This window comes from Staurois parvus, unplaced genomic scaffold (genome assembly GCF_062004578.1).
Source record: "Staurois parvus isolate SC_StPar_1 unplaced genomic scaffold, SC_StPar_1.0 ptg001138l, whole genome shotgun sequence".
Taxonomy (NCBI): domain Eukaryota; kingdom Metazoa; phylum Chordata; class Amphibia; order Anura; family Ranidae; genus Staurois; species Staurois parvus.
In genome coordinates, this window is record NW_028318934.1 from 100,271 (window position 1) to 172,359 (window position 72,089).

The window sequence follows — 72,089 nt, forward strand, 5'->3', positions numbered from 1 at the left end:
TACATTGGAGGTCAGTGGGAAGAATGCTCCTTACATTGGGGGGTCAGTGGGAAGAATGTCCCTTACATTGGTGGTCAGTGGGAAGAATGTCCCTTACATTGGTGATCAGCAGGAAGAATGTCCCTTACATTGGTGATCAGTGGGAAGAATGTTCCTTACATTGGTGGTCAGTAGGAAGAACGTACCTTACGTTGGGGGTCAGTGGGAAGAATGTCCATTACATTGGGAGTCAGGGGGAAGAATGTCCCTTACATTGGTGATCAGTGGGAAGAATGTCCCTTACATTGGTGGTCAATGTAAGGAGACTGCTACTGTAAGGTTATGTTTGATGGTGAGGGGAGTGGTGGAGGGGTGGAGGAGCTGGGTCAGCACAGAGAGTAGACACTCCCAAAAGAGTATAGAACTATGACATGCAAGGAGGAAGGGAGCTGTGCTGGGGAACTCATTACATGCCTGACGAAGGGGTCCTGCGTGATTCATAAACATTGTTTCATCTGTGATGTGATCATACTTCAATAAAGCCTTTCGGACGTATCTTGCAGATTGATGGTGTCTTGGAAATTCGCTTTTAACAAATTTTTCCTTACCGTGAGTACTCGCAGTTGGATGCGCAGAAATCCCCGATAAAACTGTGCGAATCTCGCGGCAGCCGTATCACGCCTTCCACTTACCACAACTGCAGCTAAACTCCACGATTCCAGCACCTCCAACAGGTCTAGCTCTGTTGAGATGTGGGGAAAATGGAGCTCCAGTTACCCAGGAATGATCACACGACACTCTCAGGTTGCTGTTGGAATTCACGTAGAGGCTGGCTCCAATCCCAGCCTCCGGTTTTATTACAAGCACACACACGCCCCCCACATGAGTCAGGTCAATCCCCTCCCACAGAACAATGCATTGGGAGTGTCTATACACAGAATGTACATTCCAATTGGAGCGTAGCCTTTCCTCTTATCTAAACTGGGAGCCAGTTACACCAGTCCTCCCCTCCCCCCATGAGCTCTCTGAGGAGAGCAAACTTCCCCCTTTACACCAGTCCTCCCCTTCCCCCATGAGCTCTCTGAGGAGAGCAAACTTCCCATATCCTATCAGCTCCTAGCAGTATGTCCATTCTCTGTACAAGCATCCCCTAGATTAAACAGTGTCAGTCTGTATCTGAATGGGCCCGATACGATCTTTATTAAAACACATCCATCCAGATACAGTTCAGGTCGGTAATGGCTTGTAAGATATACATGAGCCTACACGCAGAGTTCGCACTGCCTGGCGCCTGGCCATACGAAGTCCCTGTGGTACTATGCTGCTGATGTGTGGATACAGGCCCGCGGCCTACCGCCGGTGGCATTCGCATCGAATGGTGGTATACACGCCGGTCTATAAGCGCAGATCTGCCATCTCATCCATTACCGAGCTGAGTACTGTAACATATACATTGTAAATGTGCATGGCCCAATTGCAGCCTTCAGAGCTTTAATTAAGCCACACGAGAGACATATGAATAACACTCATATATGACACATTTAAAGTTCAACCTGTAATACAAAATTTCCATGACATTGGTGTGCTGGCAAATATCTACACTGTGCTGGGGAACTGACTCGTCAATTATTCCAGGTGAATAAAAAATAGCTAATGGAACCGAAAAACACTGGAATTTTTTTAAATACTTAATTTTTTGGCACTTTTATTTGCAGTTTTTAGAAGTTGGTGACAGGGTCTCTTTAACATAAATGGCTCCCTGTGCAGCACATTTCCATGGCACAGCTCGCCGCCCCTTTAAACCCGTCTGACATTATGTATTCCTGCAAGCCTGTTATGCAGAATAATTTTGTAAATTTCCCGTTGTGCTGTGAAATTCATTAATTTGCGCGTGTTTATACCGTTAAACGCCAATAAAAGCAGATTACGGCGTACCTGTCCTTTTAAATAGAAATTTAATGTTTCTGCTCAGCAACTCAGCGGAAAGCCGTGCGTCGTCCAATCAGCCGCCCTCTAGATTTGGAAGGAGCAGATTATTTTCAATTTGCGTCGTCACGTGACCAATCCAGATAGACGGAGTACCAGAATTTCTCCTGAATTACCGAGATAGCCGCGGCTGGTGTGTGCGTCCCCTCGCTCTCCATTATGCCTTCAGCTAGGCAAATTAACAGCTGTGCCGCCGCGATCCGTCAGATAAAAAGTAGGTCTGGACCCTCAACCTCGCTCCCTCGCTCTCGCTAAATTGCCTTATTGTAAGAGCGAATATAATGAGGCGGAATGTGATCTAATCATAAAAAGCGTAATTTGCTCTCCTTACCTCTGCGGAAGGTCTGCTGCACCACCTTGATTAAATGATTTTGTTTTATTGAAGTTTGAATTATTTGCTTCTTTATCAGGATTTGTCTTGTAAGATTAATGCAAATATTCCGCGTATATGAAAAGGGCGTTTCTTTTTTGTTTCTTTTCACGCCTTTTAGAATTAAAACAAAATTTATTTTTTTTATATAGAGTCACGGCCAAAAATCTTGTCCCCCCACTCCCCCCCCCCCTCCATTTCTGTCAGAGAGCGCACCACTTTGCCCAGAAAATTGTTGCGATAACAAATGTTTCAGCATTCTCATGTTTATTTCTTGGGTTTGTATTGGTATGACACAAAAAAAGTGGAGAAACAAAAAGCATAATCTGCTGCATTCCACCCAACACCCCCCCCCCCCCCAAAATGGACTGGGCAAAATTATTGACACCCTCAATGTAATATTTGGTAGCGCACCCCTTGGAAAAAAATACCTGAACTCAATGGCTTCCTGGAACCATTGATGAGTTTCTTCCACCTCTCTACTGGAATTTTGGAGCGTTCTTCTTTTGACAATTGCTCCAGGTCCCTCAGATTGGAGGCATTCTTCCCACTGACCACCAATGTAAGGGACATTCTTCCCACTGACCCCCAATGTAAGGGACATTCTTCCCACTGACCTCCAATGTAAGGGACATTCTTCCCACTGATCCTCAATGTAAGGGACATTCTTCCCACTGACCCCCAATGTAAGGGACATTCTTCCCACTGACCCCCAATGTAAGGGACATTCTTCCCACTGATCCCCAATGTAAGGGACATTCTTCCCACTGACCACCAATGTAAGGGACATTCTTCCCACTGACCTCCAATGTAAGGGGCATCCTTCCCACTGACCCCCAATGTAAGAGACATTCTTCCCACTGACCCCCAATGTAAGAGGCATTCTTCCCACTGACCCCCAATGTAAGGGACATTCTTCCCACTGACCCCCAATGTAAGGAACATCCTTCCCACTGACCACCAATGTAAGGGACATTCTTCCCACTGACCCCCAATGTAAGGGACATTCTTCCCACTGACCACCAATGTAAGGAGCATTCTTCCCACTGACCCCCAATGTAAGGAATATCCTTCCCACTGACCTCCAATGTAAGGGACATTCTTCCCACTGACCACCAATGTAAGGGACATTCTTCCCACTGACCCCCAATGTAAGGAATATCCTTCCCACTGATCCCCAATGTAAGGGACATTCTTCCCACTGACCACCAATGTAAGGGACATTCTTCCCACTGACCCCCAATGTAAGGAATATCCTTCCCACTGACCCCCAATGTAAGGAATATCCTTCCCACTGACCCCCAATGTAAGGGACATTCTTCCCACTGACCACCAATGTAAGGGACATTCTTCCCACTGACCCCCAATGTAAGGAATATCCTTCCCACTGACCTCCAATGTAAGGGACATTCTTCCCACTGCTGTTCTGAGATCTCTCCACAGGAGCTCTATGGGATGGAGATCTGGACTCATTGCTGGCCAGTTTAGTCCTCTCCAGTGCTTTGTCTGAAACCATTTCTGGGGGCTTTTTGATGTGTGCTTTGGGTCATTGTTCTGCTGGAACACCCATGACCTCTGATGGAGACCCAACTTTCTGACACCGGGCCCTACATTGCACCCCAGAATTCTTTGGTAGTCTTCAGATTTCATAATGCCATTCACACGGTCAAGAAATCCAGTGGCTGAAGCAGCAACCCCAAAACATCATGGACCCCCCCACCTTGTGTGACTGTAGGGACTGGATTCTTTTCTGTAAAGGCCTCATTGCCTTTTCTGAAAACAGTAGAATGATGGGCTTTACCAAAAAACTTTGTTTTGTGTTATTCTCCCAAAAGGATTTTGGCGTCCTTAGGTAAGTTTTGGCAAACTCCAATCTGGCTTTTTTCTTTTTCTGTGTCAGCCGTCAGGTCCTCCTGGGTCTCCTACCATCGCATCCCTTTTCATTGAGATGGAGACGTATAGTGCGAGCTGACACAGTTGTACCCGGTGCCTGAAGGTCAGCTGAGATTTCTCTGGAAGTTAATCGAGGTTCTTTAGCCATCATTCCAACAATCCTTCATTGCAATCTTTGATCAATTTTTCTCTTTCGTCCACGTCCAGGGAGACTAGCTACAGTGCCATGGGCTGTAAATGTCTTGACAATGTTGCGCACAGTGGACACAGGAACATTAAGATCTCTGGAAATGGATTTGTAACCTTGAGACTGTCCATGCTTATCCACAATTTTTGTTCTTCAATCCTCAGACAATTCTTTGCTGCTCTTTCTCTCCTCCATGCTCCATGTGGCACACAGAGACACACAACAGAAAGGTGGAGGCCATTTTTCACCATTGTAACTGGTTGCCGGTGTGATTTTGCCTGGTCATTGATACAGGTGAGTTTAATGACAAATTACAGGAACATCACAAACATGGAATGCAATTACCGTATTTGCCGGCGTATAAGACGACTTTTTACCCCTTGAAAATCTTCTCAAAAGTCGGGGGTCGTCTTATACGCCGGTATACGGCATACTGACACTTTTTAGGGGGGCGGCGCGTTGCCGCCGCCGCCCCCCCCCCCTTCCCCCAATGGAAGGGACACTAAGTACAGGGGTGGGCAGCGGCTGTTTCTTACCTGGTTCCCACGACGATCCGGTCCAGGAAGCGCGGCTGCGCCTTCAGTTCGGCCACTGGATGTTCGTGCGGCTGCTCGGCTCCGCCTCCTCACCAGTGATTGGCCGCCAGAACTGTAGCTCAGGAAAGGCACACAGGGTGCCAATCACCGGCGAGGGGGTGGAGCCGAGCGGCCCCGCGAAAATCGAGTGCAGGACCAGCAGGTAAGTGGTCAGTGTAGAGGTGCTGCTGCAACCACATATGCTGGCTGCAGCAGCACCATACGAGAACAGGGTCAGCAAGTGTCAGTGGGAGGAATAGTGCCCCATCATTGGTGTCACTGATACCAATGATGGAGCACTATTCCTCCCACTGATACCAATGATGGGGCACTATTCCTCCCACTGACACCAACGATGGGGCACTATTCCTCCCACTGACACCAACGATGGGGCACTATTCCTCCCACTGATACCAATGATGGGGCACTATTCCTCCCACTGATACCAATGATGGGGCACTATTCCTCCCACTGATACCAATGATGGGGCACTATTCCTGCCACTGATACCAATGATGGGGCACTATTCCTGCCACTGATACCAATGATGCCACTGGTGTGCATTGGAAGAGGGGTAGTCTTATACGGCGAGTATAGCTCAAACACTAAATTTTAGCAGGAAAAGTAGGGGGGTCGTCTTATACGCCCAGTCGTCTTATACGCCGGCAAATACGGTACTTCTTACAATTTTGAGAAGGTGCCAATAATTTTGTCCAGTCCATTTTTGGGGTTTTGCTTGGAATGTGTCATATTTGGCTTTTTGTTTCTCCACTTTTTCATGTCATACGGATACAAACAAAAGAAATAAACATGAGAATGCTGAAACATTTGTAATTGCAACAATTTTCTGGGTGAAGTGGTGCATTGTCTGACAAAAATGCAGGGGTGCAATATTTTCGGCCATGACTGTGTACAGTGTATATATATATATATATATATATATATATATAAAATCACCTGTGTGTTTATATTGTACTGTATAATCCAATCAATATTTGGTGTGATCACCCCTATGCCTTCTTCAAGGTAGATTTGCACACAGTGAAGGAAGTCGGCAGGTAGGTTGTTCGATGTACATCTTGGAGAACTATGACCAGATCTTCTGTGGATGTCAGCTGCCTCCAGTCCTTCTGTCTCTTCATTGCATCCCAGACAGACTTCAGGATGGTGAGATCAGGACTCTGTGGGGGTTAAACCATCACTTCCAGGACTCCGTAGTCTCCTATACACTGAAGATGGTTCTTAATGACATTGGCTGTTTGTTTGGGTTGGTTGTCCTGCTGTAGAATAAATTTGGGGCCAGTCACACGCCTCCCTGATAGTAAAGCATGATGGAGAAGTATCTGCCTGTATCTCTCAGCATTGAGGATACCATTGATCCTGATCAAATCTCCAACTCCATTGGCAGATATGCAGCCCCAAACTTGAAAGGAACCTCCGCCATACTTCACAGTTGCCTGCAGACACTCATTATTCTTCCGCTCTACAGCCCTTCCCCTGACAAACTGCCTCCTGCTACAGCCAAATATTTCACATTTTGACTCATCAGTCCAGACCACTGCTACCATTTTTCAGCACCCCAGTTCCTGTTTTTCTGCATAGTTGAGTCACTTAGCCTTGTTTCCACAAATTGGCCGCAATTCTTCCATGAAGACCTCTTCTGGTCAGACTTCTCCGGACAGTAGATGGGTGTACCTGGGTCCCATTGGTTTCTGCCAGTTCTGTGCTAATGGCATTGCTGGACATCTTCTGACGTGGAAAGGAAGTAAGCATGATGTGTCTTTCATCTGCTGCATTACGTTTCCTTGGCTGACCACTGCTTCTACGCTCTTCAATGTTACCAGACAACTACTCCTACGCTCCTCAATGTTACTTGACCACTGTGTCTACACTCCTCAACATTGCTCAGCCACTACAGGTATGCTCCTCAATGTTACCCGACCGCTGCGTCTACGCTCCTCAATGTTACCCGACCACTGTGTCTACACTCCTCAACATTGCTCGACCACTACAGGTATGCTCCTCAATGTTACCCGACCACTGCGCCTACGCTCCTCAATGTTACTTGACCACTGTGTCTACACTCCTCAACATTGCTCAGCCACTGCATCTACACTTCTCAACGTTACCCGACGACTGCGCCTACGCTCCTCAATGTTACCCGACCACTGTGTCTACACTCCTCAACATTGCTCAGCCACTGCATCTACGCTTCTCAACGTTACCCGACGACTGCGCCTACGCTCCTCAATGTTACCCGACCACTGTGTCTACACTCCTCAACATTGCTCAGCCACTGCACCTACGCTCCTCAATGTTACCCGACCACTGTGTCTACACTCCTCAACATTGCTCGACCACTACAGGTATGCACCTCAATGTTACCCGACCACTGCACCTAAGCTCCTCAACATTACCCAACCACTGCATCTACGCTCCTCAACATTACCCAACCACTGCATCTACGCTCCTCAACATTACCCGTCCACTGCACTTACGCTCCTCAGTGTTACTTAACCACTGTCTACACTTCTCAACATTGCTCAACCACTGCATCTACGCTCCTCAACATTACCCAACCACTGCGCCTACGCTCCTCAATATTACCCGACCACTGCTCTTACGCTCCTCAGTGTTACTCAATCACTGTTTCTATGCTCCGCAACATTGCCCAACCAATGCATCTACGATCCTCAACGTTATCCGACCACTGTGCCTACGCTCCTCAACATTGCCCAAACACTGCGTCTGCACTCAGCGATACCTGTTTCTTTGTGCTTCTTCAAAAGAGCTTGAACGAAACACCTTGAAACCTCAGTCTGTTTTGAAATCTTTACCTGGATGAGACCTTGCTGATGCAGTATAACTACCTTCTGTCTTGTTGCTGTGCTCAGTCTTGCCATGGTGTATAACCTGTGATACGAGACTGTCTGATTTTTCTCTGCTGCTTACAGGTCTTGCCCTGCCCCCAGCCTGCGACGGGACAGTGAGAGGAGAAGCAGTAGACTTAATGGCACCTCCATGCTTCTGTATGTGTTGGGACAGCACTCGATTTTGCCCATGTTTCTGGCATACACAGTGTGGAATGGGTTTCGTTTGGCTGATGGTACTGCCCACTGAACACATTTGGGGGATATCAATGCTTCATTATCGCAGTTGCGGCATGTGTACACCCCCATCTGCTGCCTTTGCAGCTTAAGGGTGAGTGAATGGGGGGCTGTAAAGAAACAAGCTAACCACATGCTTTTACTGCCCCCAATTGCAAGTGTAAACCTAGCCTGGGGCAATCTTACCTAAACTTGAATATGCAGTATAACTTTCTCCCGGGTAAAAGTTTTTTTTTTTTTTTTTTAACTCTGGGACTGGATGAGGAGGTCAGTGGCCTCTCTGCTCCTATACACTGTTCCTAGAATCTAGAATGTAACGATAATGATGAAGTTGGATATTTGACTCCATGGAGAACTCCAATTATGGGCGGCAATAAAGTTCTTAATTACACCGACACAAACAAGAGGACTGGTCAAATCTGGTTCACCTGCTGCTTTTTTATGACTTCATTCTGTAGACACTGCATATATATATATATATATACACACACACACTTCTCAAAAAAATTACAGGAAGACTTAAAAACACATCAGACCTCAATCGGGAAAAGTCTGCTGGATATCAACCTGCAGAGGACTGAATTCAAAGACACCCTGAAAATCAAATTGAAAAAATGATGTTGCAGGCGAGTCCATTTCATTGCAATAGAAATGTCATTGCAGCAACTCAAAATGGTCCTCAGTAGTCTGTATGGCCCCCACGTGCTTTTATGCATATCTGAGACTGTCGGGGCATGCTCCTAATGAGACCACGGATGGTGTCCTGGGGGATTTCCTCCCAGATCTGGACCAGGGCATCACTGAGCTCCTGGACAGTCTGAGCTGCAACTTGGCGGCGTCGGATTGGACCAAAACATGACATCCCAGAGGGGTTCTATTGGATTTAGGTCAGGCGATTGTGGGGGCCATTCATTGGTATCAATTCCTTCATCCTCCAGGAACTGCCTGCATACTCTCACCACATGAGGCCGGGCATTGTCTGCACCAGGAGGAACCCAGGACCCACTGCACCAGCGTAGGGTCTGACAATGGGTCCAAGGATTTCATCCCCATACCTAATGGCAGTCAGGGTGCCATTGTCTAGCCTGTAGAGGTCTGTGTGTCCCCCCATGGATATGCCTCCCCAGACCATCACTGACCCACCACCAAAACGGTCATGCTGAATGATGTTACAGGTAGCAGAACGTTCTCCACGGCTTCTCCAGACCTTTTCACGTCTGTCACATGTGCTCAGAGTGAACCTGCTCTCATCTGTGAAAAGCACCACCTGTCAAGCTCACCTAAAGTAACTTCCTGTCTCCTGGAATCTCCTCCATGCTCTTGAGACTGTGCAAACCTTCTGGCAATGGCAGGTATTGATGTGCCATCCAGGAGGAGGTGGACTGCCTGTGTAACCTCTGTAGGGTGCAGGTATGGCCTCATGCTACCAGTAGTGACACTGACCCTAGCCAAATTCAAAACTAGTGAAAAGCAGTCAGAAAAGATGAGTAGGGAAAGAAATGTCAATGGCCTCCACCTGTAAAACCATTCCTGTTTTGGGGGTCGTCTCATTGTTGCCCATCTAGTGCACATGTTGTTAATTTCATTACCACCAAAGCAGCTGAAACTGATTAACAACCCCCTCTGCTACTTACCTGACCAGATCAATATCCCAGGAGTTTCAGTGACTTGATGCTAGACTTTGATTAAAAAGTGTTCCTTTATATATATTTTTCGAGCAGTGTGTACATATATATACAGTCATGGCCGAAATTGTTGGCACCCTTGATATTTCTCCAGGAAATCATGTATTTCTCACGAAACGTATTGCATTAACACATGTTTTGCTATACACATGTTTATTCCCTTTGTGTGTATTGGGACAAAACAAAAAAAGGGAGGAAAGAAAGCAAATTCGACATAATGTCACACAAACCTCCAAAAATGGGCTGGACAAAAGTATTGGCACCCTTTCACAACTGCGGATAAATAAGAATGTTACAAGCATGTGATGCTCCTGTAAACTCACCTGGGGCAAGTAACAGGTGTGGGCAATATAGAAATCACACCTGAAAGCAGATAAAAAGGAGAGACGTTCACTTAACCTTTGCATTGTGTGTCTGTCTGTGCCACACTAAGCATGGACAACAGAAAGAGGAGACGAGAACTGTCTGAGGACCTGAGAACCAAAATTGTGGCAAAATATCAACAATCTCAAGGTTACAAGTCCATCTCCAGAGAACTAGATTTGCCTTTGTCCACAGTGCGCAACATTATCAAGAAGTTTGCAACCCATGGCACTGTAGCTAATCTCCCTGGTCGTGGACGGATGAGGAAAATTGATGAAAGATTGCAACGCAGAATAGTCCGGATGGTGGATAAGCAGCCCCAAACATGTTCCAAAGACATTCAAGCTGTCCTGCAGGCTCAGGGAGCATCAGTGTCAGCGCGAACTATCCGTCGACATTTAAATGAAATGAAACGCTATGGCAGGAGACCCAGGAGGACCCCACTGCTGACACAGAGACATAAAAAAGCAAGACTACAGTTTGCCAAAATGTACTTGAGTAAGCCAAAAGCCTTCTGGGAAAACGTCTTGTGGACAGATGAGACCAAGATAGAGCTTTTCGGTAAAGCACATCATTCTACTGTTTACCGAAAACGGAATGAGGCCTACAAAGAACAAAACACAGTACCTACGGTAAAATATGGTGGAGGTTCAATGATGTTTTGGGGTTGTTTTGCTGCCTCTGGCACTGGGTGCCTTGACTGTGTGCAAGGCATCATGAAATCTGAGGATTACCAAAGGATTTTGGGTCGCACTGTAGGGCCCAGTGTCAGAAAGCTGGGTTTGCGTCCAAGATCCTGGGTCTTCCAGCAGGACAATGACCCCAAACATACGTCAAAAAGCACTCAGAAATGGATGGCAAAGAAGCGCTGGAGAGTTCTGAAGTGGCCAGCAATGAGCCCAGATCTAAATCCCATTGAACACCTGTGGAGAGATCTTAAAATTGCTGTTGGGAAAAGGTGTCCTTCCAATAAGAGAGACCTGGAGCTGTTTGCAAAGGAAGAGTGGTCCAAAATTCCGGGTGAGAGGTGTCAGAAGCTTATTGATGGTTATAGGAAGCGACTGATTTCAGTTATGTTTTCCAAAGGGTGTGCAACCAAATATTAAGTTAAGGGTGCCAATACTTTTGTCCAGCCCATTTTTGGGGTTTTGTGTGACATTATGTCATATTTGCTTTTCTGCCTCTGTTTTATATTTGTTCCAATACATACAAAGGGAATAAACATGTGTATAGCAAAACATGTGTTAATGCAATACCTTTTTTGTGTGAAATACTTGATTTTCAGGAAAAATATCAAGGGTGCCAACAATTTCGGCCATGACTGTATATATGTATTATACAGGATTTATATAGCGCCAACAGGTTGCGCAGCGCTTTACAAAATGAAGGTGTTATGATCCGCCAGGTGGTGCCTCAGGCTGCCAACTGACAGACCTACTCAGAGCGTGGGGTCTAAGCCCGGGCTGTGCTTTCACCAGAGCCCCTGATGGTGGGGATGGACTTGAAACAGTCCCGGGCCAGGTCACGACCTCCGAGCAGGCCCGCCAGTGGCTGAGGAGACCCTTGGGGACAGGTACCGGGAGAGCCAGATATGAAGAGGATGGCGGCCCCAGCAGGGTAGTAACGGATCGTGGGCCTGTGAGGGTAAGCGGGGTACAGAATCGGTAGGCGAGAGTAGTCGGGTCACACGCAGGGTCAGCAGGGAAGTCAATCCGTAGAATGGTCAGGGCAATCCGGGTCAAACGCAGGAGCAGGCAGAATAGTCAGGACAATCCGGGTAAAATGCAGGAGCAGGCAGAGTAGTCAGGACAATCCGGGTCAAACGCAGGAGCAGGCAGAATAGTCAGGGTCAATCAGGGTCACAAGATAGGTGCAGGAACTCAGGATCACAGGAAGACCTTGCGGCAATCTGTGACAGTGCAGGGCATCTTTAAATAGTGCGCCCTGCACTGTCATTGGCCGGCTAGGACGCGCCCCCGGCTGTCATTGGACGCCTGAGGCGCGCCCGCGGCTCCTACTGCGCATGCGCGGCGTCCTGTCAGCCGCGGCTCGCCGGGACCTAGTGCCTGTATCCTGCCACTGCGCATGCGCGAGGGACGGAGCCGCGATCGCGGACCATAGAGCCGTGGTCCCTGACAGAAGGTAGACATTACAGTTACAATACAATTTGGTACAAGAGGAAACAGAGAGCCCGGCTTATTAGAGCTTACAATCTAGTAGGAAGGGTTGAGTGATACAGAAGGTAATGGCTGGGGGGGGTGAGCTGATGGGAGAAATAAAACAGGACAGGCTTCTTTAAATAGAAAGGTTTTTAGGGATCGTCTAAAGGTGGATAGATTAGGAGATAGCCAGACAGATTGGGGTAGGGAGTTCCATAGGATGGGAGAATTTCTGGAGCAGTCCTGGAGGCGAGCATGGGAGGAGGTGACACAGGAACTAGAGAGCAGAAGGTCTTGGGAGGATCGAAGAGAGAGGTTTGGTTGATATTTTGAGACCAGGTTAGTGATGTAGCTGGGGGCAGAGTTGTGGATGGCTTTGTAAGTTGTTAGTATTTTGACTTTTATTTGTTGGGCGAGTGGAAACCAGTGGAGGGATTGGAAGTGAGGGGTGGAGGACACTGAGTGGAGGTCAGTGGAGGGATTGGCAGAGAGGGGTGGAGGACACTGAGTGGAGGTCAGTGGAGGGATTGGCAGAGAAGGGTGGAGGACACTGAGTGGAGGTCAGTGGAGGGATTGGCAGAGGGGGGTGGAGGACACTGAGTGGAGGCCAGTGGAGGGATTGGCAGAGAAGGGTGGAGGACACTGAGTGGAGGTCAGTGGAGGGATTGGCAGAGGGGGGTGGAGGACACTGAGCGGAAACCAGTGGAGGGATTGGCAGAGAGGGGTGGAGGACACTGAGCGGAAGCCAGTGGAGGGATTGGAAGAGAGGGGTAGCAGACACTGAATGGTTGATAAGGTGGAGGAGCCTGGCAGCAGTATTCATGATGGACTGGAGGGGGTGGCCTATGTAAAGGTAAGCCAATGAGGAGGGAGTTGCAGTAGTCGAGGCAAGAGATGACCAGGGAGTAAATTAGGAGCTTTGTAGTATCATTGGTTAAAAAGGGGTGTATTCTGAAGATGTTGCGGAGATTGAGGTGGCATGATTTGGACAGGGATTGGATGTGGGCCTGAAAGGATAGTTCAGAATCCAGGGTTGTGCTATTGATCCTGACCGAGAAATCAGGGGCAGAGGCACGTGGGGGAGGAAATATTATGAGCTCAGTTTTGGATAGATTGAATTTTAGGAAGTGGTGTGACATCCAGTCTGATATGTCTGTTAGTAAATCGGTGATACGTGAGAAAACTGATGTGTGAGCTGAGGAGTAGAGAGATAGATTTGTGTGTCATCAGCATAGAAATGGTATTGGAAACCATGGGAAGCTATCAGCTGACCCAAAGAAGAAGTGTAGATCGAGAATAGGGGAGGTCCAAGGACAGAACCCTGGGGGACCCCGATGGTAAGGGGAATAGGAGAGGAGGAAGTAGAGTTGTAAGTGATACTGAAGGTGCGGTGAGATAGGTAAAATTTAAACCAACGGAGAGTCCAGTCACGGAGACCAAGTAAATAGAGTTTTTTGAGGAGGAGGGGGTGGTCAACTGTGTCAGAGGCAGCGGAGAGGTCCAAGAGTAAGAGTACGGAATAGTGACTGCTGGTTTTAGCTCTTATTAAGTCGTTTGTGAGTTTTAGGAGAGGAGTTTCTGTGGAGTGTTGTCAGCGAAATCCAGACTGAAGGGGATCGAGAAGGTTATTCTCAATGAGGTGGTTATAGACTAGACGTTCAAGGAGTCTGAAGGCAAAAGCGAATAAGGAGATGGGTCTTAGATTGCTAAGATTGGTGGGGTCCAGTGAGGCCTTTTTAAGTATGGGGGTGACTAGCATACGTTTTAGAGAGTTGGGGAAGATGCCAGTAGAAAGGGAGAGATTGACAAAATGAGCTAAAGATTGATGGATAGAGCAATATGGCGACCGTAGTATTTGCGTGGGAACAGGGTCCAGGGGGTAGGTGGTTACATGGGCTTTAGAAAAAAGTTTTTCAACCTCCTCTATAGTAGCTGGGTTAAACAAAGGAAGTATAGATTGTGCAGGTGGACAAGGATTGTAGGGTGAGGGAGATATCTGTACAGTGGAGATCCCATCACGAATTGTATCAATCGTATTTTTGAAGTGATTAGCAATCTCCTGGGCAGTGAGTGAGTTAGTGGGTGGAGGTAAAGGACGAAGTAGAGAGTTAAAGGTAGAAAAGAGTTGACGGGATTGAGTGAGAGGGTGTTAATGAGAGTGATAAAATAGGTCTGTGTGGAGACAGGAGTTGTATTTTTAAAGGGCAGATTTATATTGGTAAAAGTCTTGCTGGGCCTTAATCTTACACCATAAACGCTCAAGAGCGCGGCTATGCTTTTTGAGGAATCTGGTATTGTCTGTTTGCCAGGGCTGTAGTGGCTGGGGCCTAATTCTGTGTGTAGTGAGGAGGGCCAATGTGTCCAGGGTGAACTGTTGTAGACAGAAGTGGCCAGGTTGGGGCAGGACAGGGCTGAGATTTTGTCATAGAGACAATCATTTGCGGAAAATAAGGAGACAAGGGTTAAGATAGCAAAAGGTTTCCACAGGGTAACTGTTTGGTAGTTGGAAGACAAGGAGGAGGAAGCCAAGGAGAGAGTGAAGCTAATAAGGGAGCGATCAGAGAGAGGAAAAGGAGAGTTGGTGAAGTTGCAAGTAGTGCATAGGTAGGAGAATACAGGGTCGAGGCATTTGCCATTGGAGTGAGTAGAAGCATGTGTCCATTGTTTTAGGTCAAAAGAAGTGGTTAGACTCAGAAATGTAGAAGTAGCAGGAGTGTTAAGATTATCAGGGACGTTGAAGTCACCGAGAATGATTGTGGGAATTTCAGAAGAGAGAAAGTTAGGCAGCCAAGCAGAGATGTCATCAAGGAAGCTTGATACCGGTCCAGGAGGCCGATAGATCACAGCAATTCTTAAAGAAACTGGAGAGAATAGACGAATACAGTGAACTTCAAATGAGGAGAGGGACAGAGAGAAGGACCTGAAAAGTGCTTTGAGGGGATAGGAGGATTCCAACTCCACCTCCTTTCCATCCACTAGACCCAGGAGAGTGAGTGCAGAGGAGACCACCATGGAAGAGGACAGCAGGAGAGGGAAAGTCAGATTCACAAAGCAAGGATTCCATAATCTTACGTAGGTTAAAGGAGTTTGTGATAAATAAGTCGTGGACAGAGGTGAGTTGTTACAGACAGAGCGGGCATTCCAACATGCACAGGAAAAGGGAAGGCTGCTAGAGGATAGGGGGGTGCCAGTGTGTTGGTCAAAGGAAAAAGATGGCGGCCCAGGATTTGGGTAAATATCTCCAGATGTTAGGAGAAGCAGAACGGCAAGAGAGGTAATATGGGAGTATGACTTACTGTATATGGAGGGACAGGTCCCAGTGTCCTGGAGGTTTTATTAGTATGTGGGTTCAGAATTAACAGGAGTTGATGAGTACAGTAATAAGGTGTGAGCAGGGGCGGACTGACAACTCATGGGGCCCCCGGGCAATAGGGGATCATGGGGCCCCTGTGTCCTTGCCCAAACTCAAAAAAGCCTATGAAAAAGGTACCAGGGGCATCTCATGGGGCCCCCTACTGACCCCAGTTTCCAAATGGTCAGTCCGCCCCTGGGTGTGAGTGAGGGTGATATATATAAGCTGTGGGGTGGAGAAGAGGGGTGAAAGAGAGAAAGTTTGAAGAGAGAGGATACAGCTGTGAGAAGAAGGAGTAGGGAGTGCATGTTACAGCGTGGTGAGATGAAGAAGCAGACTGGGTAAAAGCTGAAAGAGTTGGATGGAGAAACAGGTCACCTGTAGTCTGTTTAGTATTTGAAGTTATCTGCAGTGCTTTCTCACTTTGTGCTTTCGCTGAAGTGCAGAGCTGAAGTGCAATGCTCAATACTTAATCCAAGATGAATACTTTATCTAAGATGATCATTGCCAATGCTGCTCCTGGCTTTGCCTTCCCTAAGGAAGGCCTACATATATACTGAGTTGGGTGGGGGAATTGCCAATGAATCAATTAGGAATGCAAAGCAGGGACACATGGCTAGCAGGGCAAACTTCTCACACCAAAGGAGGACTACAAGAGACAACAAGAGAGCAGGAGGGCAGAGTTTTAAAGATTAGGATCAGCTCATAAATTTGGATTAGACAATAAGAGCAAAAAAAACACCACAGTATTATGGTCCAGAGTCAAAGATTTTGGAAGAATTACCAATATGAACACTGATAGTTATGAATCCACTTCAGTTAGAGGTGGATTTTAAAAGCAGTATAGATTACCATATAGCAGTGCGGGGTGAATTAGCATTCATACATGGCATGGGCGATAGTACAGATGGATATTGCTCACAGACATTTACCTGTGATGGGATAGAGAAGAGTTATTCAGATGATGCCGAGACGAGGTGCAATGCTCAATACGTAATCCAAGATCAATATTTTATCCAAGATGATAGTTGCCAATGCTACCCCTGGCTGTGCTTCCCCTGGCTGATAGATATATATATATATATATATATATATACACCTTCAAAGACAGACAGTTATCAGGTTTATTTATTTGGCAGTTTTAGATCTGGAGATGGAGTTTGCGGTCTCATCTACAGGTATAATAATAGTACAATGACTCTAGCCTTGTGTGATTGGTCATCATCATCCTGGTACTTCCCAACCCAATGCAGCAGATTATTCCCACTTCCACTTCTTTTTCTGGCTGGAGACGTCACACCAGTGGTAGTTGCAACCCCTAATATAACCAAAGGGGGGCGCACATAGTTTTCTGTGACTGTAATGTTGCAGGAAGCAGTCAGAGGCTTTAGACTGTAAGGGGGCTCTGACGTGATGGTGACACCTAATGTGATGGTGACATCTAATGTGATAGGGGACCTCTAATGTGATGGTGACCTCTGATGTGACGGGGGACCTCTAATGTGATGCTGACCACTGATGTGATGATGACCACTGATGTGATGGTAACCTCTGATGTAATCGGGGACTTCTGAGGTGATGGTGACCTCTGATGTAATGGGGAACCTCTGATGTGATAGAGGATCTCTGATGTGGTGAGGGGACCTCTAATGTAAAGGGGGCTTTGGTGTGATAGGGGACCTCTGATGTAATGGTGGACCTCTGATGTAATGGGGGACCTCTGATGTGATGAAGGGACCTCTGATGTAATGGGGGACCTCTGATGTGATGAAGGGACCTCTGATGCGATGGTGGAACCTCTGATGTGATGGTGGAACCTCTGATGTGATGGAGGATCTCTGATGTGATGAGGGGACCTCTGATGTAAAGGGGGCTCTGATGTAATGGGGGACTTCTAATGTAAAGGGGACTCTGATGTAATGGGGGGTCTCTGATGTGAAGGGGGACCTCTGATGTGACAGGTGTACCCCTGATGTGATGGCGGAACCTCTGATGTGATGGGGGGGGGGGATCTCTGATGTGACAGGGGACCTCTGATATGATGAGGGGACCTCTGATGTAAAGGGGGATCAGATGTACTGGGGGACCTCTGATGTGATGAGAAGACCTCTGATGTAAAGGGGGGCTCTGATATGTAAGGGGACTTCTGATGTGAAGATCATTTCATCAGGGTGGTTGTGTACATCATCACAAGCTCAGGTTTCCAATTGATAAATTACATTTAATTTATTTTTACATTTTAGCCCAGGTTCCTCTACTGTAGATTTTGGATATTTTTAAAGGGTGCTGCGACCAAGAAAATGTTGAGAAACTCTGATCTAGAAGTTATTAAATCGCGTTAGTGTTTTACCCAAGAAAAAGGCAGTAAAAAAGGGAGAGAAGGGGTTTCATCTAAGCAGTATCTGCAGCAATTTCAAATCTTTGCTGAAGAATGTGGGGTTAGTGGTGGCTTCTCCCTTTCCCCCCCACAAATGGTAGCTCCCATCTATTGCTAAGCTGATAACCAATGTGGGGCAGCAGTTTAGTTGCTCCAGGACCAGAGCCCTACAACATTGTCCATTGTGATGTTTGAGGAATTCACTCTATGGTGGTAGCAGAGCCTCTCCAGTGAGTTCACCCCAGCCAGGAAGTATGTATCAGGACTTGATGGCCACCTTTTATTTACAACCAAAGCAAAAGTTCCTCAAGACAAAAGGTTGCCCATTAAAGGACTTCCAATACCACCTCCAAACACAACGGAAAGTTTAGTCATGCAGGGCAGTACCAGGGGCGGACTGATAACTCATGGGGCCCTCGGGCAATAGGGGATCATAGGGCCCGTGTCCTTGCCAAAACTCAAAAAAGCCTATGAAAAAGGTACCAGGGGCATCTCATGGGGCCCCCAACTGACCCCGGGCCCTCGGGCTGTGCCCGAGTTTCCAAATGGTCAGTTCGCCCCTGGGCAGTACAGCATTCTTCCTTCAATGCTGTACAATACACAGGTACTTCCTTCAGCCTCCTGACATGCTTTCACAGTGATGCTGGTCAGACCTCAAACTCAGACCTTTGGCTGGTCCCTCAGACCAGTTCACAATACCTCTGTGTTAAAATATCACCTTTGCACCTCTCTCATGCATCTTCTGAATATCTCCCAGAGCTCCCTGCTGCACGGGGTCCATGCCCTGACTTGTGCGGGGGACCTCCTGTCTACTGGGCGGAACCCTAAACTATGGCCAGGAGCTACATTATAAAGGTTGTGTACTCCTGCGCAAACAGCTGCTGGTCCCTAGTAAAACCTGGACTCGGGGCTACAAGCTACTTCCTTTCCAACTTTCTTTGAAGACTCTGGACTCCAGACCTCACTCTGAGAGTTACAAAACAAAACCATTCACTTCCAAAGCTCTTCAAAGCCTCTGGACTCCAGACCCCCGATCTGGGAGTGACAGAACAAAATCCATCACTTCCAAAGCTCTTCAAAGTCTCCAGGCTCCAGACGTTAGTCTGGGAGTTACAAAACAAAATCCTTAACTTCTAAAGCTCTTCAAAGTCTCTGGATTCAGAACCTCAACCTCAATGTGGGAGTTACAAAACAAAACCCTTCACTTCCAAAGCTCTTCAAAGTCTCTGGACTCGAGACCTCAATCTGGAAGTTACAAAATAAAACCATTCACTTCCAAAGCTCTTCAAAGCCTCTCATGTGCATGCAGATGTTTTAGCACGATTTTTTGTACAGAGCCAGTCACATGTTCAATATCCCAGAGAAGTTTTTTATGCGCAAATGTGCATAAATGTTCCTTAATGTGCTCTTATGCACATAGTGGACAGACTACATATATATTCTAACCAATAGAATGGGTTTATGCTCGAACGCTTCTAAACGCCATATGTGCATAAACGCAGATATTGGTAGCAATAATGCCTCTAAACGTCTTACACCTGTGTGCAGGAGACCTAAAAATATTTGCAGACTCGGTGCCATTTCCCCACCAACTTTTTCCAATGAACACCATCACTAGACATGTGCGGTTTGTTTCATTCCACATCAAAATTGTCATAGCCATAGTTAGTCTGGCTGAAAGAAGACAAAAGTCCATCCAGTTCAGCCATTAAAAAAAAAAAGTTATAATCCTACACCCGCAGTTGATCCAGAGGAAGGCAAAAAAAAACCCAGCAAAGCACGATCCAATCTGCTCCTGCAGGGGAAAAAATTCCTTCCTGATCCCCCGAGAGGCAATCGGATATTCCCTGGATACACTTTCCCTATAAATGTTATATCCAGTTATATTCTGTGTATCCAAGAAAGAATCCAGGACTTTCCTACAGCAATCCACTGAGCTGGCCACAACCAACTCTTGAGGAAGTCTATTCCACATTCTCACAGCTCTTACTGTGAAGAAACCTTTCTGTGTTTGGAGATTACATTTATTTTCCTCCAGACGTAAAGAGCGCCCCCTTGTCCTCTGTGATGACCTCAGGGGGAATGACTACACCGAGATCACTATATGAACCACTGATGTATTATACATGGAGATCATATCCCCCCTTATGTATTATACATGGAGATCATATCCCCCCCCCCTATGTATTATACATGGAGATCATATCCCCCCCCCCTATGTATTATACATGGAGATCATATCCCCCCTTATGTATTATACATGGAGATCATATCCCCCCTTATGTATTATACATGGAGATCATATCCCCCCTTATGTATTATACATGGAGATCATATCCCCCCTTATGTATTATACATGGAGATCATATCCCCCCTTATGTATTATACATGGTGATCATATCCCCCCTTATGTATTATACATGGTGATCATATCCCCCCTTATGTATTATACATGGAGATCATATCCCCCCTTATGTATTATACATGGTGATCATATCCCCCCTTATGTATTCTACATGGAGATCATATCCCCCCTTATGTATTATACATGGAGATCATATCCCCCCTTATGTATTATACAGGGAGATCATATCTCACCCCCTTATGTATTATACATGGAGATCGTATCCCCCCTTATGTATCATACATGGAGATCGTATCCCCCCTTATGTATTATACATGGAGATCGTATCCCCCCCTTATGTATTATCCATGGAGATCATATCCCCCTTATGTATTATACATGGAGATCGTATCCCCCCTTATGTATTATATATGGAGATCATATCCCCCCTTATGTATTATACATGGAGATCATATCCCCCTTATGTATTATACATGGAGATCATATCCCCCCTTATGTGTTATACATGAAGATCATACCCCCCCCTTATGTATTATACATGCAGATCATATCCCTCCTTTATGGATTATACATGGAGATCATATCCCCCCTTATGTATTATACATGCAGATCATATCCCTCCTTTATGTATTATCCATGGAGATCATATCCCCCCTTATGTATTATACATGGAGATCATATCCCCCTTATGTATTATACATGGAGATCATATCCCCCCCTTATGTATTATACATGGAGATCATATCCCCCCTTATGTATTATACATGGAGATCATATCCCCCCTTATGTATTATACATGGAGATCATACCCCCCCTTATGTATTATACATGGAGATCATATCCCCCCTTATGTATTATACATGGAGATCATATCCCCCCTTATGTATTATACATGGAGATCATATCCCCCCCCTTATGTATTATACATGGAGATCATATCCCCCCTTATGTGTTATACATGGAGATCATACCCCCCCCCCTTATGTATTATACATGCAGATCATATCCCTCCTTTATGTATTATACATGGAGATCATATCCCCCCTTATGTATTATACATGGAGATCATATCCCCCCCTTATGTATTATACATGGAGATCATATCCCCCCCTTATGTATTATACATGGAGATCATATCCCCCCCTTATGTATTATACATGGAGATCATATCCCTCCTTATGTATTATACATGGAGATCATATAACCCACTTATGTATTATACATGGAGATCATATCCCCCCTTATGTATTATACAGGGAGATCATATCCCCACTTATGTATTATACATGGAGATCATACCCCCCCCCTTATGTATTATACATGGTGATCATATCCCCCTTATGTATTATACATGGAGATCATACCCCCCCCCTTATGTATTATACATGGAGATCATATCCCCCCTTATGTATTATACATGGAGATCATATCCCCCCTCTTATGTATTATACATGGTGATCATACCCCCCTTATGTATTATACATGGAGATCATATCCCCCCTTATGTATTATACATGGAGATCATATCCCCCCTTATGTATTATACATGGAGATCATATCCCCCCCTTATGTTTTATACATGGAGATCATATCCCCCCTTATGTATTATACATGGAGATCATACCCCCCTTATGTATTATACATGGAGATCATATCCCCCCTTATGTATTATACATGGAGATCATATCCCCCTTATGTATTATACATGATGATCATATCCCCCCTTATGTATTATACATGGAGATCATATCCCCCCTTATGTATTATACATGGAGATCATATCCCCCCTTATGTATTATACATGGAGATCATATCCACCTTATGTATTATACATGGAGATCATATCCCCCCTTATGTATTATACATGGAGATCATACCCCCCTTATGTATTATACATGGAGATCATATCCCCCCTTATGTATTATACATGGAGATCATATCCCCCTTATGTATTATACATGATGATCATATCCCCCCTTATGTATTATACATGGAGATCATATCCCCCCTTATGTATTATGCATGAAGATCATATCCCCCTTATGTATTATACATGGAGATCATATCCCTCTTATGTATTATACATGGAGATCATATCCCCCCTTATGTATTACACATGGTGATCATATCCCCCGCTTATGTATTATACATGGAGATCATATCCCCCCCTTATGTATTATACATGGAGATCATATCCCCCCTTATGTATTACACATGGTGATCATATCCCCCGCTTATGTATTATACATGGAGATCATATCCCCCCCTTATGTATTATACATGGTGATCATATCCCCCTTATGTATTATATGTGGAGATCATATCCCCCCCTTATGTATTATACATGGAGATCATATCCCCCCCTTATGTATTATACATGGAGATCATATCCCCCCCTTATGTATTATACATGGTGATCATATCCCCCTTATGTATTATATGTGGAGATCATATCCCCCCCTTATGTATTATACATGGAGATCATATCCCCCCCTTATGTATTATACATGGAGATCATATCCCCCCCTTATGTATTATACATGGAGATCATATCCCCCCCTTATGTATTATACATGGTGATCATATCCCCCGCTTATGTATTATACATAGAGATCATATCCCCCCCTTATGTATTATACATAGAGATCATATCCCCCCCTTATGTATTATACATGGAGATCATATCCCCCCTTATGTATTATACATGGAGATCATATCCCCCCCTTATGTATTATACATGGTGATCATATTCCCCCTTATGTATTATACATGGAGATCATATCCCCCCCTTATGTATTATACATGGTGATCATATCCCCCCTTATGTATTATACATGGAGATCATATCCCCCCTTTATGTATTATACATGGTGATCATATCCCCCTTATGTATTATACATGGAGATCATATCCCCCCTTATGTATCATACATGGTGATCATATCCCCCCTTAAGTATTATACATGGAGATCATATCCCCCTTATGTATTATACATGGAGATCATATCCCCCCCTTATGTATTATACATGGAGATCATATCCCCCTTATGTATTATACATGGAGATCATATCCCCCCTTATGTATTATACGTGGAGATCATATCCCCCCCTTATGTATTATACATGGAGATCATATCCCCCTTATGTATTATACATGGAGATCATATCCCCACTTATGTATTATACATGGAGATCATATCCCCCCTTATGTATTATACATGGTGATCATATCCCCCTTATGTATTATACATGGAGATCATATCCCCCCCTTATGTATTATACATGGAGATCATATCCCCCTTATGTATTATACATGGAGATCATATCCCCCCTTATGTATTATACATGGAGATCATATCCCCCCTTATGTATTATACATGGAGATCATATCCCCCCTTATGTATTATACATGGAGATCATATCCCCCTTATGTATTATACATGGTGATCATATCCCCCCCTTATGTATTATACATGGTGATCATATCCCCCCCTTATGTATTATACATGGTGATCATATCCCCCCTTATGTATTATACATGGAGATCATATCCCCCCTTATGTATTATACATGGAGATCATATCCCCCCTTATGTATTATATATGGAGATCATATCCCCCCCCTTATGTATTATACATGGAGATCATATCCCCCCTTATGTATTATACATGGAGATCATATCCCCCCCTTATGTATTATACATGGAGATCATATCCCCCTTATGTATTATACATGGAGATCATATCCCCCCCTTATGTATTATACATGCAGATCATATCCCCCTTATGTATTATACACGGAGATCATATCCCCCTTATGTATTATACATGCAGATCATATCCCCCCCTTATGTATTATACATGGAGATCATATCCCCCCGTTTGTATGATGCATATTCTTAGCCCCCAAGTGCACAACCTTACATTTTTCAATATTAACCCTCATTGGCCCCACAGTCCCCCAATTACACAGAGCATTGAGCCCGGCTTGTAAGTTGGAGACATCCTGTAAGGACGTTATTCCCCGGCACAGCTTGGTGTCATCTGCAAAGACTGAAATGGGATTTAGAATCCCAAACCCTATATTGTTCATAAATATATTAAAAAGTAAGGGTCCCAACACTGAACCTTGGGGTACCCCACTAATAACACTGAACCTTGGGGTACCCCACTCTCTCTAGTTCCCTGGTCTTCTCCTCCAATGCCCGCCTCCAGGACTTCTCCAGGGTGTCACCCATCCTCTGGAACTCCCTGCCCCAACCCATCAGATTATCACCTACTCTCCTCTCCTTTAGGCGCACCCTGAAAACCCATCTCTTCAGGGAAGCCTACCCCACCCCCTGCTAACTTGCCGACCTCCTCCACTCTTCCTACCACTCCATCCCCCACAGCTATCTCCTCCTGTGCCACCTTCCCCCCCCTCCTAGATTGTAAGCTCGAAAGAGCAGGGCCCTCGATCACCTCATGTTCTGCATTGTATTGGTATTGTTCTGTCACATGTTCTGTCCCCCTCTGTAATGTACAGCGCTGAGCGAACTATCGGCGCTTTATAAATACTGTATAATAATAATAATTCATATTCTGGTCTATAACTTCCCAGCTGCACACGCGACAATTTACCCACGGGTATATTATTATGCAGACAAATCTGAGGATTATCTAGATATAAATTATGAAATTATATGTTGCACGGTTCACGAGTTCTATGTTTCGGCTTCCCTGATGGTCCGAGATAATTCAAATGACCCATCAAACTGTTCGCCTGCTCCTAGCCAATCTGACGGGATGTCTGGTTTTTATGTAAGTCTCTCATATTCCAAGATATGAGACATAGTGGAAAAATGGAGTTTAACAGAGTTTATCTGATTCTGTCACCTCCACTGAGTTTGGCTTATCAAGTCAGCATTTCTTTCAACTTCTGGGAAGGCTCCTTATCTGCTTTACGAGGTGTGGAACTACACAGGCACGTTGGTCAGTGAGGCTCCAATTCTTTTGGGAACACTGGCCTTATCCTGGCCTAGGTGAGAAAGGCTACACTTTCGCAGACCGCTCAGCACCGAGCTAGAAATGCCTTTCCCGGCCAGTGACCTATAAACAGTACACATACACACACTGGCCAGAGGTCTCCTCTCAGTGAGAGGGAGGGGTGGAAAGATGAGGGGAGAAAATGGAGATGCCTAACAAAATGGTTGAACCGCGTCCATCTCTGATGCGCATGTTTGCGACACTAAGGATCAGGGCCCTCTGTTTCCTCTGGTACCAAATTGTATTGTAACCGTAATGTCTGCCTTCATTTTGTAAAGCGCTGCGCAAACTGTTGACACCATATAAATCCTGTATAATAATAATAATAATAATAATTTCAATTTCGAATAGAATGGAACCAGCTATTCACAATGAATTCAGATCGATTCATTATTTTTGATTTTGATTCGAATATGATTTGAATTCGATTTGAATACTTCAAACCCATTGGAAAAATCTGAATCTGGTTGAAAATGAACTAAATACATTTAGTTACGAACTCAATGAAACGAAATGAGTAACAATCTGAAACTAAACAAACGTTTTCGCTCGACGCTTCTAATCATCAAATTGATGAAGTCTATTATAAGCCCCCTGTAAGCTCCTATCACCCCTCCTCCCCCCAGCTTACAAACAAGCGCTCTTACTGAAAGCCTCATTTCAACATTCGACATACAGCTGGTATCAGAAAATTCGATATATAGAGAGAGGTTTCAGGTAATTACACGAGCCGAACTGAGAAATGATTTTCTGACTTCTGAAAGAATTCATAAGTGAAGTAAATGGTGTCTTTATGTATTTCCCTGGAGTTGTTCTGCAACTCGTACAATTACTTCTCGGGAAATAAATGGCGGAGAGTACTTTCAGAACTAATATTTATAATTATTCGCGGAGACTGATAGTCGAGTGGCGCATAAACTCATTCTGCTTTGTCACAAAATAAGTGTTTTAGGAAATTGTTTAAAACCCAACTCAACCTTCGCGGTAAATTAGACGTTGGGTACGGCGGGGAGAGCGAAGCCGAGGAGCTCCAGGCGAAGAGCTACGTGCGTCCCCGGGGCCCGAGGTTAAAAGTCTTCAGAGCGCTTCATTAACTAGTTGCTTGACTCTGCTGAGCATACATGTTTATATGAATGGGGTGGCGTAGCGAGCTGGAAGGAAGACGTTGCTTATCAGAGGACCGAGGACCATCTGTAGACTACTGATGAGCTCAACCATGTTCACATCCAAGTCCGAACCCACCTGATCAAGCCCACTAGGATGCTGTCGCCTGTAGGCAGGGGTTCAATTACTGCCCCTGTAATATAGGCCTCTCTTAACCACTTCCAGTCCGGACACTTTCCCCTCCTTCCAGTCCGGACACTTTCCCCTCCTTCCAGTCCGGACACTTTCCCCTCCTTCCAGTCCGGACACTTTCCCCCCCTTCCAGTCCGGACACTTTCCCCCCCTTCCAGTCCGGACACTTTCCCCCCCTTCCAGTCCGGACACTTTCCCCTCCTTCCAGTCCGGACACTTTCCCCTTCTTCCAGTCCGGACACTTTCCCCTCCTTCCAGTCCGGACACTTTCCCCCCTTCCAGTCCGGACACTTTCCCCCCTTCCAGTCCGGACACTTTCACCCCCTTCCAGTCCGGACACTTTCCCCCCCTTCCAGTCCGGACACTTTCACCCCCTTCCAGTCCGGACACTTTCACCCCTTTCCAGTCCGGACACTTTCACCCCCCTTCCTGTCCAGACACTTTCACCCCCTTCCAGTCCGGACACTTTCACCCCCTTCCTGTCCGGGCACTTTCACCCCCTTCCAGTCCGGACACTTTCACCCCCTTCCTGTCCGGACACTTTCACCCCTTTCCAGTCCGGACACTTTCACCCCCTTCCAGTCCGGACACTTTCACCCCCTTCCAGCCCGGACACTTTCACCCCCTTCCAGTCCGGACACTTACACCCCCTTCCAGCCCGGACACTTTCCCCTCCTTCCAGTCCGGACACTTTCACCCCCTTCCAACCCGGACACTTTCACCCCCTTCTAGTCCGGACACTTTCACTGCCTTCCAGTCCGGACACTTTCACCCCCTTCTAGTCCGGATACTTTCACCCCCTTCCTGTCCGGACACTTCCCCCCCCTTCCTGTCCAGACACTTTCCCCCCTTCCAGTCCAGGCACTCTCACCCCCTTCCTCTCCAGGCCAATTTTCAGCTTTCAGCGCTATAACACTTTGAATGACAATTGCGCAGTCATGCAACACTGTACCCATATGAATTTTTTAGCATTTTTTGAGACAGATAAAGCTGTATTTTGATGGTATTTATTCACCGCTGGGATTTTTTAAATTTTTTTTTGCTATGTAAATGAAAAAGTCCAAAATTTTTGAAAAAAGTGTTTTTCTTATACAATTTTGCAAATAAATAATATTTCATCAATAATCTTGGCCAAAATGTATTCCGTTATCTTTTTATTAAAAAAAATAACCCAAATTAGTTTATAACCAAAAATTATAAATTTTTTTACATTATTATTTTATTTTTTTATATTATTATTTATGGTTTTTTTTTTTACATGTTGTCACCCTAGCAGTACAGTGTCACCGTGGTGACACTGTACTACTTGTGGGGGGTGATTAAGATTTATTTATTTATTTATTTTTACACTGATTGTTGTTACACTCATAAAGGCTATAAAGTCAATCATTTCTCCTCTCTGGCTGCATTCTTGCAGCCATTAAGAAACACTGTGTGAGCTGTGATTGGTCACAGCTTGTCACATGGTACAAGGCTGTTGTGAATGGCCCTGTACCATGTGACCTCTGTGATCATTCACAGATTTCACATGTAGTAAGCAATGATGTCAGAAGTGACATCTTGCTTACTACTGTTCATGTGATCACTGATTGGCCAATCAGTGATCACATGATCGAGACCTCACACAGAGGTCCCGTACAGCGATCAGTGTTCCACTGTGTCCGGAGGACAGCACACACAATCCAAAACGCCAACCCGCCCCTGCACTGCCAACAAACGGCCGTTTATATACAGCGGACGGACGGGAAGTGGTTAAAATGGATCTTCATCCTCCTCCCACATTTTTTTTAACCCCCCGCTTACTGGGGGGGTTGTCTTCAGCACACTTCAGATACTCACCCACCCAGTGGTTCCAGCCTTGAGGTTCTCCTACGCTTTGCCATTGCTTGGTCCTGCCCAGCCATGTTTTCTGCGATGTCATTGGTAGGCACCGGCTTTTCCAGATTCAGCCGGCGGGCCCACTGATGACGTGCCGCTAGGCCCACCCCTCTCCTCCTTTTACTGAATATAGGAGAATGCCTCCTGGGATATGTGACATGCCTATCCCAGGAGGCAACGGGAGTACAGCGCACATCACTTGTCCAGGCAAATGATGAGCGTCTGGGAGCAACACGAACACGTTTCGTCATTAAACAAAAAAGGTAAAATAAGCAAATAAATAATTAAACAGCACTATTTTAGGAGAGGATGGGGAGGAGGGGTGGGGGAAAGTGAAAAGGGAAAGATATTGCCTGGAAGGTCAGGGGAGACGGTCAGAGACTGCAGACATACTACAGGAGACAGTCAGAGACCACAGACATATTACAGGAGATGGTCAGAGACTACAGACATATTACAGGAGATGGTCAGAGACTGCAGGAATATTACAGGAGATGGTCAGAGACTGCAGGAATATTACAGGAGATGGTCAGAGACTGCAGGAATATTACAGGAGATGGTCAGAGACTGCAGATATACTACAGAAGACGGTCAGAGACTGCAGGAATATTACAGGAGATGGTCAGAGACTGCAGATATACTACAGAAGACGGTCAGAGACTGCAGACATGGTACAGAAGATGGAAAGAGACTGCAAACATACTACAGGAGATGGTGAGAGACTGCAAACATACTACAGGAGATGGTCAGAGACTGCAAACCTACTACAGGAGATGGTGAGAGACTGCAGACATAATACAGGAGAAGCTCAGAGACTTCAGACATATTACGGGAGATGGTGAGAGACTGAAGACATGAAACAAGAGATGGTCAGAGACTGCAGACATAGTACAGGAGAAGGTCAGAGACTGCAGACATGGTACAGGAGACGGTCAGAGACTGCAGACATAGTGCAGGAGACGGTCATAGAGTGTAGACATAGTACAGGAGACGGTCAGAGACTGCAGACATACTACAGGAGATGATCAGAGACTGCAGACATACTACAGAAGATGGTCAGAGACTGCAGACATAGTACAGGAGACGGTCAGAGACTGCAGACATACTACAGAAGATGGTCAGAGACTGCAGACATACTACAGAAGATGGTCAGAGACTGCAGACATGATACAGGAGAAGCTCAAAGACTGCAGACATACTACAAGAGACGGTCAGAGACTGCAGACATAGTACAGGAGATGACCAGAGACTGCAGTCACGGTACAGGAGACGGTCAGAGACTGCAGACATAGTACAGGAGATGGTCAGAGACTGAAGACATGGTACAGGAGACAGTCAGAGACTGCAGACATGGTGCAGGAGATGACCAGAGACTGCAGACATACTACAAGAGACGGTCAGAGACTGCGGACACAGTACAAGAGACGGTCAGAGACTGCAGACATAGTACAGGAGATGGTCAGAGACTGAAGACATGGTACAGGAGACGGTCAGAGACTGCAGACATAGTACAGGAGACGGTCAGAGACTGCAGACATGGTACAGGAGATGGTCAGAGACTGCAGACATAGTACAGCAGATGGTCAGAGACTGAAGACTTGGTACAGGAGACGGTCAGAGACTGCAGACATGGTACAGGAGACGGTCAGAGACTGCAGTCATAGTACAGGAGATGGTCAGAGACTGCAGACATAGTACAGCAGACGGTCAGAGACTGAAGACTTGGTACAGGAGACGGTCAGAGACTGCAGTCATAGTACAAGAGACGGTCAGAGACTGCAGACATGGTACAGGAGACGGTCAGAGACTGCAGACATGGTGCTTCCACAGCTTTGCGTCTTACAGCTCCCTTAATAATAAAAAATCTGCGAAACGATTAAAAAGAGGAAAGGTACGACAGTGTGAAAGAGATCAAGTGAACCCGTCAACTCCTGGAGTCCAGAGTAAAGAGTATTCCCCTTCACTAGGTAAGGAAACCACAGAGTGCCATCTGCAGGGACTATCCGGGGCCAAAGGGCCACGGATTGGGCACCAGGGACCTAAACAGTCCATGGAAGTTGTGTCCAATCAGAAGAGCCCTGGCAGGGCATAGTTGTTAGTTAATCTAAAGCGGATTGTACAATCAGATTGTAAAGCGAGTCGGCAGCTTAAAGTAACCTCTGATTGGTTACGAAGTTGAAACATTCAGGAAAAGTTTTCTCCTGGGCAAAGGAGGACTGACAACTCATGGGGCCCCCGGGCAATAGGGGATCATGGGGCCCCTGTGTCCTTGACCACTCTCAAAGCACACCCAAAAAAGCCTATAAAAGGTACAAGGGGCATTTCATGGGGCCCCCTACTGACCCCGGGCCCTCGGGCAGTGCCCGAGTGCTCTGATGGTCAGCCCTCCCCTGCTCCTGGGTCACCATTTGTACGACAGTCGGGCCGATAGTCGCCCGTTGCTGCGCAGGCAGAGATTTTGGGTGCAGTCACACGCTCTATCAGATCGTCAGGAATGCACAAATAAGAACACGGAATGCATTTTGGGGCATTTTTTGCACGTCTTCATTCCTGAGATTCCAGATTCTCGAATGCTCCTCCCGCCATTTACATAATGTGTTCTAATATTAGAGAAAAGAATGCGGAATGCGTACATTACAAAGCATGTTCATAGACGTGAAAAGGGTGTTAAACTGACCACACACATTGCAACTCCATTGTACAACCTCCGAGCAGTAAATGCCGTTCGTGTTTGGGAGCCCAGCGGCCAGCACGGATGCCAAGGGCCGGTCACGTGTCGCCTGCATACGCACGCATACTGGGGCCAGTTCGGACAGGGGATCTTTAACGTGCCGCAACGTCATTGGAGTGTGGAAGGAAACCATGCAAACTCCATGCAGCCCACGTCTAGGTTTGGATTTATACGGAGGACCCCAGTGCTGCAAGGCAGAAGAGCTAACCACTAAGCCTCTGTGGTGCTCATTGCACTGCCTATATCTGTTGCAGTATGCTGCCATTCATTTTAACCGTTTTACCACCGCCGTATAGCAGAAATACTGCCACAGGGGTGCGCAAAATCATGTACAGGGGGGCAAAAAAGTATTTAGTCCCCACCAATGGTGCAAGTTCTCCCACTTACAAAGATGAGAGAGGCCTGTAATTGGCATCATAGGGAGACCTCAACTATGAGAGACAAAATGAGAAAACAAATCCAGACAATCACATTGGCTGATCTGGAAAGAATTTATTTGCAAATTATGGTGGAAAATAAGTATTTGGTCGCCTACAAACAAGCAAGATTTCTGCTCTCACAGACCTGTACCTTCTTCTTTAAGAGGCTCCTCTGTCCTGCACTCATTACCTGTATCAATGGCACCTGTTTGAACTTGTTATCAGTATAAAAGACACCTGTCCACAACCTCCAACAGTCACACTCCAAACTCCACTATGGTGAAGACCAAAGAGCTGTCGAAGGACACCAGAAACAAAATTGTAGACCTGCACCAGGCTGGGAAGACTGAATCTGCAATAGGCAAGCAGCTTGGTGTGAACAAATCAACTGTGGGAGCAATAATTAGAAAATGGAAGACATACAAGACCACTGATAATCTCCCTCCATCTGGGGCCCCACGCAAGATCTCACCCCGTGGGGTCAAAATGATCACAAGAACGGTGAGCAAAAATCCCAGGACCACACGGGGGGACCTAGTGAATGACCTGCAGAGAGCTGGGACCAACGTAACAAAGGCTACCATCAGTAACACACTACGCCGCCAGGGACTCAGATCCTGCAGTGCCAGACGTGTCCCCCTGCTTAAGCCAGTACATGTCCGGGGCCCGTCTGAAGTTTGCTAGAGAGCATTTGGATGATCCAGAAGAGGATTGGGAGAATGTCATATGGTCAGATGAAACCAAAATAGAACTGTTTGGTAGAAACACAACTCGTCATGTTTGGAGGAGAGAGAATGCTGAGTTGCATCCAAAGAACACCATACCTACTGTGAAGCATGGGGGTGGCAACATCATGCTTTGGGGCTGTTTCTCCGCAAAGGGACCAGGACGACTGATCCATGTACAGGACAGAATGAATGGGGCCATGTATCGTGAGATTTTGAGTGCAAACCTCCTTCCATCAGCAAGGGCATTGAAGATGAAACGTGGCTGGGTCTTCCAACATGACAATGATCCCAAACATACCGCCCGGGCAACAAAGGAGTGGCTTCGTAAGAAGCATTTCAAGGTCCTGGAGTGGCCTAGCCAGTCTCCACATCTCATCCCCATAGAAAACCTTTGGAGGGAGTTGAAAGTCCGTGTTGCCCAGCGACAGCCCCAAAACATCACTGCTGGAGATCTGCATGGAGGATGGGCCAACATACCAGCAACAGTGTGTGCCAACCTTGTGAAGACACAGGAAACGTCTGACCTCTGTCATTGCCAACAAAGGATATATAACAAAGTATTGACATGAACTTTTCATATTCACCAAATACTTATTTTCCACCATAATTTGCAAATAAATTCTTTCCAGATCAGCCAATGTGATTGTCTGGATTTGTTTTCTCATTTTGTCTCTCATAGTTGAGGTCTCCCTATGATGCCAATTACAGGCCTCTCTCATCTTTGTAAGTGGGAGAACTTGCACAATTGGTGGGGACTAAATACTTTTTTGCCCCCCTGTACATATATATATATATGATTTTGCGCACCCCTGTGGCAGTATTTCTGCTATAGGGCGGCGGTATATATATATGCTGAGCCATACAAAGCAGTGTGCTTACAGTGGAAAGCACAGGTACAGCCCCTAGTAAAACACACACAGTTAACCCTTTGATCGTCCCAGATGTTAACCTCTCCCTGCCCAGTGCCAGTAGTACGGTGTCAGCAGGGGCGGACTGACCATTTGGAAACTCGGGCACTGCCTGAGGGTTCGGGGTCAGTAGGGGGCCCCATGGGATGCCTCTGGTACCTTTTTCATAGGCATTTTTGAATTTGGGCAAGGACACAGGGGCCCCATGATCCCCTATTGCCCGGGGGCCCCATGAGTTGTCAGTCCGCCCCTGGGTGTCAGTGCTTTTTATTGGCACTGATCACTGTATTGGTGTCACTGGGGATGTAAGTGGCAGTTAGTCAGTTCCCAGCAGTGTCAGAATGCCCGCCGCAGTCCCGCTATAAGCCCTCTTGCACACTTGACATTTTTACAGCGGCTGTTTTTGGCTTTTGACATTTTTTTCTACAGCCAGTAAACCCCCCAGCATGTTATCCTATGTCCCCATAGACACATAGACTGGCATCAACGTTTTTTGGCGGGGGGGCGTTTTTTGGCTGGAAAAAAACACAGGACTAGTGGGTTTCTAGAGGAGTTTTTTTAGCTGTAAAAAGGCTCTAAAGCTGTAAAACACTAAAAAACTGCATTTTTGGACATTTTTTGACCAAAAAAAAAATTGGGGGGGGGGGGGGAACTCTAAAAAATGCAAATGAGGCAAAAAGCTGCTAATCGCGGAAAAACGCAGCTAAACGCTACTGCAAAAACGCTAAAAAAAGCTGAAAAATGTCCCCCCAGGGTGCGTGAGGACTAAGTCACTGATCTCCACCATTACTAGTAAAAAAAAAAAAAGATTCCAGTATCTATACCGCCATTTGTAAACGCTATCACTTTCATGTAAACCAATTAATTTACACGTATTGGGATTTTTTTTTTTAACAAAGACACGGAGCAGAATACATTTTGCCGTAAATTTATGACGAAATTTGATTTTTTACATTTTTTTTACTGGACATGTTTAATGGCAAAAAGTAGAAAAAAATTTTTTCTCAAAATGTTGTTTTTTTTGGTTTATAGCACAAAAAAATAAAAAATGCACAGGCAATCAAATACCGCCGAAAGAAAGTTCTATTTGTGGGAAAAAAAGGGCGTACATTTCATTTGGGTGCAGCGTTGCATGACCGCGCAATTGTCAGTTAAAGTAACGCAGCGCCGTAATGCAAAAAATGGCCTGGTCAGGAAAGGGGGGGGGGGGATCCTCTGGAGGGGGAGGGGTTAAATGGAATAACATCCAGAAAACACATCCAAAGCGAATGCACCGGTCTCTCAGGGCAATGCAACTTCTACGTTGACTTGCACTGCTCTGGTCCAGGGGCGGACTGACCATTTGGAAACTCGGGCGCTGCCCGAGGGCCCGGGGTCAATAGGGGGCCCCATGAGATGCCCCTGGTACCTTTTTCATAGGCTTTTTTGTGTTTGGGCAAGGACACAGGGGCCCCATGATCCCCTATTGCCCGGGGGCCCCATGAGTTGTCAGTCCACCCCTGCAATGGACAAAAAAATGAGGCACGTATGTTTTCTGGCCTGTCAATGGCAGTTGAGGACCCATTATAAAAGTGTGGGAAATGTAACCCAATGCACTTCAATGCCTATGAAAAAGCCTGCGCAAAAGTATGAATGAGACCAAAGGGCAACATTCTCTCAATGCATCTACCGTGAAGTGGAGCGTTACGGCACATTTTAGTTTGTAGGTCAGTCCAAGGCACTAAACCAATGCTACACCAATACACCTGCATTGCAGTGCACCACGACATGCAATAATCACTAGACCGCCTTAGTACATGAGTCCCCGGGGATAGGGATGAGCTTGGGTTCTGTCTGAACCCAGAGGAAAGCTAACAATCAGCTGTGGAAGGGGAGTTACCCTTCCACAGCATGTGGCATAATTGACCCAATATGGCCACATGGCCATATTAGGCCAATGACACTGGCTACATGGCCATAACAGGTCAATGACATTGGCCCCATGACCATATTAGGTCAATGACATTGGCCGTGTGACCATATTAGGTCAATGACATTGGCCCCATGACCATATTAGGTCAATGACATTGGCCCCATGACCATATTAGGTAAATGACATTGACCATGTGACCATATTAGATCAATGACATTGGCCCCATAACCATATTAGGTCAATGGCATTGACCATGTGTCCATATTAGGTCAATGATATTGGCCATGTGACCATATTAGGTCAATGACATTGGCCCCATGACCATATTAGGTCAATGGCATTGACCATGTGACCATATTAGGTCAATGATATTGGCCATGTGACCATATTAGGTCAATGACATTGGCCCCATGACCATATTAGGTCAATGATATTGGCCATGTGACCATATTAGGTCAATGATATTGGCCATGTGACCATATTAGGTCAATGATATTGGCCATGTGACCATATTAGGTCAATGACAGTGGCCCCATAACCATATTAGGTCAATGGCATTGACCATGTGACCATATTAGGTCAATGATATTGGCCATGTGACCATATTAGGTCAATGACATTGGCCCCATGACCATATTAGGTCAATGATATTGGCCATGTGACCATATTAGGTCAATGACATTGGCCCCATGACCATATTAGGTCAATGACATTGACCATGTGACCATATTAGGTCAATGATATTGACCATGTCACCATATTAGGTCAATGATATTGGCCATGTGACCATATTAGGTCAATGACATTGGCCCCATAACCATATTAGGTTAATGGCATTGACCATGTGACCATATTAAGTCAATGATATTGACCATGTGACCATATTAGGTCAATGACATTGGCCCCGTAACCATATTAGGTCAATGACATTGGCCATGTGACCATATTAGGTCAATGATATTGGCCATGTGACCATATTAGATCAATGACATTGGCCATGTGACCATATTAGGTCAATGACATTGGCCACGTGGCCATAGTAGGACAATGATATTGGTTACATGGTAGGGCCGAATCTAGCTTGCCCAATGTGGGGGTGCAGTAAAAAAATTCAAGGGTAGAGGATGGGAGGTCAGCAGGGCAGAGGATAGGGGTCACTGCTGACAGGGCAGAAGACAGGGGTCACTGATGGCAGGGCAGAGGACAAGGGCACAGCTCTTTCTCCCATCCCTGCACTGCACACAGCCTGGGTACTGGCAGCAGAGCTCCTCCTTCTTGCACAATGAGATCAGTATAGTGTCAGGCTAGGGCAGTATAATGTCAAACTAGGGCGGTAAAGTATCAGATTAGGGTGGTATTTTGTCAATATAGGGCAGTATAGTGGCAGATTAGGGTAGTACAGTAGCAGAATAGTGGCAGGTTAGGGTTGGCTGTGGGGGGGCACAACTAAAATCTGGGGGCATAGCCCACCCCAGCACCCCCCTAGATCCAGCCATGCTACATGGCCATATTAGGTTAATGATTTTGGCCACATGGTCATATTAGGTCAATGACACTGGCTACATGGCCATATTAGGTCAACACATTGGCTATATGGCCATATTTGGTCAATGACATTGGCTACATGGCCATATTGGGTCAATGACATTGGCTAAATGGTCATATTAGGTCAACACATTGGCCACATGGTCATATTAGTTCAATGACATTGGCTAAATAGTCATGTTAGGTCAACACATTGGTCACATGGCCATATTAGGTCAACACATTGGTCACATGGCCATATTAGATCAAATACATTGGTTACATGGCCATATTAGGTCAGCGACATTGGTCACATGGCCATATTAGATCAAATACATTGGTTACATGGCCATATTAGGTCAGCGACATTGGTCACATGGCCATATTAGATCAAATACATTGGTCACATGGCCAAATTAGATCAAATACATTGGTCACATGGCCATATTAGGTCAATGACACTGGCTACGTGGCCATATTAGGTTAATGACATTGGCCACATGGCCATATTAGATCAAATACATTGGTTACATGGCCATATTAGGTCAGCGACATTGGTCACATGGCCATATTAGATCAAATACATTGGTCACATGGCCAAATTAGATCAAATACATTGGTCACATGGCCATATTAGGTCAATGACACTGGCTACGTGGCCATATTGGATTAAAGACATTGACCTAATAAATCCAATTGGGCCATGTTATGTTAATGATCTCATATTAGGTTAAGGACATTGGCCAATGAGATTTGGTCAATGACATTGGCTACGTGGCCTTATTAGGTCATTGAAATTGGCCACATGGCCATATTAGGTCAACACATTGGCCACATGGTCATATTAGGTCAATGACACTGGCTATATGGCCATATTTGGTCAATGACATTGGCTAAATAGTTATATTAGGTCAACACATTGGTCACATGGCCATATTAGGTCAGCGACATTGGTCACATGGCCATATTAGATCAAATACATTGGTCACATGGCCAAATTAGATCAAATACATTGGTCACATGGCCATATTAGGTCAATGACACTGGCTACGTGGCCATATTGGGTCCATGACATTGGCCACATGGCATTTTAGATTAAAGACATTGACCTAATAAATCCAATTGGGCCATGTTATGTTAATGATCTCATATTAGGTTAAGGACATTGACCAGGTCAACGACACTGGCCAATGTGATTGGGTCAATGACATTGGCTACGTGGCCATATTAGGTCAGTGACATTGGCTACATGGCCATATTAGGTCAATGACATTGGCTACATGGCCATATTACGGCAATGATATTAGCCACATGGCCATATTAGGTCAATGACAGTGTCCTACATGGCCATATTAGGTTAAGGACATTGGCCACATGGTCAGGTCAACGACACTGGCCAATGACATTGGCCACATAGCCATATTGGGTCCATGACATTGGCCACGTGGGCATATTACGGCAATGATATTAGCCACATAGCCATATTAGGTCAGTGAGATTGGCCAAATGGCCATATTGGGTCAGTGACATTGGCCACATGGGCATATTACGGCAATGATATTAGCCACATGGCCATATTGGGTCCATGACATTGGCCACATGGGCATATTAGATTAAAGACATTGACCTAATAAGTCCATATCATGGTAATGATCTCATAAGCATTGCTGCCCCTTTGAGCACCAGTACCGGGCCCGGTACTGACATCTTCCTTCCAGGTTTGGATGAACGTGGGTTCAGACAGAACCCAAGCCAACCCCAAGTTCATCCCTACATCACGTGACACAGCGTGTATGATGTTAACGCACCTCGGCAGACCTGATGAACCTGCACGGGCCCCTACGGGCCCCTTCTCCAAAACCAGAAAGGATTCGGTTTCCAGCACACCTGCCGTTCTTCCCATGTTCTCTCTTTTCCATATTAAAGCATCGAAAACGCACTTCTCACGAGCCCCTAATTAAAATGTATCCGATGCTTCCACGAGACGCGTACATACAGCGCGGTCACTTCGGCAAGTGTTATCAAACCTTTCCTACGCGCCACAAAGAGCTGCGAAAAACAGGATAGAAACAAAAAAAAAAATTTTTTAACACATCAAATATCACATAATTATTATAAGTAGTGTAGCTGTTACACCTCTAAAATTCTAAAATGTTATTTTGACACCCTCCGCCATTTTTCTTACACGTGTACTGCTGACACAACATAGCCTCCTAACAAAGAAACAAATGTTCCTTCACAGGAACCCCTCCCCCACTGCAATCTGCTAAAATTTGCAAATGCAGCCGACTCACAACCCACCTCCTTCCAAAGGTCTGCGGAAATAACCTCCTTTTAAAATTTAATAAGATTTGACTTTTAACTCGCAGGCGAGGAAGGGGGGGGAAGGGCGTGCAGCGTGGGGAGAGCTGTTAATAAGTAATTAGGCACATTCAGTAAAATAAAGTAAATGAAACCGATAAGCAAGACAGCCATTGGAAAAAAAAAAAAAAAAAGTTATCTGCGACATATGAAAAAAAACATATCTAGGCTGCCTATATGTTCCAAAGTCTACATGGAACAAAAGGTGAAGGATTTTTGGTTCGCCAATTTTTTTTTTTTTTTTAACCCTTACTGTGGTATTATCTGTGTGATACTATTTATGTAAAGGGTATTTTTCCTTTTTTTTATCTTTTTTTTAAACCCTTACTGTGGTATTATCTGTGTGATACTATTTATGTAAAGGGTATTTTTCCTTTTTTATTTTTTTATTTATTTATTTATTTTTAACCCTTACTGTGTTATTATCTGTGTGATACTATTTATGTAAAGGGTATTTTTTTTCTTTTTTTTTTTAACCCTGACTGTGGTATTATCTATGTGATACTATTTATGTAAAGAGTATTTTTTATTTTTTTTTTAACTCTGACTGGGGTATTATCTATGTGATACTATTTATGTAAAGGGTATTTTTCCTTTTTTATTTTTCTATTTATTTATTTTTTTTAACCCTTACTGTGGTATTATCTGTGTGATACTATTTATATAAAGGGAATTTTTCCTTTTTTATTTATTTATTTTTTAACCCTTACTGTGGTATTATCTGTGTGATACTATTTATGTAAAGGGTATTTTTCTTTTTTTTTTTACCCTTACTGTGGTATTATCTGTGTGATACTATTTATGTAAAGGGTATTTTTCTTTTTTTTTTACCCTTACTGTGGTATTATCTGTATGATACTATTTATATAAAGGGAATTTTTCCTTTTTTATTTATTTATTTTTTAACCCTTACTGTGGTATTATCTGTATGATACTATTTATATAAAGGGAATTTTTCCTTTTTTATTTATTTATTTTTTAACCCTTACTGTGGTATTATCTGTGTGATACTATTTATATAAAGGGTATTTTTCCTTTTTTATTTATTTATTTTTAACCCTTACTGTGGTATTATCTGTGTGATACTATTTATGTAAAGGGTATTTTTCCTTTTTTTTTCTTTTTTTTTTTAAACCTTACTGTGGTATTATCTGTGTCATACTATTTATGTAAATGGTATTTTTCTTTTCTTTTTTTTTTAACCCTTACTGTGGTATTATCTGTGTGATACTATTTATGTAAAGGGTATTTTTCTTTTTTTTTTTTACCCTTACTGTGGTATTATCTGTGTGATACTATTTATGTAAAGGGTATTTTTCTTTTTTTTTTACCCTTACTGTGGTATTATCTGTATGATACTATTTATATAAAGGGTATTTTTCCTTTTTTATTTATTTATTTTTTTAACCCTGACTGTGGTATTATCTGTGTGATACTATTTATATAAAGGGTATTTTTCCTTTTTTATTTATTTATTTTTTTAACCCTTACTGTGGTATTATCTGTGTAATACTATTTTTGTAAAGGGTATTTTTCCTTTTTTTTATCTTTTTTTTAAACCTTTACTGTGGTATTATCTGTGTGATAATATTTATGTAAAGGGTGATTTTCTTTTTTTTCTTTTTAACCCTTACTGTGGTATTATCTGTGTGATACTATTTATGTAAAGGGTATTTTTCCTTTTTTATTTTTTTTATTTATTTATTTATTTTTAACCCTTACTGTGGTATTATCTGTGTGATACTATTCATGTAAAGGGTATTTTTTTTTAACCCTTACTGTGGTATTATCTGTGTGTTACTATTTATTTAAAGGGTATTTTTCTCTTTTTTCTTTTTTTTTCTTTTTTTTTTTAACCCTGACTGTGGTATTATCTGTGTGATACTATTTATGTAAATGGTATTTTTCTTTTTTTTTCTTTTTTTTTTTTAACCCTGACTGTGGTATTATCTATGTGATACTTTTTATGTAAAGGGTTTTTGTTTTTTGTCTTTTTTTTTTTTTTTTTAATCTTATAATTAGAGAATTAAATCTGACGTTAGGAGGAAAAAAAAAAAATCTGCTGCAAGTTCAAATTTCATCTTTAGCAGTTCCTTCAATTACATGCAAGTACCTAACCGGCCCGTGACAAAAGCCAATTTATCACATCTCAATCAGGCTGAACTGCACTTACTAGAAAGCAATCTAGCTTATAATTAGCACCCGGGCTTTTATGGCGCGCACAAAATTATGGGCTTTTTTTTTTTTGGTTCGCAGAAACAAGAAGCCTCCATCTTCCTACTTCTAACGCGATGAAGTCGAGATCCGCAGAACGATCCTTATTTATTATAGGAGATGTAAACCCAACCAATCCTAAATGCCCTTCCAACAAGGTAATCTCATTTTTAAAACCTGCGGTTCCCATTGAAGTAATAGCGTGTGATGCTGGGAAGATCCTCGGTGAGGCACTTCCTGTTACAGGGTGACAACACTCTGTGCTCGGGTCTCAGGTGCTCTCTCGCGTTGTCACCCAATGACATGTTCTATTTATTCAGTGATTTATTTTTAGTACTTTACATATACGCTCACTTGCCTCTTTATTGGGTAGACCTCGCTAATACTGGTTTTGGACCCCCTTTTGCCTTCAGATCTGCCCTAATTCTTCATGGCATAGATTCAACAAGGTTAGGGTTGGCTAATAAATGGAGGAGCCTAACCCACCCCAGCACCCCCCTAGATCCGGGACAGGGGTCACTGCTGGCAGGGCGGAGGACAGGGGTCACTGTTGGCAGGGCAGAGGACAGGGGTCACTGATGGCAGGGCAGAGGACAGGGGTCACTGATGGCAGGGCAGAGGACAGGGGTCATCGCTGGCTGGGCAGAGGACAGGGGTCATCGCTGGCTGGGCAGAGGACAGGGGTCACCGCTGGCAGGGCAGAGGACAGGGGTCACCGCTGGCAGGGCAGAGGACAGGGGTCACTGCTGGCAGGGCAGAGGACAGGGGTCACTGCTGGCGGGGCAGAGGACAGGGGTCACAGCTTGTAGGGCAGAGGACAGGAGTTACTGCTGGCAGGGAGGAGGACAGGGGTCACTGCTGGCAGGGCAGAGGACAGGGGTCACTGCTGGCGGGGCAGAGGACAGGGGTCACTGCTGGCAGGGCAGAGGACAGGAGTTACTGCTGGCAGGGAGGAGGACAGGGGTCACTGCTGGCAGGGCAGAGGACAGGGGTCACTGCTGGCAGGACAGAGGACAGGGGCCAACTCTGGCAGGGTAGGGCAAAGGACAGGGGTCACTGTTGGCAGGGCAGAGGACAGGGGTCACTGCTGGCAGGGCAGAGGACAGGGGTCACTGCTGGTAGGGCAGAGGACAGGGGTTACTGCTGGCAGGGCAGAGGACAGGGGCCAACTCTGGCAGGGCAGGGCAGAGGACAGGGGTCACTGCTTGTAGGGCAGAGGACAGGGGTCACTGCTGGAAGGGCAGAGGACAGGGGTCACTGCTGACAGGGAAGACGACTGGGGACACTGCTGGCAGGGCAGAGGACAGGGGTCACTGCTGGCAGGGCAGAGGACAGGAGTCACTGCTGGCAGGGCAGAGGACAGAGGCCAACTCTGGCAGGGCAGAGGACAGGGGCCAACTCTGGCAGATCAGAGGACAGGGGCCAACTCGGGCAGGGCAGAGGACAGGGGTCACTGATGGCAGGGCAGAGGACAGGGGTCACTGATGGCAGGGCAGAGGACAGGGGTCACTGCTGGCAGGGCAGAGGACAGGGGTCACTGATGGCAGGGCAGAGGACAGGGGTCACTCTGCCAGGTAGCGCCATGGGAGAACATGCTGACTCCGTGCAGGTAGTGCCGTGACTGGGAAACCAATGAACCTGGTGCTGCCCATGATATGGTATGGTTTGAGAGGCTCTGCTGTTGTGGGAGTCTACTTAGTAGATGGTTGGATCCAGTGGTGTAGCGTGGGCAGGGCCACGGGTGGTTTCTCTGGGTGCAAAATTCTTAGGGGTGCAAAAAGATACGGGATGAGTATCGGAGCCCAGTGATGGAACACATTCAGGCACTTGGCCCCATGATGTCACTTGGCAGGGGCGCACTAGTGCCAGGCACCCAGGACATGTGCCTCACTTCTCCTGCAGGGTGCTTCACCCTAGCGCCACGATCGACCCCTCTGCAGTAGCAGGCATTTCTCCCCACTGGCTACCTGTAACAACAACACACATCAGAGCCGAGGGAAGCTAGGTAATGTCATTTTAAAATCTGCAGGTGATCCTGTGAAGAAGGTCCTTGTTCAGTCACTTCCTGTTATGGGGTGACAACGCTCTGCTCCAGAGTCTCAGTTGGTCTCCTGCATTGTATCCCCATCACATGTGCTTGTAACCCCTGCCAATTCCCAGTGATATGGGTTGCTCTGCTCTTGTGCAAGCCTAGTTAGTGAATAGATGGAGTTGGTGGTGTAGAGTGGGTAGGGCCACAGGGGAGGTTGCCCTGGGTGCAAAATTCTTAGGGGTTCAAAAACATACAGAGTCCCTGAACCCAGTCCTGGAGCAATTTCAAACACCTGGCTCCATGAATTCACCTGGCAGGGGCATGGTAGCACCAAGCCCACAAGGCACGTGCCCCGCATCTCCTGCAGGCTGCCCCGGGTCCTTAGCGCAGTGATCGACTCCTCGGCAGTAGCAGACATTTCTTCCCACTGGCTACCTGTTACAGCAGTATACGTCAGAGCCGAGGGAAGCTAGGTTCCTCCTTGACTCTGATGTGTATCATGCCAGGAGCAAGGGGGGGTTGTGAAGAAGACTTGTGCTTGCCTTGCCCCAGGCACTGGCAACCCACACTACAGCACTTGGTGGAGCTGACAGTGAAATCCACCTACGTAGTATGTTCAGGATGGAAGGGAAGATATAGTCCTGCATTGTTCTTTCCCCTTTGTAGGCTCCTTTAATGGGCAACAGGACAAGAAGTTTGGACAGCACGGGAGATTAGACATTGCTGATGATTATATTGAGCATCGCCCATTTGGGAAATCACGGAGCAGGTAGCACCTCAGAGACTCCCTTCGTATTGTTAAGGCTTGTCCAGGGGCAGACTGACAACTCATGAGGCCCCCGGGCAATAGGGGATCATGGGGCCCCTGTGTCCTTGCCCAAACTCAAAAAAGGTACCAGGGGCATCTCATGGGGCCTCCTACTGACCCCGGGCCCTCAGGCAGTGCCCAAGTTTCCAAATGGTCAGTCCACCCCTGGGCTTGTCCCATTTCTACACGTATACCAACGATGTAGATTCCAGTGATAGGCCTTCTATGATACCAAAAAGTTGGATTGTTTTCAGTAAAGAAGTAAAATTGACAAGAAAGGTTTCGTTATTATGTCACAAAAGTGGGATTCTGAAGAAGGCCTCAACAAGGCAGAGAGATCAGCCTATACCTGGGAGTGTTGTAGCAGCCAGCTTGGGTCAGGAGTCACTGGGGGTCTTTCAGTGGCAGTTCCGTGGACATATTCACTAGGATATCTAGGTATTATTATTATTATACAGGATTTATGGCGCCAACAGTTTGCTCAGCGCTTTACAATATAACGGGAGACAATACAGCAACAATACAGTTCAATACAAGAGGGATAGGAGGGCCCTGATCCTGGGAGCTTACAATCTAGGAGGGAGGGGCTAGTGGTACAAAAGGTAGTAACTGTGGGGGATGGACTGGTAGGAGGAGTAGAAGATTCCATTATTAGCTGCTGGCAGGATAGGCTTCCCTGAAGAGATATGTTTTCAGAGATCACCTAAAAGTGAGCAGAGTAGGCGATAGTCTGATAAATTGGGGTAGAGAGTTCCAGAGGATGGGGGAAGCTCTGGAGACGAGCATGGGAGGAGGAGACAAGGGAGCTAGAGAGCAGGAGGTGGTGGGAGGAGCGGAGAGTACGGTTTGGGTGATATTTGGAGACAAGATTGGTGATGTAATTTGGGGCAGAATTATAAATGGCTTTATATGTTATTTCTAATGTTTTGAATTTTATTCGTTGGGCAATGGGAAGCCAGTGGAGGGATTGGCAGAGAGGGGTGGAGGACTCTGAGTGGTGGTCAGTGGAGGGATTGGCAGAGTGGGGTGGCAGACTCTGAGTGGAGGTCAGTGGAGGGATTGGCAGAGAGGGGTGGAGGACACTGATGCAAAGCCAGTGGAGGGATTGGCAGAGAGGGATGGAGGATACTGAGTGGAGGCCAGTGGAGGGATTGGCAGAGAGGGGTGGAAGACAGTGGAGGGATTGGCAGAGGGGTGGAGGACACTGAGTGGAGGCCAGTGGAGGGATTGGCAGAGAGAGATGGAGGACACTGAGTGGAGGCCAGTGGAGGGATTGGCACAGAGGGATGGAGGACACTGAATGGAGGTCAGTGGAGGGATTGGCAGAGAGGGGTGGCAAATACAGAACGGTTAGTAAGGTGGATGAGTCTGGCAGCAGCGTTCATGATAGACTGAAGAGGGAATAGCCTGCGATGAGGTCGGCCAATGAGGAGGGAGTTACAATAGTCAAGGCGAGATATAACAAGGGAGTGAAGAAGTTGCTTAGTGGTTGCCGAGGTTAGGAACGGTCGTATCTTGGAGATGTTGCAGAGGTGAAGTCTACAAGATTTGGACAGTGATTGGATTTGGGGCTGAAAGGACAGATGGGAGTCTAGGATTACACCTAGCACCCTGGCATGAGGGGAGGGACTGATGGTTTGTGTTATTGAACTTGATGGAGAAGCTGGAGGAGGGGGCACGGGCTGGGGGGAATATTATGAGCTTAGTTTTGGAAAGATTGAGTTTGAGGAAGTGGAGTGACACCCATGCCGATATTTCACTTAGTAGGTTAGTAATGCGAGAGGAGACTGAAGGGGTGAGGTGAGGGGTAAAAAGATAGATTTGTGTGTCATCAGCATAGAGATGGTACTTAAAGCCATGGGAGTTTATCAAGTGACCAATGGAGGAGGTGTAGATGGAGAAGAGAAGGGGTCCAAGGACAGAACATTGAGGGACCCCTACAGAAAGAGGCAGTGGAGAGGAGGAGACGGAATTATAGGTAACGCTGAAGGAGCGCTGTGATAGGTAGGAGGATAACCAGGAGAGAGCAGAGTCTTGGAGGCCAAGAGAGCGGAGTTTTTGAGGAGGAAGGGATGGTCAACAGTATCAAAAGCCAAAGAGAGGTCAAGTAGTAAGAGTACGGAGTAGTGGACATTGGTTATAGCAGTTAGTAAATCATTAGTGAGTTCTAGTAGGGCAGTTTCAGTGGAGTGGAGTGAGCAAAAGCCAGACTGTGGTGGGTAACTATCGCACAGTGCCGAGGTGGGACAGGGCTTATCTATGGACCAGATCAGGAACCCCTGATACAACAAAGCCTTGCAACATGTCAAGTGTCTATTGGCCAGAAAAATACTGGAACCTGTAGATGAGTTAAAGCCGGTGGGATTAAGTCTGGCCACACTGCTCCATTACTGGCTAAATAACCCGGTTCCTGCATGGCCTGTCCTTCATAGTTTGGTGTAGTTGGCAGGATATTCTATTTAGGTGCAGCACTTAAAGTATCAAAAACATTTATAAAAATGATCATTAAAATAATAAATAATATTCAAACTTAAGCAAAAATGTTAATAAATTACTGATATACCAAAAATAGTGCCCATAATATATCCACAACCTATACAATTACCAAAAGAAGTGTCCAAATACAAGCTTCAGTATGTGGCGAAAAATAAACACTTTTCAAACGCCAAAATGTCCCACGAACACTGAGAAAATATTGTCCTCCAAGAGTTTCAAGACTGTATGGGTGAGGGCTCTTGAGTTGGGGCACATGCTGGGCACTGTGAGAATTGTGCGACAGATGCTTTTGGCCTTTGCTCCCTCTGAGAAGAACGGAATTGTTGAAATGTTGTCCTGCAGGAGTTCCAAGACTGTATGGGTGATTGTCCTTGAGTTAGGGGACATGCTGGGCACTGTGAGAATTGTGATACAGATTTATTTAGGGGTTTTTTTTTTTCATGTGAGAATAACATAACTGAGGAAATGTTGTCCTGCAAGAGTTCTGAGACCGTATGGGTGATGGTTCTTGAGTTGGAGGACATGCTGGGCACTGTAAGACTCGTAGAAGGTCTTTGTTCCCCGTGGGAAGAGTATAATTGGGGAAATGTTGTCCTGCAAGAGTTCCATGACTCTATGGGTGATGGCTCTTGAGTTAGGGCACATGCTGGGCACTGTGAGAATTGTGCAACGGATGCTTTTGGCCTTTGCTCCCTCTGAGAAGAACGGAATTGGGGAAATGTTGTCCTGCAAGAGTTTTGAGACTGTATGGGTGATTGTTCTTGAGTTAGGGGACATGCTTAGCACTGTAAGACTTGTGGAAGGTCTTTGTTCCCCGTAAGAAGAGCATCATTTTGGAAATGTTGTCCTGCAAGAGTTCCAAGACTGTATGGGTGAGGGCTCTTGAGTTAGGGCACATGCTGGGCACTGTGAGAATTGTGATACAGTTTTTTTAGTTTTTTTTTCCTTGTGAGAACTCCTGCAAGAGTTCTGAGACTGTATGGGTGATGGTTCTTGAGTTGGAGGACATGCTGGACGCTGTAAGACTTGTGGAAGGTCTTTGTTCCCTGTGGGAAGAGCATAAATGGGGAAATGTTGTCATGCAAGAGTTATAAAACTGTAAGGGTGATGGTCCTTGAGTTAGGAGAGATGCTGGGCACTGTGAGAATTGTGATACATATTTTTTTTGTTTTTTTTTCCTTGTGAGAACTCCTGCAAGAGTTCTGAGACTGTATGGGTGATGGTTCTTGAGTTGGAGGACATGCTGGACACTGTAAGACTTGTAGAAGGTCTTTGTTCCCTGTTGGAAGAGTATAATTGGGGAAATGTTGTCCTGCAAGAGTTCCAAGACTGTATGGGTGAGGGCTCTTGAGTTAGGTGACGTGCTGGGCACCGTAAGACTTGTGGAAGGTCTTTGTTCCCCGTGAGAAGAGCATTATTTTGGAAATGTTGTCCTGCAAGAGTTTTGAGACTGTATGGGTGATGGTCCTTGAGTTAGGGGACGTGCTGGGCACTGTGAGAATTGTGATACAGATTTTTTTAGTTTTTTTTTCCTTGTGAGAACTCCTGCAAGAGTTCTGAGACTGTATGGGTGATGGTTCTTGAGATAGGGGACGTGCTGGGCACTGTGAGAATTGTGATACAGATTTTTTTAGTTTTTTTTTCCTTGTGAGAACTCCTGCAAGAGTTCTGAGACTGTATGGGTGATGGTTCTTGAGTTGGAGGACATGCTGGGCACCGTAAGACTTGTGGAAGGTCTTTGTTCCCCGTGGGAAGAGCATCATTTTGGAAATGTTGTCCTGCAAGAGTTCTGAGACTGTATGGGTGATGGTCCTTGAGTTAGGGGACGTGCTGGGCACTGTGAGAATTGTGATACAGATTTTTTTAGTTTTTTTTTCCTTGTGAGAACTCCTGCAAGAGTTCTGAGACTGTATGGGTGATGGTTCTTGAGTTGGAGGACATGCTGGGCACCGTAAGACTTGTGGAAGGTCTTTGTTCCCCGTGGGAAGAGCATCATTTTGGAAATGTTGTCCTGCAAGAGTTTTGAGAACGTATGGGTGATTGTCCTTGAGTTAGGGGACATGCTGGGCACTTAAAAATTGTGATATAGATTTTTTTTTAGGTCTTTTTTCATTGTGAGAATAACATAACTGAGGAAATGTTGTCCTGCAAGAGTTCTGAGACTGTATGGGTGAGGGCTCTTGAGTTAGGGCACATGCTGGGCACTGTGAGAATTGTGATACAGTTTTTTTAGTTTTTTTTTCCTTGCGAGAACTCCTGCAAGAGTTCTGAGACTGTATGGGTGATGGTTCTTGAGTTGGAGGACATGCTGGACACTGTAAGACTTGTGGAAGGTCTTTGTTCCCTGTGGGAAGAGCATAAATGGGGAAATGTTGTCATGCAAGAGTTATAAGACTGTAAGGGTGATGGTCCTTGAGTTAGGAGAGATGCTGGGCACTGTGAGAATTGTGATACATATTTTTTTTGTTTTTTTTTCCTTGTGAGAACTCCTGCAAGAGTTCTGAGACTGTATGGGTGATGGTTATTGAGTTGGAGGACATGCTGGACACTGTAAGACTTGTAGAAGGTCTTTGTTCCCTGTTGGAAGAGTATAATTGGGGAAATGTTGTCCTGCAAGAGTTCCAAGACTGTATGGGTGAGGGCTCTTGAGTTAGGTGACGTGCTGGGCACCGTAAGACTTGTGGAAGGTCTTTGTTCCCCGTGAGAAGAGCATTATTTTGGAAATGTTGTCCTGCAAGAGTTTTGAGACTGTATGGGTGATGGTCCTTGAGTTAGGGGACGTGCTGGGCACTGTGAGAATTGTGATACAGATTTTTTTAGTTTTTTTTTTCCTTGTGAGAACTCCTGCAAGAGTTCTGAGACTGTATGGGTGATGGTTCTTGAGTTGGAGGACATGCTGGGCACCGTAAGACTTGTGGAAGGTCTTTGTTCCCCGTGGGAAGAGCATCATTTTGGAAATGTTGTCCTGCAAGAGTTTTGAGAACGTATGGGTGATTGTCCTTGAGTTAGGGGACATGCTGGGCACTTAAAAATTGTGATATAGATTTTTTTTTAGGTCTTTTTTCATTGTGAGAATAACATAACTGAGGAAATGTTGTCCTGCAAGAGTTCTGAGACTGTATGGGTGAAGGTTCTTGAGTTGGAGGACATGCTGGGCACCGTAAGACTTGTGTAAGGTTTTTGTTCCCCGTGGGAAGAGCATCATTTTGGAAATGTTGTCCTGAAAGACGTCCAAGACTGTATGGGTGATGGTCCTTGAGTTAGGGCACATGCTGGGCACTGTGAGAATTGTGATACAGATTTTTTTAGGGTTTTTTTCCATGGGAGAATAACATAACTGAGGAAATGTTGTCCTGCAAGAGTTCTGAGACTGTGTGGGTGATGGTTCTTGAGTTGGAGGACATGCTGGGCACTGTAAGACTTGTAGAAGGTCTTGGTTGCCCGTGGGAAGAGCATAATTAGGGAAATGTTGTCCTGTAAGAGTTCAAAGACTGTATGGGTGATGGGTCTTGAGTTAAGGGACATGCTGGGCACTGTGAGAATTGTGATACAGATTTTTTTTAGTTTTTTTTTCCTTGTGAGAACTCCTGCAAGAGTTCTGAGACTGTATGGGTGATGGTTCTTGAGTTGGAGGACATGCTGGGCACCGTAAGACTTGTGGAAGGTCTTTGTTCCCTGTAAATATATTTTTTTAAAATATATTCTTCAGATTTTTGTAACATATAAAAAAGCAATTTTAACATATATTTGTTTGAGGTGATTGTAGCCGTATTAGTGCATTTGCAACAGAAACAATTACCGTATTTTTCGCTCCATAAGACGCACTTTTTTCCCCCCAAAAAAAGGGGGGAAAATGTCAGTGCGTCTTATGGAGCGAATATAAAGCGGCCGGTCCGGTATCTTTGCGGCCACCATGTCAGAATACCGGGCCGGCCGCTCAGCTGTTGTCTCCTGCAGGGCCTTACCTGTTCCTCGCTCCAGCGCTGCACAGTCTTCCCGGGCCGGCTTCTGTGACAGCCGGGTGCCCACTGCGCATGCGCTGCGCTTTGTGAATGATCCGATGTCTTCTGGGACACATGAAAGGTCCCAGAAGGCGCCGGGCCATTCACAAAGCGCAGAGCTTCTCGCACATGCGCAGTGGGCACCCGGCTGTCACAGAAGCCGGCCCGGGAAGAAGAGGGAAGGCGAGGGAAGGCAACTCCGTGGAAGTGGAAGCGGGTACCTGTCAAATTCAGGTACCGGCTCCCCTCCCACCCCAAAGGTCCGCAGTCTCTGGTCATCTCCTGTACTATGTCCGCAGTCTCTGGTCATCTCCTGTACTATGTCCACAGTCTCTGGTCATCTCCTGTACTATGTCTGCAGTCTCTGGTCATCTCCTGTACTGTGTCCGCAGTCTCTGGTCATCCCCTGTACTGTCCGCAGTCTCTGGTCATCCCCTGTACTGTCCGCAGTCTCTGGTCATCCCCTGTACTGTCTGCAGTCTCTGGTCATCTCCTGTACTGTGTCCGCAGTCTCCGGTCATCTCCTGTACCCTGTCCGCAGTCTCCGGTCATCTCCTGTACCCTGTCCGCAGTCTCTGGTCATCCCCTGCACTGTCCGCAGTCTCTGGTCATCTCCTGTACTGTGTCCGCAGTCTCTGGTCATCCCCTGTACTGTGTCCGCAGTCTCTGGTCATCCCCTGCACTGTCCGCAGTCTCTGGTCCTCTCCTGTACTGTGTCCGCAGTCTCTGGTCATCTCCTGTACTGTGTCCGCAGTCTCTGGTCATCTCCTGTACTATGTCCGCAGTCTCTGGTCATCTCCTGTACTATGTCCGCAGTCTCTGGTCATCTCCTGTACTATGTCCACAGTCTCTGGTCATCTCCTGTACTATGTCCGCAGTCTCTGGTCATCTCCTGTACTGTGTCCGCAGTCTCCGGTCATCTCCTGTACTGTGTCCGCAGTCTCCGGTCATCTCCTGTACTGTGTCCGCAGTCTCTGGTCATCTCCTGTACTATGTCCGCAGTCTCTGGTCATCTCCTGTACTATGTCCGCAGTCTCTGGTCATCCCCTCTACTGTGTCTGCAGTCCATTGGTTCAGAATATTTTTTTTTCTTGTTTTTCACCTCTAAAACCTAGGTGCGTCTTATGGTCAGGTGCGTCTTATGGAGCGAAAAATACGGTAAGTACTGACATGATACTTTTTTTATTTGCACTAACATACAATTTTGAGGACAAGCTTTTGGGGTATGTCCCCTTCTTCAAAGTCCAAGCAGTACTATACAAATCACAAAGTTTCAGCAGAATGTTAGAAGATGTCACAAATAATGGAAGCACACACTGCAATAAGAAACGCTGCAAACTGTGCAACCAAATCAGTCCATCAAAATGTGTCCGACACTCAAAAGGGATCTTCAATATTTCCGGATCATACAGCTGCACCTCCAGTCGTGTGGTGTACCTTATCCAGTGCAGAAAATGCAGCAAAGGATCTTATGTTGGTGAAACAGGACAGAAGGTGCAAACAAGGATGAATCTGCACAGACATACCATCAAGGAACATAAAGAAGATGACCTCTGCACACCTGAGGGACACCATTTCGCACAACCAGACCACACAATGGGAGACATCAATGTTTTAGTTCTTAAAGGAAATTTCAAATCCATTCAGGAAAGAAAAACTTTTGAACTAAGAATGATAATTCTATTTGACACAAAAGATAACGGCCTGAATTTGGACCTGGGATTCCTCACTCATTATCCAACAGTTTTATGACTATTAGCTGAAGCTTGACTCCCTCTGTGTGAGTGTAGTACCCCCCCCCCCCCTCGCTTTTGCTGTATCTTATTTCTAGCCTTCTTTTTTTTTTTTCTTCATCTCTTCTAACATTCTGCTGAAACTTTGTGATTTGTACAGTACTGCCTGGACCTTGAAGAAGGGGACATACCCCGAAAGCTTGTCCTCAAAATTGTATGTTAGTGCAAATAAAAAAAGTATCACGGACAGTACTCAATTGTTAAATATATTTGTAAATGCATTCCAAAAATGTAGATTTGTATTTTTAAAGACATACAGTGAATTTGAAATGTATTTTTGTAGATATTTATATTCATATATTTTGTAATAAAAACGCATTTCAACATGCAGTATATATATATATATATAAATATATTATATATATATATTTATTTATTGAAATATATTTTGAAATATATTGAATACGGACAAAATTGTAGTATTTCCAATATATGGCTATATATTTGGGAAGAATATTTTCAGAGTATATTTCAAATATATTTTTCTTCCATATGGGTATACTAACACTGCAAACTAGGGACAAAAAAAAACTATTCAGAACCTTGCCGTAGGTATTTAGAAATGGTGTTTCGCCGTTCCGATGGCTGCAGACCGGTGAAGGAAGAAATCTATTTAGCTTCTGTGGGCTACTGAGCATTATTGCTGTGCTCACCGCCTCCAGGTATAAAGCAGCAAATACAGAGAACAAACCTTACAGGGGGAACCAGACCGCCAAGTCCAGCAACCTTACCCATTCAGTTTGGGAGATACTGTATGTTTTTGGTGCAGGTCCAGCACCACCCACATGGAAGAACAATATATTTTAAATATATTTTTAAAATATTCTTCCCAAATATATTGACATATATATGAAATACTACAATTTTGCCCGTATTCAATATATTTCAATATATATACTACATAATATAATACATTTTCAGAAATACTGTATGTCTTTAAAAATACATTTAATCTACATTTTTGGAATGCATTTACAAACTCCAGGCAGGTAGTGCCGTGGTTGGGATTTGAACCATCGACCCTAGTACCTATCACATCTGAGCAGCCCGTGTGACTAGAGTCACCCATGAGGGCGTACACACAGTGGTAAATGACAGCCCACTCTCTCTGTCCTCCTCCATGCCCACTAACCAGCTAAACATAATTGGGGGTGGGGTGGAGGTGTGGGACATTGCATCTTGATTGATGGAGGCTTCTCCTCCCACTAATTCTAAGACATAGGCTGGAGGGGCGTTACACAGCCTGTGACTGGCAGAAAAATGCCCACACCATGTTATTGTCCAAAAATAATAAAGATTTGATTGCAATTATATATTTGTGTGATAATTTGAAACAATTTATTGATTTTAATTATTTATTTTTACTATGTATCCCAAAGGCTGCTTTTTTTTCCTTTCTTTTTAACATGTGACCAGCAGCAGAGGACTAGAAGCTCCTGCTGCCACTGTTTCCCTGCAGACAGGCTGGGAAAGAGCTATGTCATGGGACAGCTGCATATCAATTAGGAAAAAGGTACCTAGATTTTTTTTAAATAAAATAATTATAGTGTCATCATCCATATATAGAAAGGGAAGGAATAATGTAAATTAAACAAAGTGTCTTTAGTATCACTTTAAGGCCAAACTAATCATTGCAGAATTTGTGATCTGAGCTAAATAGATCTGCAAAAAATGTGGTATCTTATTCATAATCAGTATATTAGTTAAGAAATTGGTGTGCTGCCATGACATGAGCTGTGGAAAGTCAAGAAGAGGACAAAGGACTAGTATTACCCATGGGCTCTTCACAGCTGAGCCCAGTAGGAACAGCAGCAACCTTGGTGGAACAGAGCAGGGAGATCCTTGCATTACAGGTCATCAGGTACAGCTTTCTCTCCAGGAAGGGGAACAATAAGTAGCAGAGCAGTGACCAGGGGCGTCCCTAGGTAAGTGCGGGGGGTGCACGCCGCACTGGGTGACACCTTTTGCATGGGGGTGGCACCGGACCCGCTCCACCTGGGGAGGACTGACCAAGGGCCCGGGGTCACTACAGGGCCCCATGAGAGGCTCAGTCCGTCCCTGTATGTGCCGCTGCTGAAATAAGCAAGTATTGAGGGGGCAGACAGTGAGGCAGGCACTTCGGACACCTCTCCCCCTCCGAGTTTCAGCAGAGGGCAGGTCCACATCCCTGCCACGGGTGATGAAGTCGGAGAGCTGGAGGGGCAGGCAGAGAATGTAGCAGGTCAGTGTGTAATCCCCGGACCCTGATGACAGCACTGCAACTTCATGTAGTTGGTAGGGGGGAGAGAGAGAGGGGAGGGGGGGGAGAGGACAGAGAGAGGGGGGGGAGAAAGAGGGCAGAGAGCGAGAGAGAGGGGGTGTCATCAAGTGTTCCCACACCGGGTGACACCAACCCTAGGGACTCCACTGGCAGTGACATCAACAAAAAATGACTCTAGATTTCACACTGTGTATACAGATATGCAGCTCAATGCACGGGTGTCACATGTTACAAATTGCTTTTCTATTTTTCAGGAGTTCAAGGCAAAAAAAATTTTTCAGGGTACTGATTGGGCACAATAGCATCTTTAGATCAGCCTTTCTCAAACCTGTTACCCTAGAGGAACCCTTGAAATAATTTTAACTGCGGTCCTCAAGCCCCCTATATTAGCTTTGTTGCCCTTCTCCGGACTCTCTCCAGTTCCAGCACATCCTTCATGAAGACAGGTGCCCAGAACTGGACAGCATACCCAGGACTGGACCCCATCTAAACCAGTTACTGACCATCTGACTAAAACATCTCCTGTTTCAAAGAATTCTGTTTTCATGGTGGTGGCAATGGAAGGAGAAGTACATAAGTGATGTGAGGAATGCTCAGCACCAGGGGCGGACTGACAACTCATGGGGCCCCCGGGCAATAGGGGATCATGGGGCCCCTGTGTCCTTGCCCAAACTCAAAAAAGCCTATGAAAAAGGTACCAGGGGCATCTCATGGGGCCCGCTACTGACCCCGGGCCCTTGGGCAGTGCCCGAGTTTTTAAATGGTCAGTCCGCCCCTGCTCATTCCACTTTATTAGGTCCACCTGTTCAATTGCTTGGTAATACAAATTGCTAATCAGCCAATCGCATGGCAGCAACTCAATGCATTTAGGCATCTAGATGTGGTGAAGACGACTTGCTGAAGTTCTGAGCATCAGAATCTGAACGTGGCATTGTAGGTGCCAGACGGACCGGTCTGAGTATTTCAAAAACCGCTGATCTACTGGAATTTTCACACACAACCATCTCTAGGGTTTACAGAGAATGGTCTGAAAAAAGAGAAGATATCCAGTGAGCGGCAGTTGTGTGGAGGAAAATGCTTGCTGATGTCAGAGGTCAGAGGAGAATGGGCAGACTGGTTTCTGCGAAATTCAGATGGTACGGTCAGAATTTGGCATAAACAACATGGAAGCATGGATCCATCCTGCCTTGTATCAGCGGTTCAGGCTGGTGATGGTGGTGTCATGGTGTGGTGGATCTATCCTGCGTTGTATCAACGGTTCAGGCTGGTGATGGTGGTGTCATGGTGTGGTGGATCCATCCTGCCTTGTATCAACGGTTCAGGATGGTGGTGGTAGTGTCATGGTGTGGTGGATCCATCCTGCCTTGTATCAACGGTTCAGGCTGGTGGTGTCATGGTGTGGTGGATCCATCCTGCCTTGTATCAACGGTTCAGGATGGTGGTGGTGTCATGGTGTGGTGGATCAATCCTGCCTTGTATCAACGGTTCAGGCTGGTGGTGTCATGGTGTGGTGGATCCATCCTGCCTTGTATCAATGGTTCAGGCTGGTGGTGGTGGTGTCATGGTGTGGTGGATCCATCCTGCCTTGTATCAACGGTTCAGGCTGGTGGTGGTGGTATCATGCTGTGGAAGAGATTTTCTTGGCACAAGCAAGGGGGACCTAATAAAGTGTTCGGTGAGTGTATATTATCAGTCACTGTTTCAGGGGAGCCTTCTGAGGGAACCCAGTTGACCTCCTCAGCCTTGGGGTCTTCAAAGAAAATTGCAATCCAGATCAGGCTGGGTTTTGTGCAAAAACTCAGTGAGCAAATGCTACTTTGGGTAAAATACAGCAAAACATCCAAGAAACGTACAAAGCCAGAATAGAAATGGTGACACTGTATGTATTCTTGGATATGATATGATCTATCAAGCTCCCGCCTCTTTATTTAAGGAAGTGTGAATATGGCTGACAAGGTTTTATCTCTTAAGGATACAATAAGTAAAAAAAAAAGTAATAAAACAATGAAAAAAATAATATAAAGATGAAGTCTACTATAAGGCAAAGTCAAGAAGAACAAGGACAAAGAAGAATGGAGCTGTGGAGGGAGCAGGGAGAGAAGAAAGGATGAGAAAGACTTGTGTAGGTGGGGGAGTCACTGTGACTCCTGTATTGTAAATGGGGAGGGGTGGTCTCAAGGACAGGATTTGCACTAAAAGCAATAAAAACATTGTCAGAACTTCTACCTCTGCCCCGTTCTACTAAATAGTCTTCTCTGTTTGTGTCCCCATTGGAGAAATTTCCTGTAACCTCCTGTTATGATAGGAAGTGAGGTGAAATCTCCCCAGTGAGGACACTGATGGTGATAAAAACCTTTCAGCCACTCTAACCCCCCCCCCTTCCCCGCTCTATCGAAAACAAAATAAAAAGTTTTGGCGGGAGTTGGATTTTAGACATTTTCGGACACTGGATGTCCTACACATCCAAAAATGCTTGATGGAGGTGCACAGGGCAAGTATAGTACATTTTGTCCTTCTGCCCCTCTGCTGCTCCCCCAGTTGTACATGTCAGCAAATCAGAGCCCTCTTACACCCTTCCACATCAGAGTCTTCAGAACCCTGCTCACATCAGAGTCCTCAGAGCTCCCCTCACATCAGTGTCCCCAAAGCAACGTGAACACCGGTGTCCCCAAAGCACCATGAACACCAGTGTCCCCAAAGCACCGTGAACACCAGTGTCCCCAAAGCACTGTGAACACCAGTGTCCTCAGAGTACCCTTCACCCCAGTGTCTCCAGAGCACCCTTCACACCAGTGTCCTCAGAGCACCCTTCAAATCAGAGTCCTCAAAGACCCCTCACATCCGAATCCTCTGAGCTCCTCACACATCAGAGTCTTCAGAGACCCCTCACATCAGAGTCCTCAGAGACCCCCTAACATCAGAATCCTCAGAGACTCCCTCAAATCATTGTCCTAAGAATCCCATCACATCAAAGTCCCGAGACCCCCTCATATCAGAGTCCTCACAGACCCCTCATATTAGAGTCCTCAGAGACCCCCTAATATCAGTGTCCTCAGAGGCTCCCTTAGATCATTGTCCTCAGTCCCATCACATCAAAAATCTGATCACATCAGCCTCCTTAGAGCCGTCCTCACATCACAGTCCTCAGAGCTCCCTCACATCAGTGTCTTCAGAACGTTCCTCACATAAGAGACCTCAGAGCCCCCCCACATCAATGTCCTGAAATCTCCCTCACATTAGTGTTCTCAGATCCCCCTCTGATCAGTGACCTCAGAGCCCCCTCACATCAGTGTCTTCAGAACGTTCCTCACATCAGAGACCTCAGAACCCCCCACATCAATGTCCTGAAATCTCCCTCACATTAGTGTTCTCAGATCCCCCTCTGATCAGTGACCTCAGAGCCCCTCTCACATTAGTGTCTTCAGAACGTTCCTCACATCAGAGACCTCAGAACCCTCCACATCAATGTCCTCAAATCCCCCTCACATTAGTGTTCTCAGATCCCCCTCTGATCAGTGACCTCAGAGCCCCCTCGCATCAGTGTCTTCAGAACGTTCCTCACATCAGACACCTCAGAACCCCCCACATCAATGTCCTGAAATCTCCCTCACATTAGTGTTCTCAGATCCCCCTCTGATCAGTGACCTCAGAGCCCCCTCGCATCAGTGTCTTCAGAACGTTCCTCACATCAGACACCTCAGAACCCCCCACATCAATGTCCTCAAATCTCCCTCACATTAGTGTTCTCAGATCCCCCTCTGATCAGTGACCTCAGAGCCCCCTCACATCAGTGTCTTCAGAACGTTCCTCACATCAGAGACCTCAGAACCCCCCACATCAATGTCCTCAAATCTCCCTCACATTAGTGTTCTCAGATCCCCCTCTGATCAGTGACCTCAGAGCCCCTCTCACATTAGTGTCTTCAGAACGTTCCTCACATCAGAGACCTCAGAACCCCCCACATCAATGTCCTGAAATCTCCCTCACATTAGTGTTCTCAGATCCCCCTCTGATCAGTGACCTCAGAGCCCCTCTCACATTAGTGTCTTCAGAACTTTCCTCACATCAGAGACCTCAGAACCCCCCACATCAATGTCCTCAAATCTCCCTCACATTAGTGTTCTCAGATCCCCCTCTGATCAGTGACCTCAGAGCCCCCCTCACATTAGTGTCTTCAGAACATTCCTCACATCAGACACCTCAGAACCCCCCACATCAATGTCCTCAAATCTCCCTCACATTAGTGTTCTCAGGTCCACCTCTGATCAGTGACCAAAGAGCCCCTCTCACATTAGTGTCTTCAGAACGTTCCTCACATCAGACACCTCAGAACCCCCCACATCAATGTCCTGAAATCTCCCTCACATTAGTGTTCTCAGATCCCCCTCTGATCAGTGACCTCAGAGCCCCCTCATATCAGTGTTCTTAAATTACACTCACCTCTGGGTTCTACCCTATACTTAGTACAGCAGAGCAGAGGGCAGAGCAGAGGGCAGAGCAGAGGGCAGAGCGGGTCTGGACAGAGTCGGACTTCTATCTGCTTCTGGGGTTGGCACTGGATGCCACCTGCTCTAAATCAGCATCATGCGTACAGAAAAACATGATACTGTGATATATGATATCGAGGACTCCAGGAAGTCTTGGGGTTACCACCTCATCCCTTTACACCCGGACACATATTAATGACACGGGTTCTGGGGCTAATTTCATGCAGATAAGGCACTAAGTGAGTTTAATTCCCACCTTAATCAGCCACAGAACCTGAGTAATTAATATGTGTCCAATGTTCAAGGGATGAGGTGGAAATCCTAGGAAATCTGGCATTTCACAGTAAAAAAGAATGGTGCTTTGATATGCTAATCTGATAGGGGTGCTTTAAGAATTTTTTGGGGGGGTTATAACAGACCCAAGCATCCCCTGGCACTGCACCTTTTGTGGTGCCCCCCTTTATGTGGCATGTAGGGCACATCCAATACCCTAGATGCAACACTGCTGACTGGTAAGGATTCTAGCTATTTGCACAATGGGAGCTGACTGTCAGCATTAGCCACTTCAAAGAATAGAGCTTGAATATTTGTTTGGTCATTGGACAGGCCTAGTGTCCTTTCCTGGCATACAGTTGCAAGAAAAAGTATGTGAACCCCTTGGGATTACGTGGAGTTTTGCATGAATTGGGCATAAAATGTGCTCTGAACGTCATCTAAGTCACAACAATAGAAGAACACAGTCTGCTGAACATAATACTACACAAACATTAGATGTTGCCATGGTTTAATTGCACATAACATGTAAACATTCACAGTGCAGGGAGGAAAAAGTATGTGAACCTTTGGACTTAATAACTGGTTGACCCTCCTTTGGCAGCAACCAAACGTTTCCTGTAGTTGCAGATCAGACCTGCACAACGATCTGGAGTCATTTTGGACCACTCCTCTTCACAAAACTGTTTCAGAGAAGCAATATTCTTGGGATGTCTGGTGTGAATCGCTCTCTTAAGGTCATGCCACAGCATTTCAATGGGGTTGAGGTCAGGACTCTGACTGGACCACTCCAGAAGGCGTATTCTGTGCTGTTGCAGCCATTGTTTTGTTGAATTACTTGTATGCTTTGGGTCATTGTCCTGTTGCATCACCCATCCTCTGCCGAGCTTCAGTTGGCGGACAGATGGTCGTACGTTTTCCTGCAAAATGTCTTGATAAACTCTGGAATTCATTTTCCCATCAATGACAACAATCCGTCCAGGCCCTGAGGCAGCAAAGCAGCCCCAAACCATGATGCTTCCTCCGCCATGTTTCACAGTGGGGATGAGGTTTTCATGTTGGTGTGCTGGGCCTTTTTTTCTCCACACATAGTGTTGTGTGTTCTTCCCAAACAGCTCAATCTTGGTTTCATCTGTCCACAGTATATTTTGCCAGTAGTGCTGTGGAACATCCAGGTGCTCTTTTGCAAACTTCAAACGTGCTGCAATATTCTTTTTGGACAGCAATGGCTTCCTCCGTGGTGTCCTCCCATGTACTCCATTCTTGTTTAATGTTTTCCTTATTGTAGATGTGTCAACAAAAATGTTAGCATGTGCCAGAGATTTCTGTAGGTCTTTAGCTGACACTCTGGGATTCTTCTTTACCTCATGCAGCATTCTGCGCTGTGCTCTTGCAGTCATTCTTACAGGACGACCACGCCTAGGGAGAGTAGCAACAGTGCTAAACTTTCTCCATTTGTAGACAGTCTGTCTTACCGTGGACACATCAACATCAAGGCTTTTGGAGATACTTTTGTAACCCTTTCCAGCTTCATGCAAGTCAACAATTCTTGATGGTAGGTCTTCTGAGAGCTCTTTTCTGTGAGGCATGGTTCACATCAGACAGTGCTTCTTGAAACCAGTAAACCAAAAACAGGTGTGTGTTTTTTAAGGGCAGGACAGCTGTCAGCAACACATCCAATATCATCCCACTGATTGGAGTCAAGGTTGGCTCACTCCTGGCTCCAATTAGCTCTGGGAGAAGTCATTAAGCTAGGGCCTCACACACTTTTTCCTCCCTGCACTGTGAATGTTTACATGTTATGTGCAATTAAACCATTGCAACATCTAATGTTTGTGTAGTATTATGTTCAGCAGACTGTGTTCTTCTATTGTTGTGACTTAGATGACGTTCAGACCACTTTTTTTGCCCAATTCATGCAAAACTCTACGTAATCCCAAGGGGTTCACATACTTTTTCTTGCAACTGTAGATTCTGCAAGTACCATTGGGAGTCCTGGCGTAGATTCTGAGAGTACCATTGAAAGCCCTGGCAGAGTATCTGAGAGTACCATTGGAAGTCCTGGCATAGATTCTAAAAGTACCGTTGGAAGTCCTGACAGGGATTCTGAGAGTACCATTAGAAGTCCAGGTAGAGATTCTGAGAGTACCATTGGAAGTCCTAGCAGGGATTATGTGAACTATTGGAAGACCTGGCAGTGATTCTAATGCCGGCCATAGACGAGTCAAAAATCCGCCGATTTTTCATCCGAAAAAAAAATCGGCTGATTTTCGCACCGTTAGTGGGTTAATTGGTCGGCCATTTTTCAGGGTTTTGGCACATTTTTTTTATCGGTAAAGTTAGAAAAAAATTGGGCGATTTTGCCGATCGGCCGATTTTCCCGGCAATGATGGGCAAATCGGCCGATCGTTTTACCGGTAAAAAATCTGCGCATGAGCCGTGAAGAAGAAGAATAATAAGAAGAAGAAGAATTCCAGTCCGCTATTATATTTTATATGAAAAAGTCTTGCGGTTGCAACAATGTATCCATTTGTATTCAAATAAAAACATCTGTATCCGAAATGGATACAAATGGATAAATTGTTGCAACTGCAATACTTTTTCATGTCAAATATAATAGCGGAGCTCTCTGCAGGGACAGAAGTAATTAAATGACGGCCGTAGACGGGACGAAAATCGGCCGATTTTTTTACCATTGATGGTAACGTTGGCCGAATGAATGACCGATGTTTAGTTTTTTTTATTAAAAAAACGGCCGGTTTTCGACCCATCTATGGCCTGCATAAGAGTACCATTGGAAGTCCTGGCAGGGATTCTACAAGTACCATTGGAAGTCCTGGTAGTGATTTTGAGTACCATTGGAAGTCCTGGCAGGGATGCTACAAGTACCATTGGAAGTCCTGGCAGGGATTCTACAAGTACCATTGGAAGTCCTAGCAGGGATTCTGTGAGTACCATTGGAAGTCCTGGCAGGGATTCTACAAGTACCATTGGAAGTCCTAGCAGGGATTCTGTGAGTACCATTGGAAGTCCTGGCAGGGATTCTACAAGTACCATTGGAAGTCCTGCTAGTGATTCTGAGTACCATTGGAAGTCCTGGCAGGGATGCTACAAGTACCATTGGAAGTCCTGGCAAGGATGCTACAAGTACCATTGGAAGTCCTGGCAGGGATTCTGTGAGTACCATTGGAAGTCCTGGCAGGGATTCTACAAGTACCATTGGAAGTCCTGGCAGGGATTCTACAAGTACCATTGGAAGTCCTAGCAGGGATTCTGTGAGTACCATTGGAAGTCCTGGCAGGGATTCTACAAGTACCATTGGAAGTCCTGGTAGTGATTCTGAGTACCATTGGAAGTCCTGGCAGGGATGCTACAAGTACCATTGGAAGTCCTGGCAAGGATGCTACAAGTACCATTGGAAGTCCTGGTAGTGATTCTGAGTACCATTGGAAGTCCTGGCAGGGATGCTACAAGTACCATTGGAAGTCCTGGCAGGGATGCTACAAGTACCATTGGAAGTCCTGGCAGGGATGCTACAAGTACCATTGGAAGTCCTGGCAGGGATGCTACAAGTACCATTGGAAGTCTTGGTAGTGATTCTGAATACCATTGGAAGGACTTGCAGGGATTATCAGAGTACCATAACAGCTGCTTAAAGGGTTAGTTCACCTTTTCACAAAACATGAAAAAGTGAACTAACTTATTGCACCCTCCCTACACCCCTGATCTGTGCTGTACTTACCTCCATAGATGATCCTCTTTTACTGCCCATACTAGCTGATATAGTGATCTGGGCGCTGTTCTTTCTTCCACTACAGCTTGGAGTGATTCTCATTGGACAGCATGGTCACGTGCCAGCACCTTTCAATGCCCATTCACTATTACGTACATTAAAATGCTACCCAGCCTGTGTACTGCATTTTTCAGATGCCACAGACACTACACTGGCTGGCATGGGTGGCAGAAGAAAGTCTTTGAAGTAGATAAGTGCAGCAGGAACAAAGAGTTACCCCCCCCAGGAGATTCCAACGCAAAAGGAAAATGACCTTAAGCCTCCTGGCTCACTCTTGCTGCTCAATCCTAGGCCTATGGGCCCATAAACACCACTGGGCTTACAGTGCTTTGAAAAAGTATTCATACCCCTTGAAATTTTCCACAAGAAACAGGTGCCCATAGTGTCCATAGTGTAGTATTTCAACATTTTCAATAGTAATCAAAAGGTCGGTTCTCCCCTCTGATGATGTGCCATTGCACGAAAGGCCTCAGGAGGAACCAGACAGAGTGTGACGTCACTGCCGCCGGAGCTACGAGGAAGCCCGGCGGCCATCTTTGGATCTTTGGTAGGGTTAGTGCTGCATACTCTGCATATTTCCATTTTTCATTTTATATTTACCCTATGTGCTTTTATACAATTTGATTACTATTATAAATGTTGAAATACTACACTATGGGCACCTGTTTCTTGGCTTCTTATTGGAGCTATTAGGCTTGCAGGACACCCCCATTGATTTTCCACAACCAGAGGTAAGGAGACCTGTACTCAGGCTGAACATCTAATCCATCCTTAAGGGGACCTCTGGATCCAGCAGATTCCAACCATTTCCTAAGGCTTGATGACCATTCCATAGATGAAAGTTCACCTACCTGTCCGGCTTCCCAAGAGTCATCCTGGTGGTTATTATATTACATGCGCATTACCTATGCGCTTCCGGTGAGTGCGCACTTTTACTATCGGTTGGTGTCACAAGTCTATCTGCTGCAGATTTTATTATCCTCTGGATGTATCATATGAACTTATATATTTTCATAATACTGGACTATTTGATATATCATTTGCTTTTAACATTGGATATTCATTTATTATATATCTGTTTATTAGCGCTGCACCTGTATTTTTATTGATCCATTTGAAGGTTTATCTCGGTACTTTTGGTGTTTTAGAAGCTATTTTAAGGAGCGCTCACCATTTATACTATATTTCTCTGGATTCTATTTACTAATTAGGTGACTTCTGAAGGCAATTGGTTCCACTAGATTTTAGTTAGGGGGATCAGAGTAAAGGGGGCTGAATGCAAATGCACGCCACAGTTCTCACATATTTATTTGTAAAAAATCTTGAAAACCATTTATGACCTTCCACTTCACAATGATGGGACACATTGTGTCAGTCTATCACATCCAATCCCAACAAAATAAACTTATGTTTTTTGGTTGTAACATGACAAAATGTGGAAAACTTCAAGGGTATGAATACTTTTTCAAGGCACTGTATGTACAACTCTGTACCTCTTTCCCAACACTCGCAGCTCTTTAGGCTCTCGCTGCACTCTCACAGCTCCCAGCTGCACTGGGCCATGCCCTGGCCTCTGGACTGGGACCTCCTGTCTCCAGGGTAGAGCCCTGAATGGCTTTCAGGTCCTTGAGTATAAGGGCACACACACAGCCTGCTGGTTCCCAGTAATACCTGGACCCGGGGTTAGAGGCTTCTTCCCTCCCAACTTTCTTTGAACCCTCCGGACTCCAGAACCCAACCCAGGAATTACAAATTACAAAACCCAGAGGAAACCAAATGATCAATTTGTCTCCACTTAGAACAGCATTGGGCAAACTACGGCCCGCGGGCCGTATACGGCCCGGCAGACCTTTTAATCCGGCCCGCGGAGCGTGGCAAACATTGGCTGTCAGGATGTAGGCGGGGCAGCGTGACGAACTCCTCTCCTCTCACAGTCCGCCCTGAAGACCGGAACGGCGCGGGAACACGGCGAGAGGAACGCGCGGAGCAAAGGTAAGTGAATTGACACAATATGGGGAATGAATTACTATAGGGGGGATGAATTACTATAGGGGGGATGAATTACTATATGGGGGATGAATTACTATATGGGGGATGAATTACTATGGGGGATGAATTACTATAGGGGGGATGAATTACTATGGGGGATGAATTACTATATGGGGGATGAATTACTATGGGGGATGAATTACTATGGGGGATGAATTACTATATGGGGGATGAATTACTATATGGGGGATGAATTACTATGGGGGATGAATTACTATATGGGGGATGAATTACTATATGGGGGATGAATTACTATGTGGGATGAATTACTATATGGGGGATGAATTACTATATGGGGGATGAATTACTATGGGGGATGAATTACTATGGGGGATGAATTACTATGAGGGATTAATTACTATATGGGGGAATAATTACTATGCTTACTATGGGGGAATATTACCATACTTACTATGGATGGCATGGTAGTGGCTGGGCCGGCCAGCAGCTAGTCCGGCCCCCGGGTCCAATATATGAACCCATTGCGGCCCTCAAGTCAAAAAGTTTGCCCACCCCTGACTTAGAACAATCATTCTGGAGCCCCTCATCTGCATCTTTGAGAATCTTGCATGTTTTTACTTCTTTTTTTTTTACAGTGGCAGGGCCCAGCACCGTCAAAATGCTTACAGATTTTTTTTCTTTAAATTTACAGTTTTGGTTTTGACCATAATAAAAAAAAAAAGTACAAAATGGCTATACCTTCCCTTTATCTGACATGTCTGGTATTAGTATTAGTATCTGACACTTTCTGCCACCCATGCCAGCCATTGTAGTGGTCAGGGCATCTGAAAGACGAAGTACAAAGCCCTGGACTCTGGGTAGCATAATAATGCTTGTAATGGTGAGAAAGCATTGCTCAGCACCAGCAGATAATTGCACTGACCAATGAGAATCCCTCTGAGCTGTTCTGGAAAAAAGAATGGCGCAGAAGATGACCCAGACCACAACTTCAGCTATCATGGGCAGTGAAAGGTGATCCGCGTGGGCAGTGTGTCATAGTTACATAGTTAGTCTGGCTGAAAAAAGACCAAAGTCCATCCAATTCAACCATAAAAAAAAAAAGTTATAATCCTACACCCACAGTGGATCCAGAGGAAGGCAAAAAACCCAGCAAAGCACGATTCAATTTGCTCCTGCAGGGAAAAAACTACCTCCTGATCCCTCGAGAGGCAATCGGATATTCCCTGGATCAACGTTCCCTATAAATGTTATATCCAGTTATATTCTGTGTATTCAAGAAAGAATCCAGGACTTTCCTACAGCAATCCACTGAGCTGGCCACACCCAACTCTTGAAGGAGTCTATTCCACATTCTCACAGCTCTTACTGGGAAGAAACCTTTCCGTGTTTGGAGATTAAATCTCTTTTCCTCCAGACGTAAAGAGCGCCTCCTTGTCCTCTGTGATGACCTCAGGGGGAATAACTCTACCGAGTTCACTATATGAACCACTGATGTATTTATACATGGAGATCATATCCCCCTTATGCATTATACATGGAGATCATATCCCCCCTTATGTATGATACATGGAGATCATATCCCCCCTTATGTATTATACATGGAGCTCATATCCCCCCTTATGTATTATACATGGAGATCATATCCCCCTTATGTATTATACATGCAGATCATATCCCCCCTTATGTATTATACATGGAGATCATATCCCCCCTTATGTATTATACATAGAGATCATATCCCCCTTATGTATTATACATGGAGATCATATCCCCCTTATGTATTATACATGGAGATCATATCCCCCCTTATGTATTATACATGGAGATCATATCCCCCTTATGTATTATACATGGAGATCATATCCCCCTTATGTATTATACATGGAAATCATACCCCCCCCCTTATGTATTATACATGGAGATCATATCCCCCCTTATGTATTATACATGGAGATCATATCCCCCTTATGTATTATACATGGAGATCATATCCCCCCTTATGTATTAAACATGGAGATCATATCCCCCCCCTTATGTATTATACATGGAGATCATATCCCCCCTTATGTATTATACATGGAGATCATATCCCCCCTTATGTATTATACATGGAGATCATATCCCTCCCTTATGTATTATACATGGTGATCATATCCCCCCTTATGTATTATACATGGAGAGCATATCCCCCCCTTATGTATTATACATGGTGATCATATCCCCCCTTATGCATTATACATGGTGATCATATCCCCCTTATGTATTATACATGGTGATCATATCCCCCCTTATGTATTATACATGGAGAGCATATCCCCACCTTATGTATTATACATGGAGATCATATCCCCCCTTATGTATTATACATGGAGATCATATCCCCCTTATGTATTATACATGGAGATCATATCCCCCTTATGTATTATACATGGAGATCATATCCCCCCTTATATATTATACATGGAGATCATATCCCCCCTTATGTATTATACATGGTGATCATACCCCCCCTTATGTATTATACATGGAGATCATATCCCCCCTTATGTATCATACATGGAGATCATATCCTTCCTTATGTATCATACATGGTGATCATATCCCCCCTTATGTATTATACATGGAGATAATATTCCCCCTTATGTATTATACATGGAGATCATATCCCCCCTTATGTATTATACATGGAGATCATATCCCCCCTTATGTATTATACATGGAGATCATATGTATTATACATGGAGATCATATCCCCCCTTATGTATTATACATGGTGATCATATCCCCCTTATGTATTATACATGGAGATCATATCCCCCTTATGTATTATACATGGAGATCATATCCCCCTTGTGTATTATACATGGTGATCATATCCCCCCCTTATGTATTATACATGGATATCATATCCCCCCTTATGTATTATACATGGAGATCATATCCCCCCTTATGTATTATACATGGAGATCATAACCCCACTTATGTATTATACATGGAGATCTTTTTCCCCCCTTATGTATTATACATGGAGATCATATCCCCCCTTATGTATTATACATGGAGATCGTATCCCCCCCTTATGTATTATACATGGAGATCATATCCCCCTTATGTATTATACATGGAGATCATATCCCCCTTGTGTATTATACATGGATATCATATCCCCCCTTATGTATTATACATGGAGATCATATCCCCCCTTATGTATTATACATGGAGATCATATCCCCCCCTTATGTATTATACATGGAGATCTTTTTCCCCCCTTATGTATTATACATGGAGATCATATCCCCCCTTATGTATTATACATGGAGATCATATCCCCCCCTTATGTATTATACATGGAGATCATATCCCCCTTATGTATTATACATGGAGATCATATCCCCCTTATGTATTATACATGGAGATCATATCCCCCTTATGTATTATACATGGAGATCATATCCCCCCCTTATGTATTATACATGGAGATCATATCCCCCCCTTATGTATTATACATGGAGATCATATCCCCCCTTATGTAATATACATAGTGATCATATTGCCCCCTTATGTATTATACATGGAGATCATATCCCCCCTTTTGTAATATACATAGTGATCATATTGCCCCCTTATGTATTATACATGGTGATCATATCCCCCTTATGTATTATACATGGTGATCATATCCCCCCTTATGTATTATACATGGAGATCATATCCCCCCTTATGTATTATACATGGAGATCATATCCCCCTTATGTATTATACATGGTGATCATATCCCCCCTTATGTATTATACATGGAGATCATATCCCCCTTATGTATTATACATGGAGATCATATCCCCCCCTTATGTATTATACATGGAGATCATATCCCCCTTATGTATTATACATGGAGATCATATCCCCCCTTATGTATTATACATGGAGATCATTTCCCCCTTATGTATTATACATGGAGATCATATCCCCCCTTATGTATTATACATGGAGATCATATCCCCCCTTATGTATTATACATGGAGATCATATCCCCCCTTATGTATTATACATGGAGATCATATCCCCCCTTATGTAATATACATAGTGATCATATTGCCCCCTTATGTATTATACATGGAGATCATATCCCCCTTATGTATTATACATGGAGATCATATCCCCCTTATGTATTATACATGGAGATCATATCCCCCCTTATGTATTATACATGGAGATCATATCCCCCCTTATGTATTATACATGGAGATCATATCCCCCCCTTATGTATTATACATGGAGATCATAGCCCCCCTTATGTATTATACATGGAGATCATATCCCCCTTATGTATTATACATGGAGATCATATCCCCCTTATGTATTATACATGGAGATCATATCCCCCCTTATGTATTATACATGGAGATCATATCCCCCCTTATGTATTATACATGGAGATCATATCCCCCTTATGTATTATACATGGAGATCATATCCCCCCTTATGTATTATACATGGAGATCATATCCCCCCTTATGTATTATACATGGCGATCATATCCCCCTTATGTATTATACATGGAGATCATATCCCCCCCTTATGTATTATACATGGAGATCATATCCCCCTTATGTATTATACATGGTGATCATATCCCCCCTTATGTATTATACATGGCGATCATATCCCCCTTATGTATTATACATGGAGATCATATCCCCCCTTATGTATTATAAATGGAGATCATATCCCCCCTTATGTATTATACATGGAGATCATATCCCCCCTTATGTATTATACATGGAGATCATATCCCCCCTTATGTATTATACATGGAGATCATATCCCCCCTTATGTATTATACATGGAGATCATATCCCCCCTTATGTATTATACATGGAGATCATATCCCCCTTATGTATTATACATGGAGATCATATCCCCCCCTTATGTATTATACATGGAGATCATATCCCCCCTTATGTATTATACATGGAGATCATATCCCCCCTTAATCTCCTCTTCTCAGTAGAGAATACATTCAGTTCCTCTAATCTCTCCTCATAGCTGATCTCCTCCATGCCTCGTATCAGTTTGGTTGCCCTTCTATGTACTTTCTCCAGTTCCCCAATGTTCTTTTTGTGAATTGGAGCCCAAACATGAGTCATGAGTTAGTTCACCTTTTCATGTTTTGTGATAAGGTGAACTAACCCTTTTAATAGCTGTTTTGGTACTCTTGGAATCCCTGAAAGCACTTCCAGTGGTACACAGAATCCCTGCCAGGACTTCCAATGTTACTCTCATAGTCCCTCCCAGGACTTCCAATGTTACCTTTAGAATCCTTGCCAGGACACCCAATGGTAGTCTCAGAATCTCTGCCAGGACTTCCAATAGTACTCTGAGAATCCCTGACATGACTTCCAATGGTACTCTCATAATCCCTCCCAGGACTTCCAATGTTACTCTCATAGTCCCTCCCAGGACTTCCAATGGCACTCTCAGAATCCTTTCCAGGACTTCCAATGGTACCTTTAAAATTCCTGCCAGGACTCTCAGTGGTAATCTCAGAATCCCTGCCGGGACTCCCAATGGTATGCTCAGAATCGATGCCCGGACTTCCAATGGTGCTCACAGAATCGCTGCCAAGAGTTACAGAGGTACTTTCATAATCCCTCCCAAGACTTCCAATGTTACACTCATAGTCCCTCCTAGGACTTCCAATGTTACACTCATAGTCCCTCCCAGGACTTCCAATGGTACTCTGAGAATCCCTGCCAGGACTTCCAATGGCACTCTGAGACTCCCTGCCATGACTTCCAATGGTACTTTTAGAATCCCTGCCAGGACTCCCAATGGTATACTTAGAATCCCTGTCAGGACTCCCAATGGTATACTCAGAATCCCTGTCAGGACTTCCGATGGCACTCTCAGAATCCCTGCTAGGACTTCCAATGGTACCTTTAGAATCCCTGCCAGGACTCCCAATGGTATACTTAGAATCCCTGCTAGGACTTCCAATGGCACTCTCAGAATCCCTGCTATGACTTCCAATGGTACTGTCAGAATCCCTCTCAGGACTCCCAATGGTACACTCAGAATCCCTCCCAGGACTCCCAATGGTACTCTCAGAATCCCTCCCAGGACTCCCAATGGTACTCTCAGAATCCCTCCCAGGACTCCCAATGGTACTCTCAGAATCCCTCCCAGGACTCCCAATGGTACTCTCAGAATCTCTCCCAGGACTCCCAATGGTACTCTCAGAATCCCTCCCAGGACTCCCAATGGTACTCTCAGAATCTCTCCCAGGACTCCCAATGGTACTCTCAGAATCCCTCCCAGGACTCCCAATGGTACTCTCAGAATCCCTGCTCACTGGTGTCACCCGTTGACCTCCCTATCAGTAGAAAACACAGAGTTGATGTAAAGGCTGAAGGAAGAACCACGGAGCTTTGTGGGGGACCATAGAAATGAACAATCCCAGAAGTGTCGGCTCCCGGAAAAGCTGGGGATTTCTTTGTATTGGAACGAGCGGGCAGCAGATAATTATTCGTTTCTTTTCTTCTCTGGTATTTTTAGGACTGGATTTTGATTTCCTTAGGGCTTCGCTTTAACTTTTCAGCATGCCCTTGAGGGAACACTCAGCACAGCGTGATATGACGCGCTCTACGCTTTCGTGGTTAATCTCAGCTGATTGGCATTCTAAGCTGCAGAGACAACTATGGTTTGCCGGAGCCGGGCCCCATACGACATAGACTGGTGGTGCAT